This window comes from Mustela putorius, unplaced genomic scaffold (genome assembly GCF_011764305.1).
Source record: "Mustela putorius furo isolate JIRA1106 unplaced genomic scaffold, ASM1176430v1.1 tig00003948_pilon_pilon_pilon, whole genome shotgun sequence".
NCBI classification, from domain to species: Eukaryota; Metazoa; Chordata; class Mammalia; order Carnivora; family Mustelidae; genus Mustela; species Mustela putorius.
In genome coordinates, this window is record NW_025422092.1 from 78,804 (window position 1) to 150,892 (window position 72,089).

Here is a 72,089-nt window from a genome sequence, read left to right on the forward strand (position 1 = left end):
ATTACATGAAGCACTGGGTGTGGTGCATAAACAATGAATTTTGGATCACTGAAAATAAATTAAAAGAAAAAAAAAGGCTAACTACAGACATGGACCTCAGTGTAACACAGATATGGAACTCACTGTAATACCAGCCACTTCCCACTGACACACACAGACTATGATAATAATAAATAATAATGCAATTTAGAAATTTGCCTGCCAAATAATTTTTCCTCTTTTTTATTTTTATGATTATTATTTTTATTTTATTTTTAAAGTTTTTATTTAAATTACAGTTAGTTAAAATAAGGTTAATATTAGTTTCAGATGTACAATATAGTGATCAACACTGCCATACAATGGCTTAAATAAAAAAATGAAAAAAATTTTTTTAAAGATTTTATTTTTAAATAAAACCTCTACACCCAAGGTGGATTTCAAACGTACAACCCCAAGATCAAGAGTTACATATTTTAATGACTGTTCCAGCCAGGCACCCCAACAAATAAAAATTTTATAAAATTGTTGAGCTTGTGGGAGTCTCATATGCTCAGTCAGTTAAGTGTCTGCCTTTGGCTCAGATCATGATCTCAAGAGTCCTGGTATCGAGCCCCATATTGCTCATGCTCGCTCTCTCTCTCTCTATCTCTCTCTCTCTCTCTCTCTCTCTCTGGCTTTTGCTCTTAAATAAATAAATAAAATATTTTTTAAAAAATTGTCGAGTTTGTTTAACTAGTTTTAAACTAGTAGACAGAGATGAAGAAATAGTATGATGTCATGGCAGGGAAAAATACAACTTACATGTTTTAAAAATAAAATGTGAAATGCAAGTTACATCACTTCTTTTATCACCACACTGGGACAATCCCTACTGAGTTGTTGTAATGTAAGGACCTATTTTATATTTTTATATTTGAGCAAGAGGCTTTCATTGAGGTTAACCCTTAAACTGTCCTTGCTCCCCTTCCCCCAGGGGATTCACTTAAAAACAAGTCCTGGAAATCAGCTCCAGGTAACAAAGCCCATATACAAGGGTGGGTCAGGCCAGGTGGAGACATCAATCAGCGGGAATGGGGGGCGGTGTTTGTATATTGTCTCCCTAGATACTAAGGAGTATGCCCCACTCCTCTGCCCTTTGGGAAACTTTTTGGCACCAATCCTAATCAAGGTGTAATAGGCTGGGTCAAATGCCTATACTAGGGTAAATTGAACCTCAATTGGTCACCTAGCCTCACTGTGGAGTTTCCTGTGTGTGTTAAAATCTCATTGGTCACCTGTGCGTGGCCAGGCCTGACTGCATGGCCTTTGCCCTTAAAAGCTAGACTGTGAAACAGGGAAGGGTTGCCTTCTCTCATAAGAGGTGTGGCCCCGAACGTTCCATTAGATTCTTGATGCTTGGCATGAAATAAAGCTTTGCTTGACCTTCGCTTTACATCAGTCTCGCTCCTTTAATCATAGACCCATTATTGGGGCATAACAGAATTAATCTTAAAGTTATAAGTCCACAATGCATCCATCATCCATTCTACCCCTTAACATTCCCCTTTGGACAGACCCATGATCTTGAACAAGCCTTATTTTATAGTGCCTTGTAAGAGATTTTTGCTGCTGCCTAAATTGCCTACTTTCCTCTCACCATTACCACGGAAATTGGGTCCACTGAAACAAAGGGGTAGTGTAAGAAATTAACAACTTCCATAAATCTCTTTAAATAATAAAGTATAAGATAGTGATACCTTTTTTTCTGCCTCATAACCAATTCTTGCAAGAATAAGGTCATATAAGAGAATTTACAACACATGCTAGCATTATCCTACTGGACCCAGATCATTTGTATGTTTCTCTGTCTCTGAGAAATGTAGTTATTTACATGACTGAAACCTACAAATTGTTTGATATGACTACTAATATCACCTATATTATTTTAAAGCCTTTTTAAGGCTTCTGTAATACATAGGTTTTGTAAACACTTATTAAGCATCTTGTATATATCAAACACTTTAAAAATATCTGCTTAAAAAAAAAAACTCTACCTCAATGGAACTTTGAGTCTGAAAAAGATACAGGCAATATACAAGGCAACAGATAGAATAATTACGTATTTGATTATATAATCTGAGGATGTCACATTAAATTGATATGAAAATGATGAGAAGGATCTGGATTTCTTGTCAAAATTTTTTGCCTTAAAAAGAAATTGATATTTAGGGAAAGTTGTTACTGAAAGAGGTCCTGTGTCAACCGAAAATGTTAAACCATGATCTGACTAAATTTTCCAGTTGTGATCATTGCTTTGTTTAGCTGTCTTATATTAAGACTGAATTTAGTAATTCAGTCTCAGATTTCAGTAAGTCTTTTTTTTTTTTAAGATTTTATTTATTTATTAGAGAGGGAGAGGGAGGGGCAGAGGGAGAGGAAGAACCAGACTTCTTGCTGAGCAGGCAGCTGATGCAGGACTGGATCCTAGTACCCTGGCATCATGACCTAAGCTGAAGGAAGACACTTAACCAACTGAGCCGCCCAGGCACTCTAGACTCTAAACTTTTAAAGATAAAAAAGTTTATTCTTCTAGTAGTTCCACAGACATTTCTAACATCCATAAGAAAGCATGTACTGATGTAAAATGCCAGCAAATCAAATTATTTAAAAAAGAAAGAAAGAAAGAAAAGATATATCTGGATAAGGAGAAAAACAGAAAATCTAATAATACATTGAATTATTAGAGCAAAGAGTGGAGGAAGAGAAAATAAATATGAAATAGAGATTTCCACTAAAAGAAAAGAATTGAATAAGGCAGGAGATTTAGAAAATTATTATGACAGACTTGAGAAAAAAATAAAATAGGAATTTTTAGAAAATAGCAATGAATGAAAAGGTAAATTGTTCCTACCTCTATAATATTAGCTGTTTGTTGTTGTTGTTGTTGCTAATTTCCCTATTTAAGCTAATAAACAAAGAAAGGTTTCATTTAGGGATAAGGTTTCTATGTATATATATATTTTTTTTTTTCCATTTAGGGATAAGATATATATATATATTTCTATATATATATATATTTTTTAATTTTAATCGTTAGAAAATGTGTCACAGAAAGTGTTTAAACTTTAAGATACAGATGCAACATGTAACAAACTGCATTGTTTGAACGTCTAATTTGTAAATGCTGTTAGAGGAAACTTGGTGGAAATGTCCTTATGTGCTTGTGTTTCTGGAAATAAGTATATTTATTAATAAGAAATAGTTTAAAATTATGAAATGACCAGGAGTGGACAATTTTCGTAATCCTATCAGCTCTTTGCAGCTCTTTTATTAGCCCCCTTCAGGAATATCAGCATTATTTATTTAATTAAATTTTATATTAATGTGCTTTTGACTTTTGGCCTTTCTCTTCCTTCTGTTCTTTTTTTCCCCTAAATTACATGTTTCTGTTTAACAGCTACTATCAATTCTTTGATATGAATTCTCAACATCAATTTACTAACTCCAGAGATGAAGGAGCATCAATATTTAGAAGCGAAGAATACAAAGCCTTGGGCATCTGGATGGCTCAGTCAGTTAAGCATCTGCCTTCGACTCAGGTGGTGATCCCAGGGTCGTGGAATAGAACCTGAGGTTGAACTTTCTGGTCAGCTGGGAGCCTACTTCTCCCTCCCCTTCTGCCTGCAGCTCCCTTTGCTTGCGTTCTCCCTCTCTTTGTCAACTAAATTAAATTTAAAAAAATTAAATTAAATAAATTAAAATAATGTAAATAATACATTTATTTATTTATTAAAATGCAATTATTACACAATACATAATTTATTGCATAATTATAATAATGATTAAATAATTTATTAAAAATTTATATTAAATATATCAATTTAATTAAATAAATATTTTTAGAACTTAAAATATTTCAAATTTAGATTATTAAATATTAAATCATTAACTTAATAAATATCTAAACATAATTAAATAATATAATTTATTTATTAAAATGAATAAAATAATGTTGTCATTATCTGAGCATGTATTTTTAAATAGTCTAAAAGAAACCATCTAATAAAGTCTAAATACATTGAGTTCAGATATTTATACAAGTTAACCCGGACACTCAACCCACAGACAGTTTCAAAACATTTGTTTTTATCTACTACTCAAAATACGATTGTAATGTATTTATTTGTAACTTTGACATAGCAAGGAAACTTGGAGGAAAAGGAGACATTTGCTTTTAATATTTGAAAATTATTTTGTTGATTTAAAAAAAATAAAACCTTAACACAGGAACATTTCTTCTTAAATAACACTGTGAAGTTTCTGAGTCGCATTCTATTAAAAGTGCTGATAAAATGGCCTCAGTTACTCATTTAAATTATCAGCTGAATGGGTAACAAATGAAGTAGAGAGCTTTTTAATTATTTATGAATGTATTGCTTGTGGATGGAGTGCCACATAGAGTTACCTCTCTTTTTGGCTTTGTTTTGTGAGCAGCAGTGGAATCTTTGAATGAGATTGAACATAAGGACATTCACAGAAATTCTTTTTTTTTTTTTAGATTTTATTTATTTATTTGTCAGAGAGAAAGTGAATGAGAGTGAGAACAGGCAGACAGAGTGGAAGGAAGAGTCAGAGGGAGAAGCAGGCTCCCTGCGGAGCAAGGAGCCCGATGTGAGACTCGATCCCAGGACGCTGGGATCATGACCTGAGCCGAAGGCAGCCGCTTAACCAACTGAGCCACCCAGGCGTCCCATTCACAGAAATTCTTAATGAACTTCTGGGGAAGGGCAATAAGTGCAAGGAAAAACTGCAGCAAGACTAATTACAAATTTCAAGTGGTCATCGCTTAATTATAGAAGCTTTTAAGTTCAAGTAATATATCTTTTTTATGAGCCTATCATATTGTATTAATTACCACAAACTGCACTCTTGAACACTTATCTTTTCACATATTTCTTATTATTACTACTTAAAATTACCCTTATGATTGATAAGTAAATGGATTTTACTGACAATGCATTTATTTACATAAATAAATAATGCTGTTTATATATATAAAAACAATTGAATATGTGTATGTGTTCAATGAAATTTTTTTTCAAATTAACATCTTCATTCTACCACATTGGTTACAAATAGATATAGACTTTATAGATTCATCAAATATTTTATTCTCAAATTTATATGTCCTTTGTGAAGTAAATGAAACTGTATATTTAAATATAATCCTATCACATGTAACAGTTACTAGTGCATCCCAGGACATACATAGGTCAGGTCCTACTCAAGGCATCACGGATAACTGGATTTAACTTTCTATCCTAGGAGTCTTCTGTATATTTCTGTGGCTTTTATACTACAATCAGGAGGAAGAATTCTTTTGCTAAAAGCTTCCAAATGACTATGGGAGTAGATTATTTGTAGACTAGTGATATAATATTATAGTTTAATATGTGAAGCATGATAAAATAAAATGCTATTGCCATATTTAATTTGTTCAGTAAAGCATTCATTTAGTTATCAAGCATTCATTTTCTTTTTTTTTAAGATTTTATTTATTTATTTGACAGACAGAGATCACAAGTAGACAGAGAGGCAGGCAGAGAGAAAGGAAGGGAAGCAGGGTCCCTGCTGAGCAGAGAGCCTGATGTGGGGCTCTATCCCAGGACTCTGGGATCATGACCTGAGCAGAAGCCAGAGGCTTTAACGCACTGAGCAACCCAAGAGCCCCAAGCATTCATTTTCTTTCTACAGAAGAGATAGAACAATATTATATAGAAGAAAATACAGTAAATAATCTAGAAACCTTGATCATTTTGTTTTGGCAATTTTAGAACATAAAATTAGCTAAAGCTCAAGTGCAAGATATATGTGTATCATAGGAGGAAAAGTTAATTAAAAGTTTGTTTATTACCATAGTTTAACACTTCAGCAAAATGATAACGAGTCAAAAATTAATGAATATATGAAGTATACAATAAAAACAATAATCTTGTGTGTATGTAACTCACTGTAGGTATTGATAGGCTAGAAATCAAAGGGAAAGTATCTATAGGGTTTGTTCAGTTCCATGCTCATCAGATTAATAGGCTTTCTCATATTGCTTCCTTCACCACATTAATTTGTCTAATGAAGTTTTCAAGAGTTAAAGACAGTGATAGGTTCATGGCTGGAGAGAAGGTACAGAATCTAAGATAGTTCAGCAGTGCTTAATATTTAAGAGAAAGACAGCATGGGAGGTGAGGGGTGGAAAGAAAGGGAAAAGAAGAGAGAATCTTAAGCAACCTCCTTGCTCAGCACAGAGCCTATAGGGGTTTCATCTCATCGCCCTGAGATAACAACCTGAGCTGAAATCAAGAGTCAGATGCTTATCTAATTGAGTCACCCAAGTGCACCATTTTTTTCCTGTATCTTTATTTTCATCTCTTTCTGTAACTGAGTTTCCCTTCATAATCAGGACTTGCATACACAACCTAAATAATTATTTTGGGATTTGATCACGTGGAAGAGGAGAGAATGAGAAGAGCTAAGTGGTCCAGGAGAAACATATAGGAGTTCAGACTGAGTGGATTATGATTGTGGACAACGGAGCATCAATCCTAATGCACAGAATACATCTCAGAATTATTTTCCTGAAACAAGAAAGAATCTGTTTAACCCACTGGCTTCTGCATCCTATCCACAGTGGTTGAAATTCATCCCAGAAATAATTAATGTCCCTGACTTTACTATTACTGGGCATGAGAGAGGAGCTGAGTGGGCTTGGTCATTGTCCCACCTAATGAAAGGCAGAGCAGATTCAGGCAAAAAAAAATTATTAGTTCTTTCCAAATTAGATTTAATGGGATTCTATTTTTCATTCATGAATTCATTTTACATTTTATATTTTATCGATTTTTCTAAGCTTTGGCCAATATTCACTGCATTTTTGAATAGCTTTTATCTATTATTGTAAATCATTTTTCTGCTACATTTGTTTAGTCATGGTTATCCATTTCTTCTTCCAAGTTTTTCAGAAATGTGATATCAATTTCCAAATAAATTATTTAAAATGTTTATTTTTTATACTAAAATTCTATGAAAAACATTGATATATGTATTATGGAATATTGTTCCCCTTTCAACTTAGTTTTTTAAAATGTGAATGTGCCTTGGCAAATATATATTGTTTCTTTTTATGTTTATGTAGATTCTTCATAATTTTCCCAAGTTTATTGGCTTATGGTTTATATTTTTTTAATAATTTACCTACTGCCAATTAATAGATTTTTTCCATTACATTGTCTAAGTTGCTTTGCCATTATAAGTAAAAAGCATCTGGAAATCTATATCCCTGTCCAGTTTCCTCAAATCACTCATTATTTTCAGTATCTAGTTGGATTTTCTTACAGGTTCCAAGTGGACAAGCTTTTGAACTGGTGCTAATTATTATTTCTGTTTCTAGCTTCCTGCATTTACCAGCTTAGGGATCATTTTTAACAATGATGATGAAATTGGGCATAATATTCTTATTCTCAACTTCATTAACAATGATATTAGTGTAACATGTCCTACAAGATAATAATAGATACATGTAAAATAATTTCATTGACCAAAAAAGTGGTGGAAAATGTAAATAAAACACAGTGGCAAGCAACTAGTCATTTCAAGTTGAGCTATTTTTCCCCCCTTTATCTCCCTGTCTCTTTAATTTCCTGTAGCACATTCCTACAAAGTATTTTAAGGTGTTTTATATGCACATACATAGAGATCATCATGGAGTGTAAATCTAATAATTCCTTGCCAGTTTTAAATATTTTCAGTATTGTTCATTCCTATGTCAGTTGTCTATTAACTTTTTCTCCACACTGTACTTAATGCAAGGAAATATTTAATTTTAATATAAATTAATTAATCACTTTAATAAATATTTTTACCTTATGGATTAATCTTTGATGCTTATTTCTTAATTTTTTTAACTTTTAAAATTTTATTTGTTGAGAGAGAGAGAGAGAGAGAGAGAACAAGCACAAGCAGCAGAAGCTGCAGAGAGAGAGGGAAAAGAAGAAGCAGGTTCCCCACCAAGCAGGGAGTCAAGCTCAGTCTCAGGGCCTTGGGATCATGATCTGAGGTGAAGGCAGAGGCTTAGCTGACTGAGCCACTGAGTCCAATTGTTATCTTTGATATTTAAGGAAATACTTTATCATCTCTAATTGATCCCCTATGTCACAAATACAGTTTTATCTATGGTGCTATTAATTTTATGGTCTTAAAATTAGACTCTTTTTCTAGAAGCATTTTTAATCAGTCTCTTAGGTCTATAATTTAGTTTTTATACATTTCATTTAGTATTTTATTTTATCTTCATCATCTCTGAGTATTCCTGACCAGTACTCATTGGTCAACTCTTTCTTATTAACCTATTCCAACAATTTGTTTGTTTCTATAATATTTTGTTATTACTGCTGTCGTTCGTAGGTTTTGCCTTTATATTCTTTTTGTTTTGTTTTGTTTTGTTTTGTTGCTTTATGCTTTGGTGTTTTTGTTGTATTGTTTTGTTTTTCTTTTGAATTAATACAATTAAACCTTTAGATTTCCTTCATACCTTTAATTATTGTCACTTATTTTCACAAATGATATTACCATAGTACAGTAATTCTAAATATTTCTGAATTAGCTGTATTATTTCTTTTTAGGTATAAAGTTAACTTCCAGTTACATGGACTTAATATTTTGGTCATTATATTCTAGTTTTATTGCCTTATCATTGGAAAATATAGCGTGATACTTAACTCTAGGGAATGATGTGGGAGAGCTAGGTTCTTGTCTCTTGGAGTCAAAGAAGGAATCTCGTGGGCAATGGAGAGTGATAAGGGACAGAAGTTTATCAAGTGAATATATAGAAAAAGCTCTCACAACTAAGAGGGGTCCCCACACAGTTAACAATGAGTGCCTTCAGGGTTTATTATTTATAAAAAGGTAACCAGGCAACTTTAATCCTTTTAACATCTCTATCAATAACTGCTGCAATGGCTTACCTCCTTTCGAGGGCTGATGATTCTTTTTTGGTTACAGGTGTTTATCATAGAGACACCCACCCCACATGACCCACCCCATACACCTAGGGCAGGGTGGTCCTCCATCCCACATGCCTAGATCAGGGTGCTCTTCCCTGGGGTAGGGTGGTCCAATGTATCTCTTTACTCTGGTTTTCCCACACCACATTTTGGGGATTTCTGAGAGCCTGTTCACAAAGTTCCCTATGGATCTCTTCCTCCCTAGCCCCACCTGTCCGTTACTCATTTTGAGAGTTGATATTACCAAGGTACTGTAATTCTAAAAATTTCTGAATTAGCTGTATTATTTCTTTTTAGGTATGAAGTTAACTTCCAATTATATGAATTTAATATTTTGGTCATTGTTTTCTAATTTTATTGCCTTATTCTTGGAAAATATAGCCTGATATTTAACTCTAGGAATTTATTGGCATTTACTTCTGGCCTAAATAATGGCCTGTTTGTGTAAATGTTCAACTTATGCTTATATACTTACTGAAGACTATTGTTTTGGGGTCAGGATGGCTACATTTATTAATAGATCAGGACTATTAGATTCTCTAAATTTTGATGTCTCTTAATTAAATCTAATTAAATTATCAGTTAATGAAACAAGTTAGATTTTTTATGTACGACTGCATGTAAACTTATCAAAGTCTTTTGCTATAATTAGACAAGAATGTCATCCTGTTTTTATACCAAGTCTTACATTAAAAAAAATCATACTATCTGTAATATTATTTATTATTATTATTATTATTATTATTATTAAAGATTGTATTCATTGGGGTACCTGAGTGGCTCAGTCAGTTAAGTGTCTACCTATAGCTCAGGTCATAATACCCGGGTCCTGGGATAGAGCCCCGCAGGGGGTTCCCTGCTCAGTGGGGTGCTTCTCCCTCTCCCTCTGTTATTCCCCCTGCTGTGTGCATGTTTTTCTTTTCTCACTCTCTCTCAAATAAATAAGTAAAATTTAAAGATTATCTCTCTCAAAGTCAAATTTTTTTTCTCAGTGGGAGGGAGAAGCAGACTCTCCACTGAGCAGGGAGCCTGATGCAGGGCTCAATACCAGGACCCTAGGATCATCACCTGAGCTGAAGGCAGACACTTGAACCGACTAAGTCACCCAGGCACTCCAGCTGTTTATTTATTTATTTATTTATTTTTATTATGCATATGTTTTATCTCTCTTTTCTTCAAGTCTTTTTTCGGTCTTTTTACTTTTTTCATAAAACTGAATTATTTCAAGATGACTTGGTCATCCTCTTTTCCCCCACCCCATAGGTCATAGAGTACATTTTAACTGTTAAAATAATATTAGTATTTAAGTGCTGCCTACACAAATTAAGGCAAATTATCTGTGGTCTGTATTCCTGAAAATAATTTTTCTTAGTATGCCTTCCTATTCCAATGACATTTTATAAGGATCTAAATGTTTACATTTGTGATTATTTTTTTCAAGATAATAAAGCTATTACTTCATTCCTTTTTATATCTGATATTATTTAAAATTTTCTGTCAGTCTGATTCTTGTTTCTTTATTAATGAATTATTTTTTTTCTCTCTAACACTTATGGTTTTTTTTTTTTTTTTTTTTTGTCTATGGTATGTATGCCCCAGTTTGGGATTCATAGAGTGAACTATAGTTATGAATATTTTCTTTCTTTTCTTGTATGTAAGTTTTAATCCAGTGTCTTGACTATTTTATGCTTGAGAAATAGATGTACATTAATATTCAAATATTTCTTTCCTTTTTCTTCTTTCATTTAAAAAAAGTCATTTATTTTATTTTATTTAAAAAATATTTATTTATTTATTTGGAGTAGAGAGAGAGGGTCATGAAGAGTGGCTGATTATATACTTTCAATTTGGGAGGAGGTTAGGGATAGCACCAGCCTCCAAGGTATTTTATAAACAAGGTTTCCAGGACCTTGAGGGGGCTAGCTATTGTTAGGGAAAGGTCATTTATTACTATTTAGTAAAAACTCAGGGAAGAGACTCTTCTGATGTGTATCAGTGGGTATATGCTTGGGAGATGATTGCCAATGTATATCTTGAGGGCAGGGGTGGGGAGTAGAGATGAAGAAGTTTCCAAAGTAATTTTTACATGTGAAAGTAGATTTTCAGTATCCTGCGGGGTGGACTAAGAATGCTTTTTGCCCTGAGTGGATGTGTCCACATGGAAGCAGCTGAGCACCCAGAGGAACTTCAAGGACTTGTCAACAGGCTATGAGTAGTAAGGAAATCTAATTTTTTCTCTAGCTTTTGTTCCACACACATCACCTACATCTTACACCTCTTTTATATTGATAATTTTAATGCTTTGCTGGTATCCAGATGACTATATCCTTAAGTGACTTCTTATCTCTATTGAATCCATTACGTATTTTATCCATTGTATTCTTAATTCAACTAGATTACCTATATTTAATCTATTAGTACCACTAGGTTCTTATTCTTGTTTTTATTTCAAAATCTTTTCTTATTTCCTTACATTATTTACCGGGTATATTTTCAATCCCTGAAATACTCACTTATTATATATAAGCTGTCAACCGTATTCTTATTTTGAGGTAGCTATATCTTTTTGGGTTTTAGGACATCGTACCAACAATGCCAAATAGTTTTCAGACAACAGCAGGATCTCCAAGAATTCAACTAAATTCTGACACTATCTACCTGAACATAGCGTAAGATTTCATCAGCTAAGGGATCAGTCCTCCAAGACTATCTCCAACCCCACCTCAGATGCCAGTCTCACTGTAGGCCCCAGGTTATTACCTGTGCTTGTGACTGAGCAACTACAGGTTGGAGGTCCCAGTGGCCTACTTCTTACGTTCTTTTAATTTGATACAGGGACTCACAAAACTCAGAAAAATACTTACTTTTTGTTTGCCAGCTCATTAAAAGATATAATAGAAGATTTAAATCAATAGATAGATAAGGAAGTGCACAGGGCAAGGTATGGAGAATGGGCACAGAGCTTCTATTACCTTCTGTAAGACTGCCACTCTTCCTGCCTTTTCATACATTTAACAAACTAAAAGCTTTCTGAACCCAGTCCTTTCAGGTTTTCTGTGCAGGCTTCATGACATAGTCATGACTGACTAAATCATTGTCATTTGCTGATCTAATCTCCAGATCCTCTTCCCTCCCCAGATAATCCTGAATTGGGATGAAGGGGAGGCATGTTGGGCAAAAAGTTATGAAGGCTTTCACCAAGTGGTTGGTCCTTCAGGCAAACAGCCCTTGCCTTGAGTGAGGTCTGAAGGTCACTTCATTAACATAACAAAACACACCTCTCTCACCCTTATCACAGGAAATCCCAAGAGTTTTAGGAGCTGTGAGTCAGTAGCCATGGTTGAAAACCAAATATTCAGATGACCCAGATATATTTCTTGTGAACCACTATATTACACTACATGCTTAAGTATTTAATTATGTGATCTTTTAAACTAATATTTTTCTAAGAGTATAAACTGTTCTGTCAGTAATCTGGATTGGGGAGTGATGTATTGCCAAATTTCTGTCGTTATAGTCCAGGAAGTCAAAGAGAAACAACAGGAGAGCCCCTTAGGGCAGGAAGTTCAAAGTAACAATGTTGACTACTACTCCCTCTTCTTGTATTTTTTTTTTAACAAGCAAATCATCTCTTCAGAGTTGCAGTTTAAAGCCAAGAACATGCAGAATTGGGAGAAAAAAATAGTTAATTTGGAGACTTGCAGCGGTAGAATCAGAGTAGTGAAAGCCATTACAGTAACTGCACTAACTGAGGTCAGTCTTTGGTGAATCACAGAAACAGGTGGAGTTGTCAAACAAAGGAATCTTTGTTTACAACATACAAGGAGATCACAGGGAATAAGTTCCAAAGCCTTGACTGTTTGAACAGGAGAGAGATTTTTATTTAGTATTTAAGATGAATACTCAGAAGGGAGAGTTTTATTATCCCATGTATGGTTGGTCATAAGGTTGTGGATGCATGCACATCCGCATATGTATTTGTGCAATATGTACTGCATGTTCACCTGAATGAAGCTTGTATTCGGCCGAGGGCAGAAACTTCAATGTTAGAATAAAGCAGAGGTAACTGTAGGACAAGCGAAATGCACTCTGCAGGTTTCAAGAGCAGATATAAACTAGATGGGGTCTTGGGCTCATTTTCTGGGACCAGGAATGCAAGGCCTTGATTACTTCTGAAATAGCACTAGGAGTTTTACCACTGATTTATTGTCTCAATAGCTTAGGCTATTTCCTGGTCTGGTGGTGACTGTTAGTTTTCCCATTGCCTTGTTCCCTCAAAATCCTTAACGAGTGAGGTTTTTGCATTTCTTTGTAAGAACCTCCCAGAAAGTTTTGGAAGAAGTGTGCTTGGGCAAGTACACATGTGGGGTATAGATCATTGAAAATAGCTGGGGACAAAAAATGACTTTTCTTATGTCAGGAAAACTATATCTCATCTTTAATTTTCTGGGAACCTCTAACTCTTTCTGCTGATGTTACCAGCAGGCATCTGAGATATTGCTGATTGTTCTCTTGAACCTAAGGAAAAGGAAATGTAGAAAGCAAAAGACAAAACTTTAAAATCTATCCTGCAACTGATCAATTCACTGCAGCCACCTCTCTGTCTTTCCCTTTCTCTTTTTCTCTCTCACATACGCACAACACACACAAATCAACTTAAAACAATTTTTAATTTTCCCTATTCCATTTTATTATACTTGAGGCATGATCATTTTCTTAGTAAATACAAGGAAAAAAATATAGGATTCCTTCATTCTGTGTGATTAAAGTATTGAGGAATTTACCTCCAATAGCACTTATAAAAACATATTTTATTTAAGTAATATGGTATAATCAGGTGCCTGCATTTTTCTTATTCTCCAACTAGTGTTATTTGGCAATTAATATTTTGTCAATCAATATTCCCCTATATCTGAATGTGTGGGCAGTGAGAGATGAGTTAGAGGCAAGGATGGTGAACACTCCCAACAACTGCAGACTACATATATCTTAAGCCATGATTTTCTTTGCAAAGGTCAACATTGATAATGTTCTAGTCATACCTCTGTGTACCAGGAATGAAGTAGCATATTTCTTGAAAGACATAGCTATCAAAGCTGCATTGAGAAACCGTAAAGATGGAGAAGGGATTTGCAAATTATATATCTGATAATGGACATCTACTCTGATTTTTAAAAAATGAATAAAAATAAAAAACCTTACTAATAACCAAACAGAGTATCCAATTTTACATGTGAAGGAAATAATGGAAGAGACATGTCACCAAAATTATATGGATGGCTTGTAAGCACATGACAAATTTCTCAACATTTAGACATTAAAGAAATACAAATTAAAATTATATTGAGACATGCTTACATATCTATTAGAATGGCTAAACTTATAAAGGCTAATTGTACTTGGTCTGAGCTAGATTGAGAAGCAACAAAAAATATAACCTGTTGTTGGCATATATCATGATACAACCACTTTGGAAAATAGTTTGAAAATTTTTTTAAATGCAAAATATGTTGCAGTTACACACATAGCCATTTTACTTCTAGGCAATTAACCAAGAGAAAAAAACCCTATGTTCATACAAGGACTTGAATATGAATTTCATAGCAGCTTCTTTTTTAAGAATTGAAAACAGTGGAAATGTTCATGAATGTCCATCCATAGAGCAAAGACAAATTATGATCTATTCATTAAAGAGATTACTATTCAACATCAAAATGAACTATTTACAATTGGAGATTCTCAAAGTAATGATGCTGAGAAAAGAAAAGCCAGGCAATGAATAGTATCTACGGTGTGATTCCATGACTTTAAAAATCTAGAAAATACAAATTTATATATAGTCACAGTCATCAAATATATTGGTGAGATTTTAGAGCCTTCTTCTGTGCTCCCAAAGCTTCCTACACTTGGATCTCCGAGCATTTGTTCCACCATGTGAAAATATGAACTCTTTCTCTTTATTCTGTCTTACTAGAATAAGAATCCTTGAAATTTTATGGACATTTGAACTCTCAGTTATTAGCAGAAATTCTATCACACAGTAAGTTTCCAAATATAAAAGCCAGAGTTTTACAATCACTTCTAAGCTTTTACGTAATCTAGCCACTCATTTAACCCCTGTGACCCCTTTTCCTGCTACTCTTCAGTCACTCACAGTGGCCTCCTTGCTATTCCTCAGGTATGCCAGGCATGATCCAACCTTATGGCCTTCAAGATAGCCAATTCCTTTGTCTGGAGTGATCTTATTGTTGATAGTTCTGGGCAAATTCATCACCTTTCCATACCTTTGTTCAATTGTCAGCTTCATTGTAGCTACCCTGATCTTCCTATTAAAAATTTTAACTCCCCATCCCCTGCCTAGCAACCTTGATTTTTCTCACCCTGATCGAATTTTTCTTTTTCCCCATTGTACTCATCCTTTTTGAATGCACTGTGCAATTTTTATTAAGGTTTATAGCTTTTAATTGTCTCACCCATTAAAATAAAAGTTCTACAAAGCCAAGTATTTCATTTACCAGTGTAATCTGAAGTAATATCTGCCATATAATAGGTTCAGTAGACAACTGGTAAATTTCAGAATAAATTAATGTTGAGAGTATACTGAATTTCACAAGTCATTTCAATATTTTTTTCTTAAAAATAAACTATGTAAAACATTCCTTAAATTTGCTTTCAAAATATTTTATAGCATATAATGGACAATATACATATGCCTTTAAGAAACAATCGTATAAATAACCATTTCGTACCTACTTAAAAACTGCATAATACCACACTCCTAGATCCTCTCTGAATGCTCTAAAATAACCCTTCAAAGGAAATACATTTGTAAAAATAACAGATTTTTTGGCAAATAATTTAATAGAATAAAAGTTTCATTCATCTATGTAGATCATAATAAATGTTTTTAATAAGCATGAAATTATAACTCTGAAGTGTGCTAAAATGAAACATCCTGCTAAGGGTGTGAGAACAAAAATAAACATCCTTTTTCCAAATAAGAGAAATTTATTACCTTTGAATCAAAACATGTGGATTTGTTCAAACTGGCAATAAAGGAATATGGAGACACAAACCATAGAAAGTCATATTTTAGATTTCTAAAAGACTTCGAAGTGAAGAGTATACATTCACTTCTCACTTATTGCACCTACATATTCATGGATTTGAGAGAAAAAATAGGCTCTGTGTGTCTTAGCAACTAATGGGATATATTTTGATATTTACATGCTTACTCATCTTATGTGTTATAGTCTTCTCTTTTACATGCTGTAAAAAGGTTAACCCCTTTTCTGCAGAGATCTGAAAATGTGAAACAGTGCCTGAGTTGCTGAATTCATCTCATTCAAATTTCTTGCAGGTCTAAGACCTATTGTTTTTCACTTGACTGCCTCCTTTTTCATCTGTCAATTGGTTACAAATTCTGGTACTGAAGAAAATACATTGGGGCTGGTGGCTCAGAGGGTTAAAGACTCTGCCGTCAGTTCTGGTCATGATCTCAGGATCCTGGGATCGAGCTCCACATCGGGACATAATGTAAGGACAGATAGTTTATATGGGAGCCCTTTGGGTACTCTGGTGGATGAATGTTTTTAAATTAGTTTTTCATGGACATGGGGACTTAGAGACGAGAAGGGAGGTGGGGGAAATTGGAAGGGGAGCTGAACCATGAGAGTCTATGGACTCTGAAAAAAATCTGAGGGTTTTGAAGGGGTGGGGGGTTTGGAGGTTGGGGTACAGCGTGGTGGGTATTATAGAGGGCACTGCTTGCATGGAGCACTGGGTGTGGTGCAAAAAGAATGAATACTGTTATGCTGAAAATAAATAAAAAATAAATTAAAAAAATATTAGTTCTTCGTAAAGTACAAAAAAAAAAAAGAAAAGCGCTCCCATTTATAGCATACACTTTATGGTTCACAAAGCACGTGCCAGCAATAAAAATAATGATGGGTTACCGTTACAATTCACAGAAAAGGTCGTAGATGGAAATTGAATGAAAGGGAATAACAAAGTAGGTTCATAAGTCAATCTTCCTTGTAAAAAAATTAACCTGAAAGTGCGTTTCTTCCACCTCTCTCCTGTGTGATATGATAAAGAACGACCACGATACATGAATTATAGTTCAGGGTTTTGAAAAGCATAATAGCTTTATACCAACACTTGAGCTTTTATTTATTTATTTATTTATTGCTAGCAAGTTACCTCGATATGATATGCGGTTCCTGACAAACAACTTCAGAAATAATTCCATCTTCATGAGAAGTCAGAAAGAACCACAAACCAAGCCTCAAAATAGATTCAAAGAGAAAATACTCTTTAAAAAATTTCCCTCCTGGGGCACTGGAATGGCTCAGTGATTTAAAGCCTCTGCATTTGGCTCAGGTCATGATCCTAGGGTCCTGGGATTGAGCCCCATGTCTGGCTCACTGCTCAGTGGGGAGCCTGCTTCCACCTCTCTCTCTCTCTCTCTCTCTCTGCCTGCTCTCTGCCTACTTGTGATATGTCTGTCAAATAAATAAATAAATAAAATCTTTAAAAAAATTTCCCTTCTTATCAGAAGCAGACCAAACCACTAACAAACTACCCAGAAAGCTTCATCTAAAAGGTTGTACTTTCTTCAGACACCCAGCAGGACCTTCTTCTCTGGGCCTCGTATTTCTTCAATGGCCTATTCCAGAGAATAAGACACTAAACTACTGAGCACCATGGTCCTCAGAACCACGAAAGAGATGATGAGGGACACAAAGCATGCCTCTGATCACCAAGAGGGTATGGAAACCTTTGCTGCTTTTCTGCATTTTTCAAAGCTGAGAAAGTAGCTGGAGGCCGCTCCTTTATGATAAATTGCTGATACCGCATAATAAAAGCTATTATATGATCTTTTCAAACCATTTCCTATCTTTGCATTCTCATGTGCCAAGACAGACAGGGATTATTTAAAACCCTGAAGAGAGTGCTATTGCCTTTAAATTGCCTGTAACCTTCGTGTAATAGATTTATGATTGATGATAGATTTAGTTAAAATATAATTATTTAAAATATTTACTCTCAGTAAATGATTTCAACCTATGCTCATTTAAGTAACTAAGTGCATAATCCCTTTTCTATTAAATCATAGTGCAAGGACCAATGCCGCGTTTCCGAGAGAACCCCAAGCTATTTTTCTAGAATGGCAGTATGCGTATATATCAGGAGTCCTGTTTTCACTCCCTTTGTGGAGCACCTACCCTGGAGGTCATGTAATAATAACCAATGACCAAAAAACAAACAAAAAACCCAAACATCCAGGTTGAAGTGCCATCCCTGCCTGGAGATGAGTAGACTGCTCAACAGTTTCTGGGCAGGCATCTCAGCCCAGGCCTGTGCTGGGGAAGCTGGTTCCTGGCTTTGAGCGCAATCAGGAAGCCAGCAAACTGACCAGAGAGTGCAGCCAGGGTTAACAGGACTGATGATCTTTTCACAGCCAGGCCGCCCGGGGACACCAGCTCAGTGAGCCAGGCTAGGAGGCTGCCCAGCTCAGGCTCTGGCAAGGCTTGCAGCCCCCGCCCCCATGGGGATTTGGCCCGCGCCCCAGATGGGCGGGGCCTCAGGAGGGAGGGGAGCGGGGGCGGCGCAGAGAAGGGGCTTTGCTAATTGCCAAAGCAGGAAGTGAGCTCACGGAGGAGGTGGCGGGAAGTCTGGGAGGAGGTGGAGGGGCTGGCGGAGGAGGGGCGCTCAGCGCCAGGTGCTGTGCTGGGGCCAAGTCGGGACTGCAGTACCCACCGGACTCGCCACCCCTGGGCTCCCTCGTGGGGCCTCGGTGTCCCGCTCCTGCTGCCTGCTGCCCCTCCCGCCCCAAGGCTAATACGGACTACCCTCTGCGCACAGGTAAAGTGACACCGAGCTGTGCCCACACCTGGAGCAGAAAGCGCGGGACCGACCTGGGGGCAGAGAAGGGGGTTGTGGAGGGCAGCCTCCCGAGAACCCTAGGGCACCGGGACCACCAGGGATGCCGCGCCCCACCCCGTCTGCAAGGGGTCTGGCTGGGGACAGCGCCACAGGAGGTACCCCCCCCCCCGCAGCGGGCGCGCTAGTGCCCCTCGTTCGGCACCCCCACGCGGGTGTCAGAACCTCCTGCGTTTCCCAGGGCACCCAGAACCCAGAGAGTGAGGCCTTGGGTGCTTTCTAGTGACAGATTCAAGGCAATTCTTCGATTTTGGGACTTCAGAGTTAACATAGTTTTCATTTGTGATTATTATTTTTGTGGGGGCCATAGCTTTTCTTTTGACCTATGGTTGTTTTCACTCCAGGTTCTGAAGAAGCCCCTAAATCCCAACCCTGTTGAGGACTCCAAAAGCTGCCAGAGCAGCGGTACTGGAGGACAGTGTGGACACATGGTTTGGTTTCTCCTCTGGCCTGCTTCTGTGGCAGCCCCGCTCTGTCCTCCTCAGACTTCAGAGCAATATCTGAACAAGTGGAGAAGGGACCAGGGGGTCAGGAAGGTGGCCACCGAAGAGTGACTTCTCTGGAGGGTGGCTGTGCTAGCAAGTGAGCATGTTAGTCCAGCTCTGCCTGCATTCGGGATGGAGCTGAACAGGGGCCAGGGAAGGGGAGGAGGAGCAGAGAACGGGGACAAAGGGACCAAAGAGGAGATTCAGATGAAGGAAGTAATGGGGAGGAAAGAGAAGAAACTCTAGAAGACAGGCATGTAGAAAGGAAAATGGATGAAGTGGGCATTGGGAAAGGGCACCACGAGGGAAGGAGAGAGGGGAAGGAAAGAGGGAGGAAGAGAGGAAAGGGGAAAGGGAGAAGGGAGGAGTCAGCATGCCAGGGCTCCCCCTGTATCTGAAGAAGAGGTGGCTGGTCTAGCTTGTCAAACAGGGTGCTCACTCTTTGGTCCCAGTTTCTGCTCCCAGTGCTACTGGGCTTTCAAGGAATGCAGGCTGTCCCCTGGGACCTACTGTAGCCCACTGGAGCCCACAGGAGAGTGGGAGAGGTAAGATGCCACCCGGTCCTGTCCTGAGCTGCTCCCAGCCACCAGCCTCACCACATGGTGCAAGAGGGACCCCAGAACAAAGGAAGGGCACAGGCCCGCATGTCTGCCGGTGGCCCTGGGCACTTAGCTCATCGCAGTGAACCACACTGCCTCCTCAACCCAGGCTTTCAAGGCCTCCTCTTTGTTCCTGGCTTTCATGTCTGTAGCATCATGAGCCAGATCTAACTCATCTCCGACAGACAATTCTGACTCACCCCGTGTCAGATTTTTATTAGTGGCTGTGATAGAGTAAGATAGCAATGCTCCAACAAACGGACTGTTTCCTACCACTTGGACTCAACAGTCTTATACATTTTCTTAGCGAAAACATCTTATCTCCTTCCAAAAAACTCATAACGTGGTCTAATACTATACATGCGCCTTTGTTAGATGCGAAGTGCTACAGAGGTCCCTTTTCTTTTTTTTAATTTTACAAGGTAAAGTCAGTGAACACCTCCAACTTGACGAATACATCTCTAAAATGTCAATCCAGGCAAAGCTTTTTCTGCCTACAGTTTGGAGCCTAAGTGGTGACATTTTTAAAATGCTTTCAGTCCCTCAGTGAGGCTCTTAGAAGCTAGCCATGGCTTACTATGTGCCAGGCACTGTGTCAGGTGTTGGAGCTAAAGGGAAGGAGAGCTTGGAGGCTGCCTGGGGAGGGACATCCATGACACAACCCTAGCTAGAAACAGAGGCCAGTGCTAGAAAAGAGAGAGCAGGCTGCATGGAGATGTGTACCATGGGGCTTGTGAGCTCACGAATAAGTGGGAGTAACTGGAGTGGGGAGATGGGGGAGAGGAGAGGATCTTCCCATCAATGGGAATCACCTGTGCTTGGAGGCAGGCGCCATGAGGGGTCTCCACAGGAAGAGGGAGGCAGTGTGGTTGAAGGGCAGAGAGATGGGGCAGAACAGGCATCAGTCAGTTGGAGGGGTATGAAGAGACTGATGGGAGGATTATGGGTGCCTTTGGAGGACTGAGAATTTGTTAGAAGATCAGTGCAGATTTCTATGGAGACAGATGCCAGGAACTGATAGGTCTTTGAAAGGTCACTCTGGCTGCCTTTTGGCAAAGGGGTTGGTAAAAGGCACTTGCAGGTGTGAACACACCAGGTGGGAGGTGAGTGCAGGAAATCAGGTGAGGGAGCATGGGAACTTGGTCTGGGGGTATATAAGGGAGAATAGTCTTTAAGGAGTTCCACAAATTGGCACCAGCTGTGGCTTCATTACAGAGCTGGAAGGTGGAGGTGGGAGTGTCCTGGAGGTTACAGAAATTACATGAGAAAGGGAAGTCTTTTTAGATCTTTTTTTCAACTAGAGGAACTCTCACCTTATTGATAGAATTCCAGAGTGGGAACCGATGGACATGAGGACATCTTTGAAATGTCTGAATATGTTCTTCGACATCTTTGCAAGTGACCAGGAGACCTTGACCTTAGGAGGCCTCGGCCCTCTTTGTAGCCAAAAAGATTTCACCTACAGATTTGGGTACTCCCTTTTAAAGTCAAGGAGACAGTCCTTCCAAAGGACACCTCCTATCATTTTACCCTCTCATCATACCTCACGTGCTGGGATCTCCAAGACCCTCCGTTCCAGGTTGTGAGTATCCACTTTGGCTGGGCTGGTCTTGCCAAGAACACCACCACAGGAAATCTAGAGCCTGTAGTGCTATTAATAACATCATGTAAGACTGTATTTGCTGCCCTCATGGCCTCTTCCCACCATGACTCACTGAAGCTTTTTACACATTGTATCCATTAAGCTATAGTTCCCAAAGCTCATCTTCTCTAGTGCCATTAATTTTTAGGGGACCAGGCAAACCTTAAACTTGTCCCCCTTAATTGGATCCCTGTGCCCCCACAATCTCTTTGAATGCCTTTCACCATGATCCTTGACTGAGATCTGAGACCACTGCTGGTACCTAACACTTCTTGGCACCTTGTCTGTTAGGTTCTTGGAAGAGGAGGTGGCTATGGAGGTGAGTGGGGATGGGAGTGGGAGGATTTCTCCCTTCACTTCCCTTTTTGTTTTTTCAAATAATGGGTTTTGAGAGGGAGGGAAAGGTTAACCAGACCATTTATTTTCCATCTCCCATCAATAAAATGTTTACCACTCCCCACTGGAAGAATTTAGATCTTTCGTTTGAATCTCCAGGAAAATCTCCCAAACCCAGACCACCACCATGTGGATTCAGCCATCTTCTGATTCACCTCCAGATTGTCTCCTCCTAACTGCTCAAGCCACAGGTTAAGGGCGAAATGTTCAATGCCCAAGCAATTAATTGGGGAACACGTTTATCTAAGCAATTGCATGCAGCTCTGTATCTGCATACAGGGGTTCTCTCCCAAGCCTTTCCAACCTCAGCAAAACAAGACAAAGCCCAAGCGATCTGGGGTATATATCATTCATTCATTCCTGTGTTCAACACTCATGGCGGATCCCCACCAAGACAGTGGGAGAGCAAGGACTGGAGAAATCCTGGAAGCTGAAGTCTGAGGAGGATTTCAAATTCAAGTCAGAGATGAAAGAAACATCTGGACTCGGTTCTCAGGTACATGCAGTATTCTGAACTGAGGCTAGAACCAGAGATCATTCTAATGAAAGGCCTCTACAGGTGGGCTCTCACAGGTGGGCTCTGACTCAGTTTCGTGTATATTCATTCATGAAATAGCTCTTCGGGTCAACATGCAGAAGAAAACCATTTAAGAAAACTGACAATGAGGAGAGGAAAGGGAAGCCAGAAGCCATGTGAATAGGGAGAGAGGAAGAGCCAGGGCAGAAACCCAAGAATCCCTCCCTGCCCTCCTTGCTGCCAGGAAGGTATGAGGGAATAGTTTCCACCTGGGATCCCAAGTCCAGAACAAAAGCAGCGGGGCCATGGCTGGGGATGGAAGTGGGTCCTCAGTATGCGAGGGTGGGTGTGCTGATGATGGGGGCTAGCACGCCCGCTGGCGGGGGGCACCTCGCAAGGCGCTGTGCCCAGCCAACCCCATGCGGACCCGGGTTCTGCGCAGCGTCTGGGGTGGTCCCGGTGCCCTGAGGTTCGTGGGAGGTTGGGCCTCAACAACCCCCCTCCTGGCCCCCAGTTCGCATCCCCTGCTTTCTGCTCTAGGTGAGGGCATGGCGCGGTGTCACTTTACCTGTGCGCAGAGGGTGGTCTGGAGAAGCCTTGGGGCAGGGAGGGGCAGCAGGCAGCAGGAGTGGGACAGCGCGGCTTAGGAGGGATCGCACTGGTGGCGAGTCAGGTGGGTCCTGCAGTCCCCACTGGGCCGCAGCACAGCACCGCGGCGCTGCGCGCCCCTCCTCCGCCAGCCCCTCCATCTCCTCCCAGACTCTCCGCCACATCCCCCGTGAGCTCACTTCCTGCTTTGACAATTAGCAAAGCCCCTTTTCCCGGCCGCCCTTTACCTGCCCGCTCCCCTTTCCTCCTGAGTCCTCCCTAGCTCACTTCCCACTTTGGCAATTAGCAAGGCCCCTTCTCTGTGCCTCCCCTGCCCCCTCCCTCCTGAGGCCCGGCCCGGGCTGGGGCACGGGGTGAAGCCCCCGGGGGCTGCAAACTTGCCAGAGCCAGTGCTGGGCAGCCTCCTAGCCTGGGTCCCTGAGCAGGTGTCAGCGGGCGGCCTGGCTGTGAAAAGATCATCAGTCCTGTTAACCCTGGCTGCACTCTCTGGTTAGTTTGCTGGCTTCCTGATTGCGCTCAAAGCCAAGAACCAGCTTCCCCAGTACAGGCCTGGCATAAGATGCCTGCCCAGGATCTGTTGAGCAGTCTACTCATCTCCAGGGAGAAATGGCACTTCGACCTGGATGTTTGGTTTTTTTTTTTTTTTTTTTTTTTTTGGTCATTTGTTATTACATGACCTCCAGGGTAGGTGCTCCACAAAGGGAGTGAAAACAGGACAACTGATATATACGCATATGGCCATTCTAGAAAAATAGCTTGGAGTTCTCTCGGAAACGCGGCATTGGTCCTTGCACTATGGTTTAATAGAAAAGGGATTATGCACCAAGTTACTTAAATGAGCATAGGTTGAAATCATTTACTGAGAGTAAATATGTAAAATAGTTATATTTTAACTAAATATCATCAATCATAAATCTATTACACAAAGGTTACAGGCAATTTAAAGGCAATAGCACTCTCTTCAGTGTTTTAAATAATCCCTGTCTGTCTTGGAACATGAGAATGCAAAGGTAGGAAATGGTTTGAAAAGATCATATAATAGTTTTTACTATACGGTATCAGCAATTTATCATAAAGAAGCGACCACCAGCTAAAAACTCAGCTTTGAAAAATGCAGAAAAGCAGCAAAGTTTTCCATACCCTCTTGGTGACCAGAGGCATGAATTGTGCCCCTCATCATCTCTTTCGTGGTTCTGAGGCCCATGGTGCTCAGTAGTTTAGTGTCTTATTCTCTGGAATAGGCCATTGAAAAGAAATACCAGGCCCAGAGAAGAAGGTCCTGCTCAGTGTCTGAAGAAAGTACAACCTTTTAGATGAAGCTTTCTGGGTAGTTTGTTAGTGGTTTGGTCTGCTTCTGATAGGAAGGGAAATTTTTTTAAAGATTTTATTTATTTATTTATTTGACAGACATATCACAAGTATGCAGAGAGCAAGCAGAGAGAGAGAGAGAGAGAGAGGTGTGGAAGCAGGCTCCCCACTGAGCAGAGAGCCAGACATGGGGCTCAATCCCAGGACCCTAGAATCATGACCTGAGCCAAATGCAGAGGCTTTAACTCACTGAGCCACTCCAGTGCCCCAGGAGGGAAATTTTTTAAAGAGTATTTTCTCTTTGAATCTATTTTGAGGCTTGGTTTGTGGTTCTTTCTGACTTCTCATGAAGATGGAATTATTTCTGATGTTGTTTGTCAGGAACCGCATATCAAATCGAGCTATCTTGTTAGCAATAAATAAATAAATAAAAGCTCAAGTGTTGGTATAAAGCTATTATGCTTTTCAAAACCCCGAACTATAATTCATGTATCGTGAATCACGTATCATCTATCATATCGCACAGGAGAGAGGTGGCAGAAACGCACTTTCAGGTTAATATTTTTTTACAAGGAAGATTGACTTATGAACCTACTTTGTTATTCCCTTTCATGCAATTTCCATCTACGACCTTTTCTGTGAATTGTAACGGTAACCGATCATTATTTTTATTGTTGGCACGTGCTTTGTGAACCATAAAGTGTACGCTATAAATGGGAGTGCTTTTCTTTTTTTTGTAGTTTACAAAAAACTAATATTTTTTTAATTTATTTTTTATTTATTTTCAGCATAACAGTATTCATTCTTTTTGCACCACACCCAGTGCTCCATGCAAGCAGTGCCCTCTATAATACCCACCAACTGGTACCCCAACCTCCCAACCCCCCGCCCCTTCAAAACCCTCAGATTGTTTTTCAGATTAGATAGTCTCTCTTGGTTCAGCTCCCCTTCCAATTTCCACCACCTCCCTTCTCCTCTCTAACTCCCCATGTCCATGAAAAACTAATTTAAAAGTATTCATCCACCAGAGTACCCAAAGGGCTCCCATGTAAATTATCTGTCGTTACATCATGTCATTCTGCTTTCGCTTCTCTTGCTGTTCAAACAATGTTTTAAAACATTCTTTAAAATGGGCCTTTTTAACAAGATTTTTTACAAAAGATTTTATTTATTCATTTGTCAGAGAGATAGCACAAGCAGAGGGAGAGGCAGGCAGAGTCTGGAGCAGCCTCCTGGTAAGCAAGACCCCTGATGGGGGACTCGATCCCAGGATGCTGGGATTATGACCTGAGCTGGAGGTAGACAATCAACCAACTGGGCCATCCATGTGCCCCTGAAATGGGCATTTTTGACATTTCCTGATAGCTCCTACACACTCATGAATCTCAGACTCATGATATATGGGGCTAGTGGACTTGATAATCATGGAGTCAAGCATGCTGGATTTGACTCACGGGGCTGTCACTGTGAATTTGGGTGGCTTACTAAACTTGCTACATATAAACCTAAGCATGTAAGAATTTGCAGGATTGTGACAGTTCAGTGGTATAATGTATACATAAAAATACCTAAACCAGTGTCTCTCACAGTGTAGGTACAATTATACCAGCTCCCTTCCTGCCTTCATTCTGTTCTTGGAATTCCGTCCCTTGGGAGAAGTTCCTACTGCCTTTGTTACAAGAAATGAACGATATTTACTACACTCTTGGTTCATAGCATGGATCAATACATTGAGTGATAGTATTAACATACTTCTTGAACTGCCCATTGCCCCCCAAGCACCAAATAAAATGTCATGCTGTGGGGAAACCAAAGTGAGAGGTCCCCAACTTTTAGGAGTTAAGGACAGGAGAGAGCTGCAAATACTGTGTCAGTGTAGAACCAGGGTAACTAATGTTGAAACCAGGAAGAGAATGTGTGTGGAAGAAAGGCACTGATGATGTATAAAGCCATTTGGCTGGGTGGTGACTACCCTCAGACTGACAATTTGCCATGAAAGCTTCCAAGCAAATTTGAGATCTTTATTAGTGGCAATATGGCTATAGCCTTAAGGGGAAGAAAAAAAACCAAAAACCAAAACACACAAACTGTTGGTCTTGTGTCTTTTCACAAATAATGACAGTTATCAGAAATTTTATCTTTAAATGGGGAAAACAGCAACTGAAAATGTATTTCATTTGATTCATCACAGAATATATGGTTTTTTTTTTCACTTCACACCACTTTTGTTAAGTTTTATTTAAATTAATGCAATCTGAGATAAAATGTTAATATACCTGAGGGTATGGACATTGTAGACAAATGAACCCAGCTAAGTGGGCTCCTGGACAGGATCTGATCTATTTATTAAAATAGCTGGAGCTAAGTGGTTTGTTCCAGAACAAGACAACGCCTTCCCTCCGTTGCACTTGCCTTCTACAGCCTACGTGGGAGTTAATACGTTCATTTGTCTCCTTAAATTTTGTCCAGAGTGTGTTAAAGCAGTCATAGGGGACCTGGGTGTTTTTGGCGTCTGCCTTCTCCTAACAATGCCCCAGCTTTCTCCTGGAGAATCAACGTTCCCGCTTTCAGTCCATGCAGTTAGTCGGCGGCAACTTCACACTGGCTCCTGACTCTAGCAGTTGGCATGTCACCCACTAATGGCCTTTGAGAACATCACTGAGTGAGCCGTGAGTTTAGTCGATGCACGAGACCTTTGCAGGGTCATTGAGGAGGTGGGTCTCTGAATAACTAGCAGGAGATCAGTTGTGTGTGGTGGAACAAACGAGCAGAGTGATGTGTTGGCCAGAGTGCCCATCCTAGAGAGCCCTGAATGCCAGACAAAAGCATTTGAGACTATTTTTCCCAGGCAACAGGAAGCCAGGAAGCTAGTTTTGAAAAGCAGAACATGAAAGTTGGTGTTTTTGGAGGATTAGTGGGGCAGCTGTGTGTAGGAGAGGGTGGAGGAAGGAGAGAACGCAATCCCTGAGTGTATTTCATCTTTATGATACACTGTAATTTTATTCATCAACCAGAGTACCCAAAGGGCTCCCATATAAACTATCTGTCGTTACATTATGTCCCGGTGTGGAGCTCGATCCCAGGATCCTGAGATCATGACCTGAACTGAAGCCAGAGGCTTTAACCCACTGAGCCACCAGCCCCAATGTATTCTCTTCAGTACCAGAATTTGTAACCAATTGACAGATGAAAAAGGAGGCAGTCAAGTGAAAAACAATAGGTCTTAGACCTGCAAGAAACTCGAATTAGATGAATTCAGCTACTCAGGCACTGTTTCACATTTTCAGATCTCTGCAGAAAAGGGGTTAACCTTTTTACAGCATGTAAAGAGAAGACTATAACACATAATATGTGTAAGCATGTAAATATCAAAATATATACCAATAGTTGCTAAGACATACAGGGCCTATTTTTTCTCTCAAATTCATGAATATGTAGGAGCAATAAGTGAGAAAAGAATGTATACTCTTCACTTCGAAGTCTTTTAGAAATCTAAAATATGACTTTCTATGGTTTGTGTCTCCATATTCCTTTATTGCCAGTTTGAACAAATCCACATGCTTTGATTTAAAGGTAATAAATTCCTCTTATTTGGAAAAATGATGTTTATTTTTGTTCTCTCACCCTTAGCAGGTGGTTTCATTTTAGCACACTTCAGAGTTATAATCTCATGCTTATTAAAAACATTTATTATGATCTACATAGATAAATGAAACTTTTATTTTATTAAATTATTTGCCAAAAAATCTGTTATTTTTAAAAATGTATTTCCTTTGAAGTGTTATGTTAGAGCGTTCAGATAGGATCTAGGAGTGCGGTATTATGCAGTTTTTAAGTAGGTATGAAATGGTTATTTATAGGATTGTTTCTTTAAGGCTTATGTATATTGTCCATTATATGATATAAAATATTTTGAAAGTAAATTTAAGGTATGTTTTACATAGTTTATTTTTTGGAAAAAAATAGTGAAATGACTTGTGAAATTCAGTATACTCTCAACATTAATTTATTCTGAAATTTACCAGTTGTCTACTGAACCTATTATATGGTAGATATTACTTCAGACTACACTGGTAAATGAAATACTTGGCTTTGTAGAACTTTTATTTTAATGGGTGAGACAATTAAAAGCTATAAACCTTAATAAAAAATGCATAGTGCATTCAAAAAGGATGAGTACAATGGGGAAAAAGAAAAATTCGATCAGGGTGAGAAAAATCAAGGTTGCTAGGCAGGGGATGGGGAGTTAAAATTTTTAATAGGAAGATCAGGGTAGTTACAATGAAGCTGACAATTGAACAAAGGTATGGAAAGATGATGAAGTTGCCCAGAACTATCAGCAATAAGGTCACTCCAGACAAAGGAATTGGCTATCTTGAAGGCCATAAGGTTGGATCATGCGTGGCATATCTGCGGAATAGCAAGGAGGCCACTGTGAGTGACTGAAGAGTAGCAGGGAAAGAGGTCACAGAGGTTAAATGAGTGGCTAGATCATGTAAAAGCTTAGAAGTCATTGTAAAACTCTGGCTTTTATATTTGGAAACTTACTGTGTGATAGAATTTCTGCTAATAACTGAGAGTTCAAATGTCCATAAAATTTCAAGGATTCTTATTCTAGTAAGACAGAATAAAGAAAAGGAGTTCATATTTTCACATGGTGTAACAAATGCTCAGAGATCCAAGTGTAGGAAGCTATGGGAGCACAGAAGAAGGCACTAAAATCTCACCAATAAATTTGATGACTGTGACTATATATAAATTTGTATTTTCTAGATTTTTTATAGTCATGGAATCACACAGTATATACTATACATTGCCTGGCTTTTCTTTTCTCAGCATCATTACTTTGAGAATCTCCAATTGTAAATAGTTCATTTTGATGTTGAATAGTAATCTCTTTAATGAATAGATCATAATTTGTCTTTGCTCTATGGATGGACATTCATGAACATTTCCACTGTTTTCAATTCTTAAAAAATAAGCTGCTATGAAATTCATATTCAAGTCCTTGTATGAACATAGGGTTTGTTTCTCATGGTTATATGCCTAGAAGTAAAATGGCTATTTGTGTAACTGCAACATATTTTGCATTTAAAAAAATTTTCAAACTATTTTCCAAAGTGGTTGCATCATGATATATGCCAACAACAGTTTAGATTTTTTGTTGCTTCCCAATCTAGCTCAGGCCAAGTACAATTAGCCTTTATAATTTTAGCCATTCTAATAGATATGTAAGCATGTCTCATTATGATTTTAATTTGTATTTCTTTAATGTCGAGGTTCAGTGGGCTGAGGTCCGGAGCTGATGACCAAGAAAGAATTCTTGAGACATATTTGCTGCAAAAGGGTGGTTTATTGAGGCATGGGGACAGCATCTGTGGGCAGGAAGAGCTGCAGGTTAAGTAATCTGTGGTTGGGGGAAGGTAAGGGAAAGGGAGGTTTCAAGGGAGTTTTCCTATGCTAAAGAGGAGTTGTCTTTTACCAAGCCATTAACATCAAGATAGTTGGGAGATGCCTGTCTTGCAGGATTGTGAGCTCTGCAAGTTAACTCTTTGTTTCTCATTTATGGCGGTCAGGGGTGCCTGAGGAATGTTACACATATTACAGAGGGGAGCGGGTGGAGAGGGGGTGCAAGGTGCCAGCTTTTGCTTTGTCCTCAGTCAGCCTCCTGCTCCCTCATCAAGTTCCAAACCTGAGAGGGGGCTCCTGGGAGTGAGGGAGTGCGAGAGAGTGGGAGGGCAGGAGTGCGGCGGGCCTAGGGGAAGGCGCCCAGCCTGCTCCTGCTCTTTGTTTTGGAGACTCACGTGGTCCTGCCTAATTGGCCGCCATAGAGCCCGAGTTCCCAGGGAGGCAGAGGCGTCCTTCGCAGCTGTGGTTCCCGGGTTCTTCCAGCTGCCAGCCCCACCTTCCCTCAGGAGGCTGGAGGCGCTGGGGGGACCACAACTCCCACAGGGCCCCGCACTCCAACAGAGCCTGGCTGATAAAGGGGCGGGGTCTGCGTGGAGGGGCGGGACCATGATGCAGGGGGCCTTGGGGCTCAGCGTCCCCAGGTGGCTTTCTGGAGATCAGGAGATTTCTCATCGCTGGATTGGCATCTGGCAGCTGGACTCATTGGAGTCCTGGGGCATCGCCTCGGACCGACTCTCAACGGGTAGAGTGTAACGAAGTGTTAGCTTAGGAGGCACAGTGCTAGGGACTGGGTAGCGCTGAAGCTGCTGGTTGTCCTGGGCTTCCTGAGGAGCCTGTCTGAAAAAGTCACAGGTGCTGGTAGGGGAATCCTGGGGAAAACTGGGGCCCAAACCAGCACTTTGAGCCTCTGAGCCAGAAGCCAACAATAACTGGGAAAAAGTCCAACGGTGCTGAGGTGCTTTACTTTTGGCTGAGAAGATAAGCAGGAAGGATAACAAACCAATGGGATGTCTGTAGACTTCTACTGGAACTTTTAGGTCTGTCTTCTGTAATTCCTTACCTGTCACTCAGAGGTTTTCTCTTTTTCTTCCTTGCGTTGCCTTCTTAGAGAATTCCTTAGCTTGATATTCCATCTCTCTGGTTTGGTTTTAAGCAGTGCTCATTCTGCTATTCAACCCATCTCTTTGAAAGGTTTCTTTTTACTTCTGTTGCTATTTGTATTTCCAAGATATCGGTTAATTATTTTTATAACTGCCTGCTCTCATTTCATGATAAGATATTCTGGCTTATCCATATGATTAATTTAATTACATTGATGTTAATGTCTAACACTTTTTCCACCCCTTAGGTGCATATTCTCTCTTGAAAGAAAGGATAAAACATATTAAAGCTGTTCTTTTTTTCCTTGGCTTGATTTTTCTGAAACATTTGTGATTGTTGGTTTATGTCTCACTCATTTTTATGTACCTCCTCTTTGCAGGAGGGAGGGGCATGAAGAGGATGAACTGTAGGGTATTCTTTTTTTCTTTTTAATGAAAATGGGTAGAATCAGGGTTTGTAACCTACTGGTCACCTGGGTACCCCACCCCATTCCTCCAGAGCCTCGTAATCATTGGGATTTTGCTTGTTTCTTTTACCCAAGCTCCCATACTCTCCAAGCTGGAAGCAAACATCCCATTTTCTACTTCCTGGAAGGCTATACTTTGGTGAAGCTTTGGTTCTAGTCTCTCAGCCAGTTCCCCTTTCATTTTCTTTCTTTTTCATTTTCTTTCTTTCTTTCTCTCTTTTCTTTCTTTCTTTCATTTTTATTCTGGGCTCCTCCCTCCAGGTTTGCACTGCCTTTCCTTATGTACAAATGGGGATAGTAGGAAAGAGTGACTGAGAAGCCCTTCCAGTTTTTTAAAAAGATTTTATTTATTTATTTGACAGAGAGAGCACAAGTAGGCAGAGCTTCAGGCAAAGGGAGAGTTACAAGCAGGCTCTCTGCTGAGCAGAGACACTGAAGATGGACTCGATCCCAGGATCCTGGGATCATGACCTGAGACGAAGGCAGCCACTCATAATTGACTGACAACCCACGTGGCAGGCCCCTCACCGAGAAAACAAACCAAGAAAGAAAAAAAAAAAGGACTACAAGAGAACAACCACTACTTCATAGGAAAACTTGTATTGTTCACTTGTTCCCACTATTCCGGTTCATTTTTTTTTTTTTTTACACATAGGTAATTTTTTTAACCTATTTACCATCACAGCGAGTTGTACAGTACATCAAATTCCAAATACCTTTCTAACCTAACTTTTTGATACATAAACCTATGTTTTTCTTTTGCATTTTTATTTTTTGAATTCCTTTTTTTAAATTTTAGTTTAGTCTAGTTTATTCCTTTTTAGTTTTATCCTCTAATATTCATATAGAGTTAAACTTCAAAGTAATCCCCTTTCCCCAATCAATACTGCCCCTATAGGTAAACCAATTTTTAATCCCCTTTATCTTAGGAAAGTTGAGTCCTTTAACAAAGATATCAAGATACATCCAGGAAGAATCAAAACAACCTTCGTCGCACACACTGAGAATTTATAAGAACTCTCCCATCTTCTTCCACCAGTGTTTCTGTGTTTTTTGTGTTTGTCCTGATAGCATATAAATTTTACACTTGTGGTTCTTTTTGACGAGGTTCTTTCTTTACTTGCATATATATATATATATATATATATTTTTTATTTCTAGTGTCATATACTTGTATCAGTCCTTTTATCTCTTTTTGTTTGTCTACTTCGTTAATCTTACCTTGGGGCCCATCTGAGCTGAACCTTATTTTTCATCTTCCCTTTCTTTCCTGTCTCTCTCTCTCTCTCTCTCTCTCTCTCTCTCTCTCTTCTTTTTTTTTTTCTTTTTTTTCTTTTTTACTTTTTTTCTTTTCTTTTGTCTCTCATTTGGGTGGGAATCCTGATTTTTCAGAGTGAATATGTATATTTGAAGAGAGGACCTCAAGACCTCTGGAAGTCTGCATGCCTCATTCACTGGGCAGGGGACTTCCTGCTTCAGGTATTTGCACAATAGACTCCAGTTAAAGTCCACCTTCAGCTACGAGTCGAAGCCATGATTGTTAAGAACACAGAATAGGGTCCTACATAGCATACACGATGTGACCAATAGGCATTAATGGGCACTCAAGGGTTCTGGTACATTGTTATCCTCCAGTAGATTATAGAGGTAAAAAACATCTGAAAGAAGGATGAATACCCAACTTTTGTAGCAACATGGACGGGACTGGAAGAGATTATGCTGAGTGAAATAAGTCAAGCAGAGAGAGAGTCAATGATCATAGGGTTTCCCTTATTTGTGGAGCATAACAAATAGCATGGAGGACAAGGGGAGATGGAGAGGAGAAGGGAGTTGAGGGAAATTGGAAGGGGAGGTGAAACATGAGACTATGGACTCTGAAAAACAATCTGAGGATTTAGAAGGGGTGGGGGGGTAGGGGGAACGAGGTGGTGGGTACTGGGGAGGGCACGTATTGCATGGAGCACTGGGTGTGGTGCAAAAACACTGGATACTGTTACGCTGAAAAGAAATAAAAGATTTAAAAATTTTTTTTAAAAATCTGAAAGGTTCCCAGGAAGCAGTGGGTTTTGTCTTGTTTTGTTTTGTTTTTTAGAAAGAAGAGGAGGATGGGTCACTAGACTTTAAGAGGTCATGAATAAAGCAGGAGAGATAGGAACTGAATCAAAAACTTGTCGTTAGCTTGGCAGGAGTTGAGGTATAAGGTCCTAGGTCTGCATGGAGGTGGGTAGGTCACAGGGAGATAGTGAGGTTAGTACTCTGAAGCGGAGCTGGCATGTGGGCTTGGGTATCAGGAAATCACCAATGTAATTAAGTGGGATAACCATGTTTGTAGTGTGTGTGTGTGTGTGTGTGTGTGTGTGTGTGTGTGTCTGTGTGTCTGTGTCTGTCTGTGTCTGTGTGTTAATTCTTCATAGCTGGGGATACTGAGTTAGATGGTTATTGATCCCCTATCCAATTCCAACATTCCTAGTATTTATGACTTCTCTGGCTCAAATATTAACAATGGCTATGGAGAGAAGGGTTAGACCCAAAAGCATGGAGCACAGTGTATAGAAAGTTTCTCCCAAGCTTGAAAGAAGGCTTTATCAGTATATTTTTGTCTACTCAGGTTGCTCTACCAAACACAGGCTGGAGGGCTTAAATGTCAGAAATGTATTTTCTCACAGATCTGGAGGCCAGAAGTTCCAGATCAAGGTGCCAGCAAGGTTGGTCTCCAGTGAGCCTTTTCTTGTTGGTCTATAGATCACTATTTTTCAACTGTGCCCTCAGATGACCTCTTCTCTGTGGGCCCCCAGAGGGGAGGTAGGGGGAGTGCTTTCATGTGTTTCCCCCTTATGAGGACACCAGTCCTAGCAGATTAGGACTCCTGTGACCTCACCAAGCCTTCACTACCTCCTTCTAGGTAGGCCCTATCTCCAGATGCAGTCACACTGGAGATTAGGAATTCTTCATATGACTTTTGTGGGGGCACAATTCAGTCCATAACAATTAGTACAGGAGAAAAACCATGGAGAGAATTCTAGAGGAGTCACACGTTGATGTTATAAGGTAAGTGGGTATAAAAGAGCACCTCTGAAGTCCAATAGGTCATTAGAGCTAGAGGCCGACAGGAAAGTCCCGTATGTGCCACAGTTTTGAGTTTGATGCAAGCGCAACTCTGAAGGGAAGATATTTGGGAGGCCTTGGCCAACCACTACTTCCAGCCAGGGGTGATTCTGGAGGGAGTATCTCTCGGAGTGCTGCCTAGAATCAAGACTTTGGGGTTGGAAAAGTGCCACTTCCAAAGCTGGAGAAGGATGGTGCTGTAAGTTACTTGAAGAGTACTGTTCTGGGAGATAGGAGATCTGGGGTGTCCTCTTTGTTCTGCCGCTGACCAGATGTGAAAATGCAGATTAACTCCCTAACCATCTCAGTTCTACCACCATGTGCTGCTGTCATGTGTCCCAAGCCCCAGAGTTAGTTTCATCCATAAGCAGAAGCCGGTCTTTTAGTTCCCAATCTCTTAATCGGGCTGATCATCACAATATATAGCGGACACGTGACAGCCACCGGGGAGAAGTAAGGGTTGTCTTCCCCTCAGGGAGAGTGGAAAAGCTCTAGGAGAGGGCATACCAAAGGCAGCCAGTTCCGGGGAGTGGAGCCACGGGGAAGAGTGTGCTGATGACAGCCTTGTGGAGGGAGGGCAGAAAGTGCCACCACCATGACACTTGAGTTACAGATCGAGCTTGGGGATAGAGAAAGGATCAGGGCACGGTAGAGCAGCAGCTGGCAAAGTGATTCTGTTGAGCTTAAGCTCATAGTGCCTTAGCGAATTAGAATGGGAAATACCTTGCTATTGTCTGTGACTCTGTGATTGTGTGAGTATGAGTGACAGAGTGGGGACAAAGAGACAGGGAGAGAGAATACATTAAATTTTAAAGAAGGACAATAAGGGACACCTGGGTAGCTTACTCAGTTAAGCATCTACCTTTGGTTCAGGTCATGATCCCAGGGTCCTGGGATTGGATCCCATACCAGGCTCTAGTGGGGGGCCTGCCTTCCCTCTGCCTGCTGCTCCCATTGCTTGTGATCTCTCTCTTCCTCTGTAACAAATAATAGTAAAAAATCAACGAGGGCGATACGTTGTGTTTACTTTTGTTTCTGATGCCAGACATGGGTTCAGAGGATTGAAGAGGGAGATCCAAGGAGCTAGCCTCTCAAGAGGAGTGAATACCTAGTCACTGGTAAGACCCCTGGTCCTGCAATACAATATGGCTCCTGTGATCTGGGTCCTGTTAAATGCCCCCCCTCGCCATCCTTAACCCGATAGTTTGATTCTTCATTGCGTTCAGTGTGTGGGGAACTGGGAGAAGCTATGACACTTGGCCCTTTGTGGAGGATTTTTTAGTAGTATAAATAGCAATAGTTATCAGTTCTGGAGCACTTCCATGACTCTGCTGCTGGCACTGTGCTGTGACCTGTGTTTAGAGCAGTGAGATAAACATAGAAATAGATGTGGGCTCTGTTCCCAAGAATCTGAAACCCACTATTCTCCTTGTCCCCTTCCCATTCTGTCTTCTTCAGCCCTTGTGCAATCCCACCAAGCAGGAAGCTTGCTTCTCCCCATCCCTCTGCTGCTCCCCCTGCTGGTGATCTCATTCTCTCTCTCTGACAAGTAAATAAATCAAATGTTTTAAAAAATTATAAAAAAGGCAAAACAAATAAGCATTTTTGGAGAGTGATTTTCTGAATGCAGTTATGGGCAGTGCTGGGTACTGAAGAAGACGCTCTGCTGACCAGAGGAGTGGGGAAATTACAGAACAAATTCCACAGGTCATTGAATATATCACTTTCATCACCCTACCCATAGCACTCATTAATCTCTAGCCCAGGCAATATGTTGGTTATAAAAATGAGCTTTCTCCAAACTGACAGGAAGTTCTCGTTTTAGCAATGTAAATCATTCTGATCTAAATCAATGTAAATCACTAATGTGATCTAATCCTGTCTAGTAAAGAAACTTGAGAGTTCTATATCTCTGTAAACATTTAAGAAAAACAATGGACTCAACTCTAATTACTTTTTAACTAACTTGACTTGCCAAAGGAAGGAGAAAGTAAATATCAGAAATCTTACCACTAAGCACAAGTTGCAAGTTATACCTGCCACAATGTGGTTCAAAATATAAGTAACCAGTCTCCTTAGAAGCCTTTTACCTTCTTATATCTGTTATGTTGGGTAAATGAGTAGTTACTAGAACACAGCTGGCTCAGTGATCACAATTCAGCTTACCCTCAGAAATATAAATAGATTACATGTTTAGCCCGGTAACTGGACACTGATATAGAATTATTCACTGGCTGATTCCTAGATCAGAAACCACAAAAAATTTTTCTTTTTTATGGAAGTATGGCTGTTACAATAGTCTCACCTGTACCACATAGTGATTGACTTAACTACTCTATACGTCACAGCTCTAGATGTAACATTTTAATAAAACAACAATATCTTTGATGGTATCATGGAAATGTAAGTGCCTTGTGCACTTTTCTTAATGTGTATAATTACCTAAACATCATAGTAAGTAAACCAAGGCCATGGTCAAGCTTCCGTCAAGGAGAGTCCTTAACTAGAGGGATTTCCCATTGCTCTCAGGATGATAACCTCTAAGTTACAGGTTCCATTAGTTGGCCACACACATTTGGAGCCTTGTGGACTTTCTGACAGCTGAGAAGCATATCTGTTTCAAGCATTGTGATCCCTGTTCTTACTGCAAGAGTGACAGTTGTCACTTTTCCTGTGACCCCTGTCTTTAGGAAAGTATCTGACTCAGAAAGTCGAGTCAGTACCCCCCAAAGGTATTTTCAGGATATCACCTCAAAGATGATCACCTGAGATACTGTCAAGAAAAAAAAAAACTTAAATTCTAAGCCGCATCCATAATAAGTCTTTTCATGTTGATAAGGAAAGATTTTCCCCTAAATACCAGATAGGCTCCATGAAAGTGAGATTTTTACCTATTTTGTTCACCGTGTCACCAGTCCCTAGAAGAGCGCCTAAGACATCACTCAAGATTAGGTTGCTTTGAATGAATCAAATGAATGAATGAACTGTAGCCTTTGATAGTGAGGTAGTTTATGGTCCTTAGGCAAGAGATGGGATTTGTGTTGGGATTTCAAGAATGGGAGGTGCCGAAGAGAAAATTGAGAAGCTAAATGTGAAAATATGCAATTTACTGACTGGAGTAGTTCTGAATATATTTCAAACATAATTAAACTATGGCTGTGGGTCTATATGCATTTTCATAATTTTCCCTTGAAATGTGAGGCATACAGATGTCTACTCCTGTGAATTCTCCTTGTCCATATACAGAATCACACACACACACACAAAAAGGCATTCTGACAGTCCTCAGCCCATCCACTCCAGGATTGTGACTCTTTCTTCCCCATGTTCTTTCTGACATCATGGACTTTCAGGTTGACCTCTCTCATCTTGGGTCCCACTCTCATTAGCTGTAGAAGTCATGCGATGTTTGTGATGTGAGGTTGGCAATACTCTCTGACGTTTGGTTACAATATGTCTTTGAAAGCCAGTGTTTATTCTGCTTTTACAGCATTTCTCCATTTAACTGGCCACCATTTAAGTGGTCATTGCCACATGTGGCTACTAGCCATGGGACTTGGACAGCAGAGGTGTGGAAAGTCCGCACATTCTTCCACTCAAAGGATATTATGAGTTATGCTACATCTTTTTTTTAAGTGCCTTTTTTAGATATTTAAATTCAATTAGCCATTAGATAGTCCACCATTGGTTTCAGAGAATTTAGTAACTCAACAGTTGTGGATAACCCTTGGTGCTCATCACATCACGTGTCCTCCTTAATGCCTATCACCCAGTTACTCCATGTCTCCCACTCCCCTCCCCCCCCAGCAACTCTCAGTTTGTTTCCTATAGTTAAAGGTGCCTCATGGTTTGTCTCCCTTTCTGATGACTCCCATTTAGATTTCCCTCCCTTCCCTCTGATCCTCTGTACTACATCTTAATCTCAACATTCAAGCAGTGGTAGTAATTCAGTCATGGAGTCATGCATATTCTAAATCTGATGAGGTGGATTCCTATACTGCCTTTGTCTCTGCTAGAGCGCTTACATTTGTTATATTATTGCTGCTGTGTTCATGTTTCTCGTTCACTGAATGTCTAGTAAAAGAATTAGTAAAATGTGTGACTGCAGAAAATACAATGGTCATGGATGATGAAGATTTTCTCCTTGACCAGATTGGAGTCAAGTTCCTCTGAGTCCTCTATCTGTCCAGCCTTGACCTCAGGCTCCGCCCACTTAGCCTACTTTTAGCAAGAAATCTGCTTACTTAATTTTTCAACAATCTCCTATCCTACTCTTGATATCTGATCAAATTCCTTATCTCTCACCCCTGGTATCTTACCACTTTTTTTTTTTTAAGATTTATTTATTTTGACAGAGAGAGAGCCTGAGCAGGGGGAATAGCAGAGGGAGAGAGAGAACCAGACTCCCCACTGAGCAGCAAGCCCAATGCCAGGCTTGATCCTGGGATCAGATCATGACCTAAGCCAAAGCCAGAGATTTAACCAACTAAGCCACCCAGGTGCTTCAGTATCTATAACGCTTAATATCTGATCAAATCCCTTATTCCCAGGGCACCTGGTTGGTGCAGCTGGTTGAACGTTTGACTCTTGTTTTCTGCTCTGGTCATGATCTCACGGTCCTGAAATTAAGCCTCACCTCAGGCTCTATGCTCAGTGAAGAGTCTGATTAAAATTCTCTTTCCCTCTCCCTCTACCCCTGCCCCTGCTCCCTCTCTCTAAAATGTATTTATAAGTCTTTTAAAAAATTCCTTATCCCCTGATCTCAATAGTTTATGACCCTAGCCTTCCTTCAACAATATTACTGTCCAGATGGTTTAGCCAGAATCCCTTCATCCTTACCCTTGATGTTCCATCTGAATTTTACATTCAGTGATCCCCACCATGCTCTTTAGCTGTAAATCTCCATTTGTCTGAGCTGAGCCAGATTTCTCTCCCATACTATAAAATAAAATCCCATCGTAGTAGCATCCCTTGAATAAAATCTTCCTTACTCTCTTTAATGGGTGTCACAATTTTTTCTTTCTTTAACAGTCAGGAGGGTGCTAATGGAGTACCATGACAAAAGGCCTAACTTCCTATAATGGACATTTCCTTGGTTTACCTGACAAATACTCTTTCTCTCTTCTAAGGAAAATTTCCGGTTCTCAGTATAACTGCCAAGTGGACAAGTGAGGCAGATGAGACCAAAATGAATATTCTGTTGAGACACTGGACCTTGAGGATTCAATCCAAGGACAAAAAAGTGTTGGTACTCCATTATTCTGATGGTCCATTAACTCTTGCTTTTTTGGTTCCTGTGCCTATCACTGCCCCTGCCTTTTTGAAGATAATGACCATTCATCTGAGTACACGGTTCACAGAATCCCTTTGCAGTGGCCCATGTGGGCCACGGTAGTAGAGCATAATAGATCTCTGTAAGTTTTTAAAAAATGTCTTTGTCCCTATTGCCCATGGCCATTAAAGACAAAAGGTCGGGCGTAGGGGAATATTGGAAAAGGTGAAGTTATAGTTACTCACTGATTTTTTGATTGGTAGAGAGAAAGCAACACCTACATACAGGGCCAGTGGGTGAGTGGAGGAAACATCTTTGGCTCTAGGAGGAATGGGGGAAGGAGAAATATTAATAATCTTTGTCTTTGGAACTGCCCCTGAAGACTTCCCCACACAGGAAAATGACCTAGCGTGACTCTCCTAAACTTCGCCAAGCCCCTTAAATTTAACTGACATCTAGATCTGATACTCCCTGCTGGACAACTCTGATCATTATTTGATTGTTACTTATTTTATTTTAAAAATATTTTTAAAGAAAATTTAATCTAAATATAATTAATTAACATATAATACTAGTTTAGGACATACAGGTTAGTGATTCATCAGTCTTTTATAGCACCCAGTGCTCACTGTATCACATGCCTTCCTTAATGTCCATCACCCAGTTACCCCATCCACCCATCCCCCTCCCCTCCAAGAACCCTCAGTTTGTTTACTGTGATTAAGAGTCTCCTCTGAGGGGTACCTGGCTGGCTCAGTGGGTTTAAAGCCCTCTGCCTTCAACTCAGGTTATGATCTCAGGGTCCTGGGATCGAGCCCCACATCAGGCTCTCTTCTCCCTGAGGAGTCTGCATCCTCCTCTCTCACTCTCCTGCCTCTCCGCCTACTTGTGATCTCTGTTTGTCAAATAAGTAAATAAAAATCTTTTTTTTTAAAGTCTCTTCTGGTTTGTCTCCCTCTTTGACTTCATCTTGTTTAATTTTTTTCCTTTACTCCCCTATCATTCTGTTTTGTTTCTTAAACTCCACATATGAGTGAGATCATATGATAATTGTCTTTCTCTGACTGACTTATTTCGCTTGGCATAATACCCTCTACTTTCATCCCTGTCGTTGCAAATAATTGCCATTTATTTTAACTCAACAGAGAAGGCCACTAGAAACAGCAGGTGATGGCCCCAGCTCCTGTTCCTCCAGGCAGAACATCTGTCAACACCTGTGGACATCTTTTCCTCCCCCCATTCCTATGAATGTTGCTCAGTTGTTACATGGCATGGACAAATGCTGTTGGCTGGTGGCATGGACACACTGGACAAGCTTGGCCTTCGGTAAAAGAAAGACTGGATTCAATTACTCAAACTGAAACAAGAATGCTTGGATGAACAAGCCTGCCAGGAAATCCCACTGGAGGTACTCAACCTGTGCCACTTCCCTCTTTGGACCAAGAACCTGAACTTGAGAGATGAATGGCTTATCCAAGGTTATGGCAAGGTTACACAGAGCTGAAACTAGACACAGGTGTACACGCCTATTGATCAAGGCTGGCTGTGAAATCGAACTGCCTCAAATCTTGATTCTTTTTGCCACTTCTTATTCTCTGACCCTGTTTTTCATAGTTTAGGATGTAGGAATAATAAAAATATCAGCTAATGGGGTATCCTGACTTTTTGATGTTTTAGTTCTTGTCAGACATTTACCATAATGCTTAGCACATGGATATGTGTGTGCACACACGTGCACATGCTTGACACTCAAAAAATTGTTCCCTGATTTTAACTTTATCAGTGCCCTTTGCATCCACCACCAATTGGCTGTTTTGTCACAAACTGATTAAAGCAGAACTGTCAAGTGAGGAACTTCAAAGCCAAAGCATTAAGTGCTTTGAAAAACCAGCACCTGGGAGGATTTGTCTCAGCATCTGTGATTAGAAGGCAGCAAAAAGAGACTTTGGGGACACAGTTCACCCCTTCATGAAGCAACCATTCAGAACTTTCTCCGAAGGGCTAATGCCTAATCTTCCAAAGACCAGCAAGAACAAACTTATGGTCTGTTAAAATCAGATTTTTAAAAGATTTTTATTTATTTATTTGAGAGAGAGAGAGAGAGAGAGTGAGAAGGAGAGCACGAGAGGTGAGAAGGTCAGAGGGAGAAGCAGACTCCCCATGAAGCTGGGAGCCTGATGCAGTCCTTGATCCTGGGACTCCAGAATCAAAATCAGATTGATTGACTCAATACAGTCAGGGAGGACATTCCTCAGGAGTCACAGAATGCTGGTTGCCATGAGGGAGGAGTCTTTTACAAAGTCTGGGCTCTCACAGAAGGAGTCTGAAGCACGTGTATGGAAAGCAGAGGTCTGTTCTGGATTAGAAGCTCTTTCTGAGGGGAAATGAGTAGAAGCAGGGATTAACCAGGACTTGGGCTCTGCTTTATTCAGTTCAAGTTGCTGCAACAAATGATGACAGACTGGGTGGCTGAAACAGCAAAACATGTACTATTCCTTGCAGTTCTAGAGACTGAGAAGTCCAAAAGCAATATCCTGGGAGGTCTGATATCTAGCAAGAGACTGCTTCATAGATGCCCATATTTCTGTTGTAGCCTTGCATGGATGACAGCTGGCAGAACAATCTCTCAGGTCTTTTCTCAGAAGTGCTTTTATCTCATTCACAAGTGTTCCAATCTCATGACCTCATCACCTCTCAAAGCCCATACCTCCTGATGGCACTCCTTGAGGGTCAGCACTTCAACATCTGAATTGGGACAAGACACAAACATTCAGTCCATTAGCAAGTGTTGTCATGAGGACAGCGTAGCTTATCAACTGGGTATCCCCAGGAATCCATGGGACTAGCAAAGCAGAATCTGGGGCGTCACTGGTAGGAAAGCAGGAGTTCCCAAAGAGACAGTCCTCATAGCATTTTACAGAGACAGCAGGGCCCTTGAGAAACAATAGTTTCCGTGACCCATACACCAGCCTTTCTCTATGCTTGTCCTCCCTGCTGGATTCACAGCAACCCTACTTCTTTCTTTTCCAGTACAAATGGATTTCCACTCTCTGAATCCTGATGAATTTTTGCTCTTTTGCAGTTAGTAGGTTGTCCCTCAGGATTCTGCATGTCTGGATTTGCTATCATGGAAACTGGCAAAGGTCTACGGACCTGTGTGGCAGAACCCGGCCTCTACCACTATTGCTCAAGGTAGGGACTCTGGTCCCTTGAGCGTCCTGTGCTGCTGTCAAAGGTCTGTGTGCATTGGCTTATTTTTTTTATATGTAATTGCTTATACGTGTGTTTGATCATGCTCAAGTGGCCTTTCTGTGGAAATAGTGGCCAAGCTACACCTAGAAGTCTCTGAAGAAAGTTCTAAGAACTCCTGGTTAGTATGAGGTTAGAGAGAGAGAGAAAGAGAGAAAAGAAATCTGCCTCTCTGCATTTTGCAAGTCCCTGGGCAAAATCTGTTGGCTGTGCACTCCTCACACGGATATTCCAGGCAGGGAGACCCTCCTGAGCCTCATCTCCCTGAGTTCCTCCTCCAGGAGCAATCCCTAGTTTGAGACCAGGGTTAGGGAAGGAAGAGCAGCAAAGCAGGGTCCAGAAGGAAGGACTGCCACAGACCATGGAGCACCAGGGGGACAGGCTGGTACCTTCTCACTGTTGGGGTACAAATGGGCTCAGCTCAGCAGGTACAGGGGTGCCCTTGGCCCCTCTGGTGGGCTTTGCAGTGCCCCAAACTCAGGAAGGAAAAAGGCTGGCTCAGGTGACTTATTTTTGACTGGGAAGGAGCTGACAGCAATGGAAATAAACAAGTAGGGAATGATGTTGGAGAGTTGGAGGGTTTGTCCTTTACATCTAAGCTTTCTCTCCTATCTTCCCTTGCTCTGTAGTGTGTTATCAAAGAAGTTTTTGGCATGATATTCCTGTTCACTGATTAACTCCTGAGCTGTGTCTTTTCTGCTGTTCAGCTCATCTGGTGAATTCTTTTACTTTCTCAGGGGAAGACCTGAGAAATCCCAGAGATTTCAGCTTGCCACCCAGAAGGAAACCAGGCTATTTGGAATGCTGGAAAGGATTCAGAGTAGGGGAAATCGTCTTGGACATCTGAGACCACCCCCACATTCAGCGGTCCCCTGGACACAAACCCAGACCTTGATACTGATCCTGAACCATGCTCTCAACTCAGACCCCTGTGATCCTCGCCACAGTGCTTTCAGATCAGTGCAGCCATGCCCATAGGCACAAACACTTAAGCCTAGATTCTGTCCTGAGAGGTCTGTCCCCAACGGCCTGGCTCCAAAGCCTCAGAGATTGGGTACAGTGAGGAACACCATAGGACTCACCCTGCCACCCTGAAAGGAACCATGCCATTTGGAACTCCAGAAAGGATTCAGAGGAACTGAAATCTGCATTCCTACCTCTGGACACCCCCATATTCAGCAGGCCCCTGGATGCAAACCTGGAGCTTGACACTCACCCTGAACAAATCCCTCGACTGCCCCCTCCCCCAGAAAGATGGACAGAGTGGTGGCAGATCGGGCCTGCCATGTGGTGGGCCCTAACCATAACCTTTGGTTTGGTTCTCAGGATTCTGACCCCAAAGGCCTTGCAGTAGGTGCCCTATAATTTGGGGACACCTGGGCAATCCCAGAGGACTCAGCCTGCCTCCCAGAAGGAAACTGTGCCATTTGGAACTCAGGAAAGGATTCAGAGGAGCAGAAATCTGCATGCCCAGCTGAAGACACACCCACACAGAGCTGACTCCTGGACACAAAGCGAGAGCAAGACCCTCACCTTCACCTACACTGTCAACTCAGCCACCCAGACAGCTCTCTATGGGGTCTTTAGGTCAGTCCTGCCATGTCCCTGGTCCCTAACTCTAACCCTTCGATGGGTTCTGTAATGTTCTCCTCATTTCAGGTTATGTGGTGGTTCTGCAGGACATTGTCCTGGTGTGGGATCAAACACACTGAAGCATCCCGTGTGAAGTGGCAAACGTGGTAAAGAAATGATGGCTGGGGAATCGGAGTGTGGAGACAGCACGTATTTGTGCTGCTATAACAAGCTGACTGCACTTTGAAATCACCGCAGAGGAAATGACTCTTCCAAACATCCATGTTAGCACTACGACACGGAAGCAGAGAGAACATCAGACTTTGGGATGGAGTCCAAGCCCTCCCAGATCCAGGTCACCTAACATGGAGAGGACACATGTTAGCAAGAGACTCGTGGGAGGATTAAATCATGGGCCCCTGTATCTCAGGTGCAGTAGAAGCAGTGGATTTGGAATTTCAGTTTTCCACAACGTTCCACCACAAGCTGGTTAGAACTGTGCAAAAGCAGGAAGGGAAGCCCCAGTAAGTGGACTGGGGATGCCAGAAGGGGAGGCTGGAAGGGGGCGCCTGGTGCTCAGTGCCCATTACAGACCCTACATTGCAATCCTCCACAGGAGAGACTCACCAATTCCAGGCCCCACAGGGGAAGCTGGAGGTTCATCTCCTGACTCTTTGTAGGAGCTTTGCAGCTCAGCTGGTGAGAACTCTCCATCACCCTGCCTTTCTCCAAGGGACTTTCCTTCAAGCACCCTTCCCAACTTCTTCCTCCTCCATGAAATAATGTTCCTCTCCTTTGTTTCTCGCACTTGCCTGTGATGGGACCGAAGCTTGCTCAGCCCAGACTGCCATTCTCTGCTCTTCCCAAATAAACCCATGCTGCTGGTCAAATAACTGGCAGATTGAGTTTAAGGCCAATCGAACTAGTAAATTCAAGAATTTGCAAGGAACAAATCAATATGCACAAATTAGTGGCACTCTTACGTGCTCAGAAGGAACCCTCCGAAAGAGACTACTGAGAACGATCTCATTTACACCTGCATCCAAGACAGCAAGATACCTGGGAGGCCCCTGAACCAAGAAGGTGACAGACCTGTCCTCTGACAGCCCTGCAACAAAGACGACAGACAGGGAGGGGGACACACGGAGATGGGGAGGCACTGTGCTCAGGGAAGAACCCACACTGGGAAAATACCTACTCTCCCCAAAACCGTCTACAGAGTCCTCACTCTGGCTCCCGAATTTCTGGACTCGGCGCAAGCCTGCAGTGGGTGTGGACATGGGAAGGACCCCGCAGGGCTGCAGTGGGGGGAGCACAAGCACTGAAGCAGGCGGATGCTCCCTGACTGCAGGCCATCTGAGGAGCCCCAGAAACCGATTCCGTGAGCACACAAACACAGACGAGGACCGAGGAGCACCCGAGCCCTGAAAGGGGGGACCACACAGCACAGCAGGAGGCCACGTCTCCTCACACAAAACGACGGAAGCCCCAGTGTCTACACAGGGTGCCCTTTCTCTGTGGGGTCCTGAGACCACGAACCCCTTGACAGTCCACTCAGGCGGCTTCTCCTCACCTCCTCCAGCGTCTGGTCCTTAGGAGGTTGGACTGCTGCCAGTGTGGGCGCGTCCTCCACAACGGGTCCGGTCAGTGTGGATGCAGAGCCACACCCTCCTCAGCTTGTCCTGTCAGGGTGGGAGGCGCCCCACATTCTCCAGAAGTCTCCACAGTGGGTCCTGAAGAGGCGGGGCTCCGGTCCCAGCAGTGGCTGCGCAGCCTGGGCTCAGGGTGGGAGCTGGGGTCTGGCGCCCTCTGCAGGCGGTGGAAGGCAGTGCAGGACTGTGGGAGCTCACCCTTCAGTGGATGGTCCTGCTCCCTCCTGGGGTCCAGCTGACGCCATTTCATTCCGGAAATTCAAGCTGCATGGAGCCCAATACCCCCCAACTTCCCCCCAAATAGCTAAGTAACAATGAATTGGAAACAATGTGGAATTACAACAGTCCTTGACCCAAACAGTGGCACTGAACATGGCCCTGATGCAGACCCACACTCTGACCTCAACTTGGTCTCAAGCCTGAACCCTACCCTAATCCAAGACCCTAACCCTAGCCCCCAACCCAAACAATGTTCACAAGAATCACAAGGTAGAAACTGCAAATATCCATCAATGGCAAGTGCATAAGCAAAGTCTGGTGAAGGGTTTGAATTTGGGTTCAGGTTCAGGTTTTAGTCAGAGTTCTAGATCAGGCTTTGGTTTTAGTGTTAGGGTGAGGATTTAGAGTGAAGGACAAGGGAACAGAGTTATAGTTTAGGGCTTTAAGTTTATGATTTAGGCTTTAAGACTCAGGGCTTATGGGATAAAGTTCAAGGTCAAATTTGGGGTTTGGCTTCATGCTGAGATTTGGGTTCAGGGTTCATGACTTGGAGGTCTGCTTTAGGGTTTGGGTTTGTGATTCAGGGCTGGATCCAGGGCTCAGGTACAGGCTTTGTGTTCCATTTCAGGTTTGGGATTCAGGTTTCTAGTTTGGGATTTAAGGTCAGCTTAGATTTCATCGTTGTTAGGGGTTAAGGTTAGGTTTAGGGATGACACATTTTCTTCAGTTGTCATCATGGACAAAAAAATTCGATCTGAAGTTTCTAAGTCAGAAATGTATTTCATCTGGGGGCGCCTGGGTGGCTCCGTGTGTTAAGCCTCTGCCTTGGGCTCAGGTCATGATCTCAGGGTCCTGGGATCGAGCCCTTCATCAGGCTCTCTGCTTGGCGGGGAGCCTGCTTCCCCATCTTTCTCTCTGCCTACCTCTCTGCCTACTTGTGATCTCTGTCTGTCAAATAAATAGAATTAGTAAAAGCTATTATATGATCTTTTACAAACCATTTACTATCTTTGCATTCTCACGTGACAAGATAGACACGGATTATTTAAAACCCTGAAGAGAGTGCTCTTGCTTTTAAATTGCCTGTAACCTTCGTGTAATAGATTTATTATTGATGATAGATTTAGTTAAAATATAACTATTTAAAATATTTACTCTCAGTAAACGATTTCAACCTATGCTCATTTAAGTAACTTGGTGCATAATCCCTTTCTATTAAACCAGAGTGCAAGGACCAATGCCGCCTTTCCCAGAGAACCCCTAGCTATTTTTCTAGAATGGCTGTATGCTTATATATGGCGTCCTGTTTTCACTCCCTTTGTGGAGCACCTACCCTGGAGGTCATGTAATAACTAATGACCAAAAAAACAAACAAAAAACCCGAACATCCAGGTCGAAGTGCCATCCCTGCCTGGAGTCGAGGAGACTGTTCGGACAGACCCTGGGCAGGCATCTCAGCCCAGGCCTGTGCTGGGGAAGCTGGTTCCTGGCTTTGGGCAGAATCTGGAAGCAGCAAACTGACCCAAGTGTGCAGCTGGTGTTTAGGACTGATGACCTTTTCGCAGCCAGGCTGCGCAGGGACACCCGCTCAGGGAGCCAGGCTAGGAGGCTGCCAAGCGCTGGCGCTGGCAATGCTGGCAGCATGCCAGGGCTTGGACCCGCACCCCAGCCCAGGCCGGGACTCAGGAGGGAGGGGGCGAGGCCGGCTCAGAGAAGGGGCTTTGCTAATTTCCAAAGCTGGAAGTGAGCTCCCAGAAGACTCAGGAGGTAGGGGGCCGGGGGCCGGTCGGGGGCGGCCAGGAGAAGGGGCTTTGCTAATTGCCAAGGCGAGAAGTGAGCTCGCGGAAGACGTGGCGGAGAGTCTGGGAGCAGGTGGAGAGGCTGGCGGAGGAGGGTCGGGCAGCGCCAGGGTGCTGTGCTGCGGCCCATTCGGGACTGCAGGACCCACTTCTTGCTGCCCCTGCGCTCCTGCGCTCCAACCTAGCCCCCGAGGCCATGGTGTCCTGTTCCCGCTGCCTGCTGCCCCTCCCCGCCCCATGGCTTCTCGGGAAGACCCTCTGCTCACAGGTAAAGTGACACCGCGATGCGCCCTCACCTGAAGCAGATAACGCGGGCCAGGAGCTGGGGTGGGGGGGTCTGGGCCCAGACTCCCGCCAACCCCAGGGCACCAGGACCACCCAGGACGCCCCGCCACACCCCGTCCGCAAGAGGTCGGGCCAGGGACAGCACCACAGTAGGTACCCGCCCCCCCGCCAGCGGGCAGGCTAGCCCCAATCGTTTGGCACTCCCACGCGCCTCTCAGAGCCTCCTGCCATTCCCAGGGCACCCAGAACCCAGAGAGTGGGGCCTTGGGTGCTTTCTAGTGACAAATTAAGGCAATTCTTCAACTTTGGGACTTCAGAGTTAACATAGTTTTCATTTGTGATTATTATTTTTGTGTGGGAGCCATAGCTGTTCTTTTGACCTATGGTTGTTTTCACTCCCGGTTCTGAAAAAGCCCCTAAATCCTAACCCTGTTGAGGCCTCCGAAAGCTCTCAGAGCAGCAGTGCTGGGGGACAGTGTGGACACATGGTTTGGTTTCTCCTCTGGCCTGCTTCTGTGGCAGCCACCACTCTGTCCTCCTCAGACTTCAGAGCAATATCTGAACAAGTGGAGAAGGGACCAGGGGGTCAGGAAGGTGGCCACCAAAGAGTGACTACTCTGGAGGGTGGCTGAGCTAGCAAGTGAGCATGTTAGTCCAGCTCTGCCTGCATTCAGGATGGAGCTGAACAGGGGCCAGGGAAGGGGAGGAGGAGCAGAGAGCTGGGACAAAGGGACCAAAGGGGAGATTCAGTTGAAGGAAGTAATGGGGAGGAAAGAGAAGAAACTCTAGAAGACAGGCATGTAGAAAGGAAAAGGGATGAAGTGGGCATTGGGAAAGGGCACCACCAGGGAAGGAGAGAGGGGAAGGAAAGAGGGAGGAAGAGAGGAAAGGGGAAAGGGAGAAGGGAGGAGTCAGCATGCCAGGGCTCCCCCTGTATCTGAAGAAGAGGTGGCTGGTCTAGCTTGTCAAACAGGGTGCTCACTCTTTGGTCCCAGTTTCTGCTCCCAGTGCTACTGGGCTTTGCAAGGAATGCAGGCTGTCCCGTGGGACCTATGGTAGCCCACTGGAGCCCACAGGAGGGTGGGAGAGGTAAGATGCCACCAGGTCCTGTCCTGAGCTGCTCCCAGCCACCAGCCTCACCACATGGTGCAAGAGTGACCCCAGAACAAAGGAAGGGCACAGGCTCGCATGTCTGCCGGTGGTCCTGGGCACTTAGTTCATCCCAGTGAACCACACTGCCTCCTCAACCCAGGCTTTCAAAGCCTCCTTCTTTGTTCCTGGCTTTCATGTCTGTAGGAACATGAGCCAGATCTAACTCATCTCCGACAGACAATACTGACTCACCCCGTGTCAGATTTTTATGAGTGGCTGTGATAGAGTAAGATAGCAATGCTCCAACAAACGGACTGTTTCCTCCCACTTGACCACAACAGTCTTATACATTTTCTTAGCGAAAACATCTTGTCTCCTTCCATTAATAGTATACATGCACCTTTGTTAGATGCAAGCGATACAGAGGTCCCTTTTCTTTTTTTTAATTTTACAAGGTAAAGTCAGTGAACACATCCAACTTGACGAATACGTCTCTAAAATGTCAATCCAGGCAAAGCTTTTTCTGCCTACAGTTTGGAGCCTACGTGGTGACATTTTTAAAATGGTTTCAGTCCCTCAGTGAGGCTCTTAGAAGCTAGCCATGGCTTACTACGTGCCAGGCACTGTGTCAGGTGTTGGAGTTAAAGGGAAGGAGTGCTTGAAGGCTGGCTGGGGAGGGACATCCATGACACAACCACAGCTAGAAACAGAGGCCAGTGCTAGAAAAGAGAGAGCAGGCTGCATGGAGAGTGTGTACCATGGGGCTTGTGAGCTCACGAATAAGTGGGAGTAACTGGAGTGGGGAGATGGGGGAGAGGAGAGGATCTTCCCATCAATGGGAATCACCTGTGCTTGGAGGCAGGCGCCATGAGGGGTCTCCACAGGAAGAGGGAGGCAATGTGGTTGATGGGCAGAGAGATGGGGCAGAACAGGCATCAGTCAGTTGGAGGGGTATGAAGAGACTGATGGGAGGATTATGGGTGCCTTTGGAGGACTGAGAATTTGTTAGAAGATCAGTGCAGATTTCTATGGAGACAAATGCCAGGAACTGATAGGTCTTTGAAAGGTCACTCTGGCTGCCTTTTGGCAAAGGGGTTGGTAAAAGGCACTTGCAGGTGTGAACACACCAGGTGGGAGGTGAGTGCAGGAAACCAGGTGAGGGAGCATGGGAACTTGGTCCAGGGGTATATAAGGGAGAATAGCCTTTAAGGAGTTCCACAAGTTGGCACCAGCTGTGGCTTCATTACAGAGCTGGAAGGGGGAGGTGGGTGTGACCTGGAGGTTACAGAAATTACATGAGAAAGGGAAGTCTTTTTAGATCTCTTTTTCAACTAGGGGAACTCTCACCTTATTGATAGAATTCCAGAGTGGGAACTGAAGGACATGAGGACATCTTTGAAATGTCTGAATATGTTCTTCGACATCTATGCAAGTGACCAGGAGACCTTGACCTTAGGAGGCCTCGGCCCTCTTTGTAGCCAAAAAGATTTCAACTACAGATTTGGGTTCTCCCTTTTAAAGTCAAGGAGACAGTCCTTCCAAAGGACACCTCCTATCATTTTACCCTCTCATCATACCTCACGTGCTGGGATCTCCAAGACCCTCCGTTCCAGGTTGTGAGTATCCACTTTGGCCGGGCTGGACTTGCCAAGAACACCAATACAGGAAATCTAGAGCCTATAGTGCTATTAAAAACATCACCTAAGACTGTATTTGTTGCCCTCATGGCCCCTTCCCACCATGACTCACTGAAGCTTTTTACACATTGTATCCATTAAGCTATAGTTCCCAAAGCTCATCTTCTCTAGTGCCATTAATTTTTAGGGGACCAGGCAAACCTTAAACTTGTCCCCCTTAATTGGATCCCTTTGCCCCCACAATCTCTTTGAATGCCGTTCAGCATGGTCCTTGAATGAGATCTGAGACCACTGCTGGTATCTAACACTTCTTGGCACCTTGTCTGTTAGGTTCTTGGAAGAGGAGGTGGCTATGGAGGTGAGTGGGGATGGGAGTGGGAGGATTTCTCCCTTCACTTCCCTTTTTGTTTTTTCAAATAATGGGTTTTGAGGGGGAGGGAAAGGTTAACCAGACCATTTATTTTCCATCTCCCATCAATAAAATGTTTACCACTCCCCACTGGAAGAATTTAGATCTTTCGTTTGAATCTCCAGGAAAATCTCCCAAACCCAGACCACCACCATGTGGATTCAGCCATCTTCTGATTCACCTCCAGATTGTCTCCTCCTAACTGCTCAAGCCACAGGTTAAGGGTGAAATGTTCAATGCCCAAGCAATTAAGTGGGGAACACGTTTATCTAAGCAATTGCATGCAGCTCTGTATCTGCATACAGGGGGTCTCTCCCAAGCCTTTCTAACCTCAGCAAAACAAGACAAAGCCCCAGCGATCTGGGGTATATATCATTCATTCATTCCTGTGTTCAACACTCATGGCGGATCCCCACCAAGACAGTGGGAGAGCAAGGACTGGAGAAATCCTGGAAGCTGAAGTCTGAGGAGGATTTCAAATTCAAGTCAGAGATGAAAGAAACATCTGGACTCGGTTCTCAGGTACATGCAGTATTCTGAACTGAGGCTAGAACCAGAGACCATTCTAATGAAAGGCCTCTACAGGTGGGCTCTGACTCAGTTTCGTGTACATTCATTCATGAAATAGCTCTTCGGGTCAACATGCAGAAGAAAACCATTTAATAAAACTGACAATGAGGAGAGGAAAGGTTAGCCAGAAGGCATGTGAATGGGGAGAGAGGAAGAGCCAGGGCAGAAAACCAAGAACCCCTCCCTGCCCTCCTTGCTGCCAGGGATGTCTGAGGGACTAGTTTCCACCTGGGATCCCAAGTCCAGAACAAAAGCAGCGGGGCCACAGCGGGGGGGAGGGAAGGGGGTCCTCAGCACGCGCCTGTGGGGGTGCCAAAGGATGGAGGCTAGTGCGCCCGCTGGCGGGGTGCACCTCGCAAGGCGCTGTCCCCAGCCCGACCCCATGTGGACCCGGGTTGGGCGCAACGTCCGGGGTGGTCCCGGTTCCCTGGGGTTCGCGGGAGGCTGGGCCTCGACAACCCCCCTCCTCGCCCCCTGGTCGCGTCCCTGTCCCACGCTTTCTGCTACCGGTTAGGGCGCAGCGCGAGGTGTCACTTTACCTGTGCGCAGAGGGTGGTCCAGAGAAGCCTTGGGGCGGGGAGGGGCAGCAGGCAGCAGGAGCGGGACCACAGGGCCTCAGGCAGGAGCCCAAAGCGGCGAGACCTGTGGGTCCTGCAGTCTCCACTGAGCCACAGCACAGCACTCCAGCGCTGCGCGCCCCTCCTCCCCCAGCCCCTCCACCTCCTCCCAGACTCTCCGCCTCATCCTCCGTGAGCTCACTTCCCACTTGGGCAATTAGCAAAGCCCCTTCTCCCAGCCGCCCTCGACCCGCTCCCGCCCCCCTCCATCCTGAGTACTCCGAGAGCTCACTTCCAGCTTTGGCAATTAGCAAAGCCCATTCTCTGCGCCGCCCCGGCCCGCCTCCCTCCTGAGGCCCCGCCCGGGCTGGCGTGTGGGGCGAAGCCCTGGGGGGCTGCAAGCGTTGCCAGCGCCTGCACTGGGCATCCTCCTAGCCTGGCTCCCTGAGCGGGTGTCCACGCGCGGCCTGGTTGTGAAAAGATCATCAGTCCTGTTAACACTGGCTGCACTCTCCGGTCAGTTTGCTGGCTTCCTGATTGCGCCCAAAGCCAGGAACCAGCTTCCACAGCACAGGCCTGGGCTGAGATGCCTGCCCAGGATCTGTTTGAGCAGTCTACTCATCTCCAGGCAGGGATGGCACTGCGACCTTGATGTTTGGGTTTTTTGTTTGTTTTTTTGGTCAAGGTTATTATTACACGACCTCCAGGGTAGGCGCTCCACAAAGGGAGTGAAAAGCTTGGAGTTCTCTCGGAAACGCCTGATATATAGGCATAGGCCATTCTAGAAAAATAGCTTGGGGAGTTCTCTCGGAAACGCGGCATTGGTCCTTGCACTCTGGTTTAATAGAAAAGGGATTATGCACCAAGTTACTTAAATGAGCATAGGTTGAAATCGTTTACTGAGAGTAAATATTTTAAATAGTTATATTTTAACTAAATCTATCATCGATCATAAATCTGTTACAGGAAGGTTACACGCAATTTAAAGGCAATAGCACTCTCTTCAGGGTTTTAAATAATCCCTGTCTGTCTTGGCACATGAATGCAAAGATAGGAAATGGTTTGTAAAAGATCATATAATAGTTTTTACTATATGGTATCAGCAATTTATCATAAAGGAGCAACCTCCAGCTAAAAACACAGCTTTGAAAAATGCAGAAAAGCAGCAAAGGTTTCCATACCATCTTGGTGACCAGAGGCATGCTTTGTGCCCCTCATCATCTCTTCCGTGGTTCTGAGGCCCATGGTCCTCAGTAGTTTAGTGTCTGATTCTCTGGAATAGGCCATTGAAGAAATACCAGGCCCAGAGAAGAAGGTCCTGCTGGGTGTCTGAAGAAAGTACAACCTTTTAGATGAAGCTTTCTGGGGAGTTTGTTAGTGGTTTGGTCTGCTTTTGATAGAAAGGGAAATTTTTTTTAAAGAATTTTTTTTTTATTTGACAGACAGATCACAATTAGGCAGAGAGCTGGAAGAGAGAGAGAGAGAGGTGGAAGCAGGCTCCCCACTGAGCAGAGAGCCAGATATGGGGCTCAATCCCAGAACCCTAGGGTCATGACCTGAGCCAAACGCAGAGGCTTTAAATCATTGAGCCACTCCAGTGAAGATGGAATTATTTCTGAGGTTGGTTGTCAGGAACCGCATATCATATCGAGGTATCTTGCTAGCAATAAATAAATAAATAAATAAATAAATACTCAAGTGTTGGTATAAAGCTATTATGCTTTACAAAAACCCGAACTATAATTCATGTATTGTGGTCGCTCTTTATCATATCACACAGGAGAGAGGTGGCAGAAACGCAATTTCATGTTAATTTTTTTACAAGGAATATTGAAATATGAACCTACTTTGTTATTCACTTTCATTCAATTTCCCTGTACCTCCTTTTCTATGAAGTGTAACGGTAACCCAACATTATTTTTATTGTTGGCATGTGCTTTGTGAACCATAAAGTGTATGCTATAAATGGGAGCGCTTTTCTTTTTTTTTTTGTACTCTATGAAAAACTAATATTTTTTTAAATTTATTTTTTATTTATTTTCAGCATAACAGTATTCATTCTTTTTGCACCACACCCAGTGCTCCATGCAAGCAGTGCCCTCTATGATACCCACCACATGGTACCCCAACCTCCAAACCCCCCACCCCTTCAAAACCCTCAGATTGTTTTCAGAGTCCATAGACTCTCATGGTTCAGCTCCCCTTCCAATTTCCCCCACCTCCCTTCTCGTCTCTAACTCCCCATGACCATGAAAAACTAATTTAAAAACATTCATCCACCAGAGTACCCAAAGGGCTCCCATATAAACTATCTGTTGTTACATTATGTCCTGATGTGGAGCTCGATCCCAGGATCCTGAGATCATGACCTGAACTGAAGGCAGAGGCTTTAACCCACTGAGCCACCAGCCCCAATGTATTCTCTTCAGTACCAGAATTTGTAACCAATTGACAGATGAAAAAGGAGGCAGTCAAGTGATAAACAATAGGTCTTAGACCTGCAAGAAATTCGAATTATATGAATTCAGCTACTCAGGCACTGTTTCACATTTTCAGATCTCTGCAGAAAAGGGGTTAACCTTTTTACAGCATGTAAAAGAGAAGATTATAACACATAATATGTGTAAGCATGTAAATATCAAAATATATCCCATTAGTTGCTAAGACACACAGGGCCTATTTTTTCTCTCAAATTCATGAATATGTAGGAGCAATAAGTGAGAAGTGAATGGATACTCTTCACTTCGAAGTCTTTTAGAAATCTAAAATATGACTTTCTATGGTTTGTGTCTCCATATTCCTTTATTGCCAGTTTGAACAAATCCACATGCTTTGATTCAAAGGTAATAAATTCCTCTTATTTGGAAAAATGATGTTTATTTTTGTTCTCTCACCCTTAGCAGGTGGTTTCATTTTAGCACACTTCAGAGTTATAATTTCATGCTTATTAAAAACATTTATTATGATCTACATAGATGAATGAAACTTTTATTTTATTAAATTATTTGACAAAAAAATCTGTTATTTTTAAAAATGTATTTCCTTTGAAATTTATTTTAGAGCGCTCAGAGAGGATCTAGGAGTGTGGTATTATGCAGTTTTTAAGTAGGTATGAAATGGTTATTTATAGGATTGTTTCTTTAAGGCTTATGTATATTGTCCATTATATGATATAAAATATTTTGAAAGTAAATTTAAGGTATGTTTTACATAGTTTATTTTTTGGAAAAAAATAGTGAAATGACTTGTGAAATTCAGTATACTCTCAACATTAATTTATTCTGAAATATACCAATTGTCTATTGAACCTATTATATGGCAGATATTACTTCAGAATACACTGGTAAATGAAATACTTGGCTTTGTAGAACTTTTATTTTCATGGGTGAAACAATTAAAAGCTATAAACCTTAATAAAAATTGCATAGTGCATTCAAAAATGATGAGTACAATGGGGAAAAAGAAAAATTCGATCAGGGTGAGAAAAATCAAGGTTGCTAGGCAGGGGATGGGGAGTTAAAATTTTTAATAGGAAGATCAGGGTAGTTACAATGAAGCTGACAATTGAACAAAGGTATGGAAAGGTGATGAATTTGCCCAGAACTATCAGCAATAAGGTCACTCCAGACAAAGGAATTGGCTATCTTGAAGGCCATAAGGTTGGTTCATGCCTGGCATATCTGAGAAATAGCAAGGAGGCCACTGTGAGTGACTGAAGAGTAGCAGGGAAAGAGGTCACAGAGGTTAAATGAGTGGCTAGATCATGTAAAAGCTTAGAAGTCATTGTATCATGATATATGCCAACAACAGTTTAGATTTTTTGTTGCTTCCCAATCTAGCTCAGACGAAGTACAATTAGCCTTTATAATTTTAGCCATTCTAATAGATATGTAAGCATGTCTCATTATGATTTTAATTTGTATTTCTTTAATGTCTAAATGTTGAGAAATTTGTCATGTGCCTATAAGCCATCCTTATCCTTTTGGTGACATGTCTCTTCAATAATTTTATTCACATGTAAAATTGGATACTCTGTTTGGTTATTAGTAAGGTTTTTTATTTTTATTCATTTTTTAATAATCAGAGTAGATGTCCATAATCAATATATAATTTGCAAATCCCTTCTCCATCTTTACGGTTTCTCAATGGAGCCTTGATAGCTGTGTCTTTCAAGAAATATGCTACTTCTTTCCTGGTACACGGAGGTATGACTAGAACATTATCAATGTTGACCTTTGCAAAGAAAATCATGGCTTTAAATATATGTAGTCTGCAGTTGTTGGGAGTGTTCACCATCCTTGCCTCTAACTCATCTCTCACTGCCCACACATTCAGATATAGGGGAATATTGATTGACAAAATATTAATTGCCAAATAATACTAGTTGGAGAATAAGAATAAAGCAGGCACCTGATTATATCATATTACTTAAATAAAATATGTTTTTATAAGTGCTATTGGAAGTAAATTCCTCAATACTTTAATCACACAGAATGATGGAATCCTAGATTTTTTTTCTTGTATTTACTAAGAAAATGATCATGCCTCAAGTATATTAAAATGGAATAGGGAAAATTAAAAATTGTTTTAAGTTGATTTGCGTGTGTTGTGCGTATGTGAGAGAGAAAGTGAGAGAGAAAGAGAAAGAGAGAAAAAGAGAAAGGGAAAGACAGAGAGGTGGCTGCAGTGAATTGATGAGTTGCAGGATAGATTTTAAAGTTTTGTCTTTTGCTTTCTACATTTCCTTTTCCTTAGGTTCAAGAGAACAATCAGTAATATCTCAGATGCCTGCTGGTAACATCAGCAGAAAGAGTTAGAGGTTCCCAGAAAATTAAAGATGAGATATAGTTTTCCTGACATAAGAAAAGTCATTTTTTTGTCCCCAGCTATTTTCAATGATCTATACCCCACCTGTGTACTTGCCCAAGCACACTTCTTCCAAAACTCCCTGGAGAGTTCTTACAAAGAAATGCAAAAACCTCACTAGTTAAGGATTTTGAGGGAACAAGGCAATGGGAAAACTAACAGTCACCACCAGACCAGGAAATAGCCTAAGCTATTGAGACAATAAATCAGTGGTAAAACTCCTAGTGCTATTTCAAAAGTAATCAAGGCCTTGCATTCCTTGTCCCAGAAAATGAGCCCAAGACCCCATCTAGTTTATATCTGCTCTTGAAGCCTGCAGAGTCCCTTTCCCTTGTCAAACAGTTACCTCTGCTTTATTCTAACGTTGAAGTTTCTGCTGCCCTCGGTGGAATACAAGCTTCATTCAGGTGAACATGCAATACATATTGCACAAATACATATGCGGATGTGCATGCATCCACAACCTTATGACCAACCATACACGGGATAATAAAACTCTCCCTTCTGTGTATTCATCTTAAATACTAAATAAAAATCTCTCTCCTGTTCAAACAGTCAAGGCTTTGGAACTTATTCCCTGTGATCTCCTTGTATGTTGTAAACAAAGATTCCTTTGTTTGACAATCCACCTGTTTCTGTGATTCGCCAAAGACTGACCTCAGTTAGTTCAGTTACTGTAATGGCTTTCACTACTCTGATTCTACCTCTGCAAGTCTCCAAATTTAACTATTTTTTTCTCCCAATTCCGCATGTTCTTGGCTTTAAACTGCTACTCTGAAGAGATGATTTGCTTGTTAAAAAAAAAATACAAGAAGAGGGAGTAGTAGTCAACATTGTTACTTTGAACTTCCTGCCCTAAGGGGCTCTCCTGTTGTTTCTCTTTGACTTCCTGGACTATAACGACAGAAATTTGGCAATACATCACTCCCCAATCCAGATTACTGACAGAACAGTTTATACTCTTAGAAAAATATTAGTTTAAAAGATCACATAATTAAATACTTAAGCATGTAGTGTAATATAGTGGTTTACAAGAAATATATTTTGGTCATCTGAATATTTGGTTTTCAACCATGGCTATTGACTCACAGCTCCTAAAACTCTTGGGATTTCCTGTGATAAGGGTGAGAGAGCTGTGTTTTGCTATGATAATGAAGTGACCTTCAGACCTCACTCAAGGCAAGGGCTGTTTGCCTGAAGGACCAACCACTTGGTGAAAGCCTTCATAACTTTTTGCCCAACATGCCTCCCCTTCGTCCCAATTCAGGATTATCTGGGGAGGGAAGAGGATCTGGAGATTAGATCAGCAAATGACAATGATTTAGTCAGTCATGACTATGTCATGAAGCCTGCACAGAAAACCTGAAAGGACTGGGTTCAGAAAGCTTTTAGTTTGTTAAATGTATGAAAAGGCAGGAAGAGTGGCAGTCTTACAGAAGGTAATAGAAGCTCTGTGCCCATTCTCCATACCTTGCCCTGTGCACTTCTTTATCTATCTATTGATTTAAATCTTCTATTATATCTTTTAATAAGCTGGCAAACATAAAGTAAGTATTTTTCTGAGTTTTGTGAGTCCCTGTAGCAAATTAAAAGAACGTAAGAAGTAGGCCACTGGGACCTCCAACCTGTAGTTGCTCAGTCACAAGCACAGGTAATAACCTGGGGCCTACAGTGAGACTGGCATCTGAGGTGGGGTTGGAGATAGTCTTGGAGGACTGATCCCTTAACTGATGAAATCTTACGCTATGTTCAGGTAGATAGTGTCAGAATTTAGTTGAATTCTTGGAGATCCTGCTGTTGTCTGAAAATTATTTGGCATTGTTGGTATGATGTCCTAAAACCCAAAAAGATATAGCTACCTCAAAATAAGAATAAGGTTGACAGCTTATATATAATAAGTGAGTATATCAGGGATTTAAAATATACCCAATAAATAATGTAAGGAAATAAGGAAAGATTTTGAAATAAAAACAAGAATAAGAACCTAGTGGTACTAATAGATTAAATATATGTAATCTAGTTGAAATAAGAATACAATGGATAGAATACGTAATGGATTCAATAGAGATAAGAAGTCACTTAAGGATATAGTCATCTGGATACCAGCAAAGCATTAAAATTATCAATATAAAAGAGGTGTAAGATGTAGGTGATGTGTGTGGAACAAAAGCTAGAGAAAAAATTAGATTTCCTTACTACTCATAGCCTGTTGACAAGTCCTTGAAGTTCCTCTGGGGACTCAGCTGCTTCCATGTGGACACATCCACTCAGGGCAAAAAGCATTCTTAGTCCACCCCCCCAGGATACTGAAAATCTACTTTCACATGTAAAAATTACTTTGGAAACTTCTTTATCTCTACTCCCCACCCCCTGCCCTCAAGATATACATTGGCAATCATCTCCCCAAGCATATACCCACTGATACACATCAGAAGAGTCTCTTCCCTGAGTTTTTTACTAAATAGTAATAAATGACCTTTCCCTAACAATAGCTAGCCCCCTCAAGGTCCTGGAAACCTTGTTTATAAAATACCTTGGAGGCTTGTGCTATCCCTAACCTCCTCCCAAATTGAAAGTATATAATCAGCCACTCTTCATGACCCTCTCTCTCTACTCCAAATAAATAAATAAATATTTTTTAAATAAAATAAAATAAATGACTTTTTTTAAATAAAAAGAAGAAAAAGGAAAGAAATATTTGAATATTAATGTACATCTATTTCTCAAGCATAAAATAGTCAAGACACTGGATTAAAACTTACATACAAGAAAAGAAAGAAAATATTCATAACTATAGTTGACTTTATGAATCCCAAACTAGGGCATACATACCAAAGACAAAAAAAAAATCATAAGTGTTAGAGAGAAAAAAAATAATTCATTAATAAAGAAACAAGAATCAGACTGACAGAAATTTTTTAAATAACATCAGATATAAAAAAGAATGAAGTAATAGCTTGAAAAAAATAATCACAAATGTAAACATTTAGATCCTTATAAAATGTCATTGGAATAGGAAGGCATAATAAAAAAAATATTTTCAGGAATACAGACCACAGATAATTTGCCTTAATTTGTGTAGGCAGCACTTAAATACTAATATTATTTTAACAGTTAAAATGTACTCTATGACCTATGGGGTGGGGGAAAAGAGGATGACCAAGTCATCTTGAAATAATTCAGTTTTATGAAAAAAGTAAAAAGATCAAAAAAAAGACTTGAAGAAAAGAGAGATAAAACATATGCATAATAAAAATAAATAAATAAATAAATAAACAGCTGGAGTGCCTGGGTGACTTAGTCGGTTCAAGTGTCTGCCTTCAGGTCAGGTGATGATCCCAGGGTCCTGGTATTGAGCCCTGCATCAGGCTCCCTGCTCAGTGGAGAGTCTGCTTCTCCCTCCCATTGAGAAAAAAAATTTGACTTATTTATTTGAGAGAGATAATCTTTAAATTTACTTATTTATTTGAGAGTGAGAAAAGAAAAACATGCACACAGCAGGGGGAATAACAGAGGGAGAGGGAGAAGCACCCCACTGAGCAGGGAACCCCCTGCGGGGCTCTATCCCAGGATCCGGGTATTATGACCTGAGCTATAGGTAGACACTTAGCTGACTGAGCCACTCAGGTAACCCAATAAATATAATCTTTGAAAATAATAATAATAATAAATTACATTTCAGATAGTATGATTTTTTTTAACGTAAGACTTGGTATAAAAACAGGATGACATACTTGTCTAATTATAGCAAAAGACTTTGATAAGTTTAGATGCAGTAGTACATAAAAAATTTAACTTCTTTCATTAACTGATAATTTAATTAGATTAAATTAAGAGACATCAAAATTTAGAGAATCTAATAGTCCTGATCTATTAATAAATGTAGCCATCCTGACCCTAAAACAATAGTCTTCAGTAAGTATATAAGCATAAGTTGAACATTTACACAAACAGGCCATTATTTAGGCCACAAGTATATGCCAATAAATTCCTAGAGTTAAATATCAGGCTATATTTTCCAAGAATAAGGCAATAAAATTAGAAAACAATGACCAAAATATTAAATTCATATAATTGGAAGTTAACTTCATACCTAAAAAGAAATAATACAGCTAATTCAGAAATTTTTAGAATTACAGTACTTTGGTAATATCAACTCTCAAAATGAGTAACGGACAGGTGGGGCTAGGGAGGAAGAGATCCATAGGGAACTTTGTGAACAGGCTCTCAGAAATCCCCAAAATGTGGTGTGGGAAAACCAGAGTAAAGAGATAAATTGGACCACCCTACCCCAGGGAAGAGCACCCTGATCTAGGCATGTGGGATGGAGGACCACCCTGCCCTAGGTGTATGGGGTGGGTCATGTGGGGTGGGTGTCTCTATGATAAACACCTGTAAAAAAAAAAAGAATCATCAGACCCTAAAAAGGAGGTAAGCCATTGCAGCAGTTATTGATAGAGATGTTAAAAGGATTAAAGTTGCCTGGTTACCTTTTTATAAAAAATAAACCCTGAAGGCACTCATTGTTAACTGTGTGGGGACCCCTCTTAGTTGTGAGAGCTTTTTCTATATATTCACTTGATAAACTTCTGTCACTTACTCACTCTCCATTGCCCACGAGATTCCTTCTTTGACTCCAAGAGACAAGAACCTAGCTCTCCCACATCATTCCCTAGAGTTAAGTATCAGGCTATATTTTCCAATGATAAGGCAATAAAACTAGAATAGAATGACCAAAATATTAAGTCCATGTAACTGGAAGTTAACTTTATACCTAAAAAGAAATAATACAGCTAATTCAGAAATATTTAGAATTACTGTACTATGGTAATATCATTTGTGAAAATAAGTGACAATAATTAAAGGTATGAAGGAAATCTAAAGGTTTAATTGTATTAATTCAAAAGAAAAACAAAACAATACAACAAAAACACCAAAGCATAAAAAAACAACAAAACAAAACAAAAAGAATATAAAGGCAAAACCTAAGAACGACAGCAGTAATAACAAAATATTATAGAAACAAACAAATTTTTGGAATAGATTAATAAGAAAGATTTGACCAATGAGTACTGGTCAGGAATACTCAGAGATGATGAAGATAAAATAAAATACTAAATGAAATGTATAAAAACTAAATTATAGACCTAAGAGACTGATTAAAAATGCTTCTAGAAAAAGAGTCTAATTTTAAGACAATAAAATTAATAGCACCATAGAGAAAACTGTATTTGTGACATAGGGGATCAATTAGAGATGATAAAGTATTTCCTTAAATATCAAAGATAACAATTAGACTCAGTGGCTCAGTCAGCTAAGCCTCTGCCTTCACCTCAGATCATGATCCCAAGGCCCTGAGACTGAGCTTGACTCCCTGCTTGGTGGGGAACCTGCTTCTTCTTTTCCCTCTCCCGCTCCAGCTTCCCCTGCTTGCGCTTGTTCTCTCTCTCTCTCTCACTCTCTTTCTCAATAAATAAAATTTTAAAAGTTAAAAAAAATTAAGAAATAAGCATCAAAGATTAATCCATAAGTTAAAAATATTTATTAAAGTGATTAATTAATTTATATTAAAATTAAATATTTCCTTGCATTAAGTACAATGTGGAGAAAAAGTTAATAGACAACTGACATAGGAATGAACAATACTGAAAATATTTAAAACTGACAAGGAATTATTAGATTTACACTCCATGATGATCTCTATGTATGTGCATATAAACAAAACACCTTAAAATACTTTGTAGGAATGTGCTACAGGAAATTAAAGAGACAGGGAGATAACGGGGGAAAAATAGCTCAACTTGAAATGACTAGTTGCTTGCCACTGTGTTTTATTTACATTTTCCACCACTTTTTTGGTCAATGAAATTATTTTACATGTATCTATTATTATCTTGTAGGACATGTTACACTAATATCATTATTAATGAAGTTGAGAATAAGAATATGATGCCTCATTTCATCATCATTGTTAAAAATGATCCCTAAGCTGGTAAATGCAGGAAGCCAGAAACAGAAATAATAATTAGCACCAGTTCAAAAGCTTGTCCACCTGAAACCTGTAAGAAAAACTAGATCCTGAAAACAATGAGTGATTTGAGGAAACTGGACAGGGATATAGATTTCCAGATGCTTTTTACTTATAATGGCAATAGCAAATTAGACAAGGTAATGGAAAAAAATCTATTAATTGGCAGTAGGAAAATTATTAAAAAAATAGAAACCATAAGCCAATGAACTTGGGAAAATTATGAAGAATCTACATAAACATAAAAAGAAACAATATATATTTGCCAAGGCACATTCACATTTTAAAAAATAAGTTGAAAGGGGAACAATATGCCATAATACATATATCAATGTTTTTCATAGAAGTTTAGTCTAAAAAATAAACATTTTAAATAATTTATTTGGAAATTGATATCACATATCTGAAAAACTTGGAAGAAGAAATGGATAACCATGACTAAACAAATGTAGCAGAAAAATGATTTACAATAATAGATAAAAGCTATTCAAAAATGCAGTGAATATTGGCCAAAGCTTAGAAAAATCGATAAAATATAAAATGTAAAATGAATTCATGAATGAAAAATAGAATCCCATTAAATCTAATTTGGAAAGAACTAATAATTTTTTTTTTTTGCCTGAATCTGCTCTGCCTTTCATTAGGTGGGACACTGACCAAGCCCACTCAGCTCCTCTCTCATGCCCAGTAATAGTAAAGTCAGGGACATTAATTACTTCTGGGATGAATTTTAACCACTGTGGATAGGATGCAGAAGCCAGTGGGTTAAACAGATTCTTTCTTGTTTCAGGAAAATAATTCTGAGATGTATTCTGTGCATTAGGATTGATGCTCAGTTGTCCACAATCATAATCCACTCAGTCTGAACTCATATATGTTTCTCCTGGACCACTTAGCTCTTCTCATTCTCTCGTCTTCCACGTGATCAAACCCCAAAATAATTATTTAGGTTGTGTATGCAAGTCCTGATTTTGAAGGGAAACTCAGTTACAGAAAGAGATGAAAATAAAGATACAGGAAAAAAATGGTGCACTTGCATGACTCAATTAGATAAGCATCTGACTCTTGATTTCAGCTCAGGTTGTTATCTCAGGGCGATGAGATGAAGCCCCTATAAGCTCTGTGCTGGGCAAGGAGGTTGCTTAAGATTCTCTCTTCTTATCCCTTTCCTTCCTCCCCTCACCTCCCATGCTGTCTTTCTCTTTAATAATAAGCACTGCTGAACTATCTTAGATTCTGTACCTTCTCTCCAGCCATGAACCTATCACTGTCTTTAACTCTTGAAAACTTCATTAGACAAATTAATGTGGTGAAGGAAGCAATATGAGAAAGCCTATTAATCTGATGAGCATGGAACTGAACAAACCCTATAGATACTTTCCCTTTGATTTCTAGCCTATCAATACCTACAGTGAGTCACATACACTCAAGATTATTGTTTTTTTATTGTATACTTCATATATTCATTAATTTTTGACTCGTTATCATTTTGTTGAAGTGTTAAACTATGGTAATAAACAAACTTTTAATTAACTTTTCCTCCTATGATACAAATATAACTTGCACTTGAGCTTTAGCTAATTTTATGTTCTAAAATTGCCAAAACAAAATGATCAAGGTTTCTAGATTATTTACTGTATTTTCTACTATATAATATTGTTCTATCTCTTCTGTATAAAGAAAATGAATGCTTGGGGCTCTTGGGTGGCTCAGTGCGTTAAAGCCTCTGCCTTCTGCTCAGGTCATGATCCCAGAGTCCTGGGATAGAGCCCCACATCAGGCTCTCTGCTCAGCAGGGACCCTGCTTCCCTTCCTTTCTCTCTGCCTGCCTCTCTGTCTACTTGTGATCTCTGTCTGTCAAATAAATAAATAAAATCTTAAAAAAAAAAAGAAAACGAATGCTTGTTAACTAAATGAATGCTTTACTGAACAAATTAAATATGGCAATAGCATTTTATTTTATCATGCTTTACATATTAAACTATAATATTATATCACTGGTCTACAAATAATCTACTCACATAGTCATTTGGAAGCTTTTAGCAAAAGAATTCTTCCTCCTGATTGTAGTATAAAAGCCACAGAAATATACAGAAGACTCCTAGGATAGAAAGTTAAATCCAGTTATCCGTGATGCCTTGAGTAGGACCTGACCTATGTATGTCCTGGGATGCACTAGTAACTGTTACATGTGATAGGATTATATTTAATATATACAGTTTCATTTACTTCACAAAGGAGATATAAATTTGAGAATAAAATATTTGATGAATCTATAAAGTCTATATCTATTTGTAACCAATGTGGTAGAATAAGATGTTAATTTGAAAAAAAAAATTTCATTGAACACATACACATATTCAATTGTTTTTTATATATATAAACAGCATTATTTATTTATGTAAATAAATGCATTGTCAGTAAAATCCATTTACTTATCAATCATAAGGGTAATTTTAAGTACTAAGAATAAGAAATATGTGAAAAGATAAGTGTTCAAGAGTGCAGTTTGTGGTAATTAATACAATATGATAGGCTCATAAAAATATATATTACTTGAACGTAAAAGCTTCTATAATTAAGCGATGACCACTTGAAATTTGTAATTAGTCTTTCTGCAGTTTTTCCTTGCACTTATTGCCCTTCCCCAAAAGTTCATTAAGAATTTCTGTGAATGTCCTTATGTTTAATCTCATTCATAGAGTCCACTGCTGCTCACAAAACAAAGCCAAAAAGAGATGTAACTCTATGTGGCACTCCATCCACAAGCAATACATTCATAAATAATTAAAAAGCTCTCTACTTCATTTGTTACCCATTCAGCTGATAATTTAAATGAGTAACTGAGGCCATTTTATCAGCACTTTTAATAGAATGCGACTCAGAAAATTCACAGGGTTATTTAAGAAGAAATGTTCATGTGTTAAGGTTTTTATTTTGAATCAAAAAAATAATTTTCAAATATTAAAAGCAAATGTCTCCTTTTCCTCCAAGTTTCCTTGCTATGTCAAAGTTACAAACAAATACATTACAATCATATTTTGAGTAGTAGATAAAAACAAATGTTTTGAAACTGTCTGTGGGTTGAGTGTCTGGGTTAACTTGTATAAATATCTGAACTCAATATATTTAGACTTTATTAGATGGTTTCTTTTAGACTATTTAAAAATACATGCTCAGATAATGACAACATTATTTTATTCATTTTAATAAATAAATTATTTTATTTAATTATGCTTAGATATTTATTTATTAATTAATGATTTGATTTTTAATAATCCAAATTTGAAATATTTTAAATTCTAAAAATATTTATTTAATTAAATTGATATATTTAATATAAATATTTAATAAATTATTTAATCATTATTATAATTATGCAATACATTATGTATTGTGTAATAATTGCCTTTTAATAACTAAATAAATGTATTAAATACATTATTTTATTTTATTTTATTTTATTTTATTTAGTTGACAAAGAGAGGGAGAACGCAAGCAAAGGGAGCTGCAGGCAGAAGGAGAGGGAGAAGTAGGCTCCCAGCTGACCAGAAAGTTCAACCTGGGGTTCCATCCCACGACCCTGGGATCACCACCTGAGTCGAAGGCAGATGTTTAACTGACTGAGCCATCCAGATGCCCAAGGCTTTGTATTCTTTGCTTCTAAATATTGATGCTCCTTCATCTCTGGAGTTAGTAAATTGATGTTGAGAATTCATATCAAAGAATTGATAGTACCTGTTAAACAGAAACATGTAATTTAGGGGAAAAAAAAGAACAGAAGGAAGAGAAAGGCCAAAAGTCAAAGGCACATTAATATAAAATTTAATTAAATAAATAATGCTGATATTCCTGAAGGGGGCTAATAAAAGAACTGCAAAGAGCTGATAGGGTTAGGAAAATTGTCCACCCCTGGTCATTTCATAATTTTAAACTATTCCTTATTAATAAATAAACTTAGTTCCAGAAACACAAGCACATAAGGACATTTCCACCAAGTTTCCTCTAAAAGCATTTACAAATTAGGCGTTCAAACAATGCAGTTCGTTACATGTTGCATCTGTATCTTAAAGTCTAAACACTTTCTGTGACACATTTTCTAATATTTAAAATTTAAATATATATATATATATATATATATATATATATATATATATATACCTTATCCCTAAATGGAAAAAATATATATATATATACATAGAAACCTTATCCCTAAATGAAACCTTTCTTTGTTTATTAGCTTAAATAGGTAAATTAGCAACAACAACAACAACAGACAGCTAATATTATAGAGGTAGGAACAATTAACCTTTTTATTCATTGCTATTTTCTAAAAATTCCTATTTTATTTTTTCTCAAGTCTGTCACAATAATTTTCTAAATCTCCTATCTTATTCAATTTTTTTCTTTTAGTAGAAATCTCTATTTCATATTTATTTGCTCTTCCTCCACGCTTTGCTCTAATAATCCAATGTATTATTAGATTTTCTGTTTTTCTCTTTATCCAGATATATCTTTTCTTTCTTTCTTTCTTTTTTAAATAATTTGATTTGCTGGCATTTTACATCAGTACATGCTTTCTTATGGATGTTAGAAATGTCTGTGGAACTACTAGAAGAATAAACTTTTTTACCTTTAAAAGTTTAGAGTCTAGAGTGCCTGGAAGGCTCAGTTGGTTAAGTGTCTACCTTCAGCTTAGATCATGATGCCAGGGTACTAGGATCCAGTCCTGCATCAGCTGTCTGCTCAGCAAGGAGTCTTGTTCTTCCTCTCCCTCTGCCCCACCCTCTCTCTCTCTAATAAATAAATAAAATGTTAAAATAAAGACTTACTGAAATCTGAGACTGAATTACTAAATTCAGTCTTAATATAAGACAGCTAAACAAAGCAATGATCACAACTAGAAAATTTAGTCAGATCATGGTTTAACATTTTCGGTTGACACAGGACCTCTTTCAGTAACAGCTTTCCCTAAATAGCAATTTCTTTTTAAGGCAAAAAATTTTGACAAGAAATCCAGATCCTTCTCATCATTTTCATATCAATTTAATGTGACATCCTCAGAGTATATAATCAAGTATGTAATTATTCTATCTGTTGCCTTGTATATTGCCTGTATCTTTTTCAGACTCAAAGTTCCATTGAGGTAGAGTTTTTTGTGTTTTTTTTTTTTAAAGCAGAGATTTTTAAAGTGTTTGATATATACAAGATGCTTAATAAGTGTTTACAAAACCTATGTATTTCAGAAGCCTTAAACAGGCATTAAAATAATGTAGGTGATATTAGTGGTCATATCAAAAAACTTTTAGGTTTCAGTCATGTAAATAACTATATTTCTCAGAGACAGAGAAACATACAAATGATCTGGGTCCAGTAGGATAATGCTAGCATGTGTTGTAAATTCTCTTATATGACCTTATTCTTGCAAGAATTGGTTATGTGGCATAAAAAAAGGTATCACTATCTTATACTTTATTATTTAAAGAGATTTATGGAAGTTGTTAATTTCTTACACTACCCCTTTGTTTCAGTGGACCCAATTTCCATGGTAATGGTGAGAGGAAAGTAGGCAATTTAGGCAGCAGCAAAAATCTCCTACAAGGCACTATAAAATAAGGCTTGTTCTAGATCATGGGTCTGTCTAAAGGGGAATGTTAAGGGGTAGAATGGATGATGGATGCATTGTGGATTTATAACTTTAAGATTAATTCTGTTATGCCCCAATAATGGGTCTATGATTAAAGGAGCGAGACTGATGTAAAGCGAAGGTCAAGCAAAGCTTTATTTCATGCCAAGAATCAAGAATCTAACCGAAGGTTTGGGGCCACACCTCTTATGAGAGAAGGCAACCCTTCCCTGTTTCACAGTCTAGCTTTTAAGGGCAAAGGCCATGCAGTCAGGCCTGGCCACGCACAGGTGACCAATTAGATTTTAACACACACAGGAAACTCCACAGTGAGGCTACGTGACCAATTGAGGGTCAATTTACCCTAGTATAGACATTTGACCCAGCCTATTACACCTTGATTAGGATTGGTGCCAAAAGGTTCCCAAAGGCGGAGGAGTAGGACATACTCCTTAGTATCTAGGGAGACAATATGCAAACACCGCCCCCCCCCCCCCCCCCCCCCGCTGATTGATGTCTCCACCTGGCCTGACCCACCCTTGTATATGGGCTTTGTTACCTGGAGCTGATTTCCAGGACTTGTTTTTAAGTGAATCCCCTGGGGGAAGGGGAGCAAGGACAGTTAAAGGGTTAACCTCAATGAAAGCCTCTTGCTAAAATATAAAAATATAAAATAGGTCCTTACATTACAACAACTCAGTAGGGAAAGTCCCAGTGTGGTGATAAAAGAAGTGATGTAACTTGCATTGCACATTTTATTTTTAAACTTGTAAGTTGTATTTTTCCCTGCCATGACATCATACTTTTTCTTCATCTCTGTCTACTAGTTTAAAACTAGTTAAACAAACTCGACAATTTTTTAAAAAATATTTTATTTATTTATTTAAGAGCAAAAGCCAGAGAGAGAGAGAAAGAGAGAGAGAGAGCATGAGCAATATGGGGCTCGATCCCAGAACTCTTGAGATCATGATCTGAGCCAAAGGCAGACACTTAACTGACTGAGCAAATGAGACTCCCACAAACTCAACAATTTTATAAAATTTTTATTTGTTGGGGAGCCTGGCTGGGACAGTCAGTAAAATATGTAAATCTTCTTCTTGGGGTTGGACATTTGAAATCCACCTTGGGTGTAGAGGTTTTATTTAAAAATAAAATCTTTAAAAATTTTTTTTTCATTTTTTTATTTAAGCCATTGTATGGCAGTGTTGATCACTATATTGTACACCTGAAACTAATATTAACCTTATTTTAACTAACTGGAATTTAAATAAAAACTTTAAAAATAAAATAAAAATAATAATCATAAAAATAAAAAAGAGGAAAAATTATTTGGCAGGCAATTTTCTTAATTACATTATTATTTATTATTATCATAGTCTGTGTGTGTCGGTGGGAAGTGGCTGGTATTACAGTGAGTTCAGTATCTGTGTTACACTGAGGTCCATGTCCCTAGTCAGTCTTTTTTTTTCTTTTAATTTATTTTCAGTGGTCCAAAATTCATTGTTTATGCACCACACCCAGTGCTTCATGTAATAAATTCCCTCCTTAATACCCACTACTGGGCTCACACAACCACCTGCCACCCTCCTCTTCAAAACCCTCAGTTTGTTTCTCAGAGTCCACAGTCTCTCATGGTTTGTCTCTCCCTCCGATTTCCCCCAGCACACTTCTCTCCATCTCCCAGTGTCCTCCACGTTATTCCTTATGTATTGAGTCTTATAAAAACTTTTATTTCTTTCCCTATTCTGCTTTGCATATGCTTACCTTAGATGTTAAAATGTTATAAACCTCTCCTGCCTGGTCCATTTTCTCTCTCTTTTCTCATGATTTCTCATGCTCTCCCTGCCAACCCCACATGCCTTACAATATCTGGATATGACTAATTTCTTCCTGAGCTACTTTATTCTACTCTGCCATATGGTTGCCCTTCCCTCTTCTGTACCATAACTTCTATCCCCTGCATTTGTGCTTTAACAATACCTAATTCTTTTCACTACATCTGTATCTTTGAGGTCAATACTCAGTAGTGCAATTGCTGGGTCAGAGGCTTGATCTATTTTACTGGAAAGAAGGGCCATATGCACCCCAGTGTTCATAGCAGCAATGTCCACAATAGCCATTCTGTTGAAAGAGCCAAGATCCCCTTCAACAGACAAAGGGATAAAGAAGATGTGATCTATGGATACAATGGAATATCACTCAGCCATCAGAAAGGATGAATACCCAACTTTTGCATCAACATGGATGGGACTGGAGGAGATTATGTTAAGTGAAATAAGTCAAGCAGAGAAAGTCAATCATCATATGGTTTCACTTATTTGTGCAACCTAAGGAATAGCATGGAGGACATTAGGAGAAGGAAAGGAAAAATGAAGTGGGGGGATTGGAGGGGGAAATGAAACATGAAAAACTATGGACTCCAAGAAACAAACTGAGGGTTTTAAAGATGAGAAGGATGTGGGGATGGGTGAGCCTGGTGATGGGCACATATTGCATGGGGCACTGGGTGTTTTACACAAACAATGAATCATGGAACACTACTTCAAAAACTAATGATGTATTGTATGGTAACTAACATAACATAATTTAAAAAAAAAAAAGGAAGGGAACAATACCTAACACTCAATCTTTGCTAGTTTCTTGTTTACCTCCTTTTA

The 72,089-nt window shown here is 40.5% G+C and overlaps 1 long non-coding RNA gene across 1 annotated transcript; it reads left to right on the top strand.

The window, feature by feature from the left end:
- Positions 1–35,118: 35,118 nt before the first annotated feature.
- LOC123389110 lies at positions 35,119–41,524 on the top strand. The gene is made up of 2 exons (XR_006603643.1): positions 35,119–35,717; positions 41,017–41,524. It is a non-coding gene; the product is annotated as an uncharacterized LOC123389110 (long non-coding RNA).
- Positions 41,525–72,089: the final 30,565 nt, after the last annotated feature.